Below are 71,493 nucleotides of genomic sequence, written 5' to 3'. Positions count from 1 at the left end.
TTATTTCGGTGCTACTCAAATACCTGCGCTGCCCTCTGGTACTCGGAAACAGACGTTACAGGCAGCAGAAGCGTCACTGCGCTTGGCGCTACTTAACATTTCACATAGCAGGAGGTAACGTTAACCTACCGTTAGCTAGTAGCTGGCTTCAACACGGTTAAAACAGATAAAGTCACAGAGTAGATTAGCTGCACTTTGCAGACACCATGTCCACTGCCGGAGTCGGGGTTGTCGGAGAAACAACACCGATGTAACCTTATGTTGCGTTTAATTGCACCAGTAAGCTCATGGTGCATTCAAGTGCAACACAAGAAACTTGTTGAAAGCTGTTGTAATAATAATAATAGTAATAATAATTTTAAATGCACTGTAATTAATGTAAAAATTGTTTGAGATAACATTTTCCAGCGTGTTGCTATTTCTCCTTTTCCCCCTCATTTTTCAAAGCAACTGAACATTGGAGATGGAGATTGCAAAAGGGCACTTTACAGTGCCCAACTGCAATCTAGTGGTTCTTCTTTTTTTTGTTTAACAGCAATTGGCTGGTGAAATAAGTTATTGTTATTACATTTTGAATAACTTAATTAAATTTGACCAGATGGCCTTAGCAATAAATAAGCCGTTCTTTAATGTCGCAAACTGTCGTTTTGTGGTCTTTTTTTTGTTTTTCTAAAGTAATGGTTCAGTCCCCTTTAAGGCACCGTTTTAAAAGTGTCCTTTTTGCACCAGTATCGGGAAAAGCCCAAACGATACCTAACCCTAACGACATGTCGGCTTATCATTGCCATCAAAAGAAGTTTGCAGTTATCTGTGGGGTGAGGATTTTAATTCGGTATGGTTAGGCATGTGGTATGAAATGAATGCTACAACACGGTTTGGGTGTGGGTGGGTGTGTGTGGTGTACTGTTCAATGATGCATCATTGATCAATGTTCAGAGAGATTTAATAAACCATAAAACATCTGCTCGTCAGTAGTCAAACAGTATTGTGTTACATAATTCATTTTACTCCTGGAAGAAAATCATTTTGACCTCAGTTGACATCATGTAGCTGCCATTTAACTGTAAACGTGCAGCAACAATTGATAAACAGATCCATGTTATCCTGTTTGAACTTGGGTTTGCTGCAAGAAAGTGAAAGCCCTTCTTCCAATTACAGTGTCAGAGAGGAAACATATGAACTAATGCCCGGACCGAGGTCCAGGTCATCTCTAAACTTCACTTGACAATATGGTTGAGAGAGGTTACTGGGATATCATGTAGGATTTCACAACATCAGTAAACTGCACATAGCCTGCTCAGTGCCTCTTGATTTAGTATTTCAGTTTGGATATCATTTAGCAAAGAAAAATATGAATCTGGGTTGGATGCATGTTTCTGTATTAACTAACCTAATTTGGCTTCATAGTTTTACATACAAATCTTGTGTAGTGCAACTTCGAAAACAGTCATCATGGTAACTGTATAAATAAGATATCCATTTATATTATCCTGTTGACAGAGTCGTAAACTTGACACCTGTGAGTTAAGCGAGCCCAGCATCTCTGCGGAGGTTGCAGAGAAGATGGCCAAGTTTCATGGAATGAGGATGCCCTTCAACAAGGAACCCAAGTGGCTGTTTGGAACTATGGACAAGTAAGTCATTCAAAGCTGGGGTATGCACTTAAGTGTTTGTGTCATTGGGCAAAAAAATCATAATACTGTTTTAGCATTTTGTTATGTGTCTGTGGTTAAGTGGTCTGAGAGAAAACTAGACTTCTCCATCTCCGGCGCCTGGGTAGCTCACCTGGTAGAGCGCACGCCCATATGTAGAGGTTTTCTCCTCGACGCAGCGGGTTCGACTCCGACCTGTCAAAGTGTAGTAAAACAAACACCTACATGCATTTTGGATAGGGCTGGGTATCGTTCAAAGATTTTTCGATACCCGTACCGATAACAATACTGTGACTTCGATACTGGTTCCTAAACAATACTTTTTTTCGGTTCCAATTTTATAAAACAAAAAGATCTTACAACATTACATTACACATTATGGCAAAAATTGTTTTATTTATTTTCAGCTCCTACTATGTGAGCCGTCTCTGTGTAACGTAGAGTTTTCCCTGCGTGTCTCTACAACGTGTAACGTTAGACAGCCAATCACAGACATTATTAGATCTTGGTAGAAGCATGCTGCGTGCTGATTGGCTCACTGATGAGATGACATTTACTCCTTAGTTATTGAAATATGGTATTGAATGATGAGGCATTTTTTGAAACACTAGAGGCAATTCGGTCAGAGCCTAAAAAGTATTAAATTCAGTACCCAGCCCGAATATTGGATGTTTTTTCCACTAGTCTAAAAGAAGACATTTTATGTAAGCAAAATAGCCCAAAACCTCTACATTTCAAAAGTTATGTTTTTGCCTGGACAGTCATTCTCGCAGAAAACTGCTATTAACGGCATGCCTTCTGGATGAAATGAATGATTAGTACACGTAAATGTTACTGTATGAAGCCCATGTTGGTCTGAAGAAAGGACCTGGACAGAAAGAGCTACAGCTCACTCTAATTCAAATTCTTATGTTTTTTTTTTTTTTTGCCTCTGGCAGCTTAAATCTTTGTCTTGTCGAGGCCTATCCCATCCTGACTATTCAATCTCTTATCTGTCTATACTCCACGTAAGTCTACATGAAATGAGGTCAAAGGAGAGACTGAGACAAAACACTGAGCAGATTTGAAGAAACTGAAGAAGTTTTGAATCCTAAAATATCAAGTCACGTCACCGATAACTTATCGAAAAGTACACAGATGGCTTATCATAACACCCTTCTTGAATTATTTTCAAGTTTACTTGTTGGGTGTTTAAAGTACAAGGTTTTACATTGCACAATATTTGCCAGCGTGTGTGGTGATAAAGTCCATTGTCCAGTTCTATGGATCTTCTGTGAAGGTAACCTACATAATCCCTGGTTTATCATTTTCCAGATTATGTATTACAAACATGACTCATTAGTCCCTGCCCCGTGACAAATTTAGTAAATTTCCATGTCAGAAAAGAATGAAGATTCAGAAATCTGAAACATAATATGTAGTATTAGTTTATCTGGAATTTTACTGGAATCTGTCGCACATTTTTTCCAGCAGGATTTACAAAGGATGATTCAATAAAAACGGGATTCCCTGTAATCTGTTAATTTGCAAAGTTACTAGTAACTAAAGCTGTCAGATGAATGTAGTGGAGTAAAAAGTCCAATATTTCTTTTTTTTAGCGGAGTAGAAGTAGAAAGTGGCATGAAAAGAAAAGACTCAAGTAAAGTACAAGTACAGCAACATTTGGACTGAAGTACAGTACTGGAGTAAATGTACTTAGTTACGTTACACCACTGGATGATACACAAATGTTTTTGAGGGAAAGGGTGGAGTAAATGTGTGTGTGTACCACTCTCTCCAGGTACCTGAACCAGGTCATGAGGCTGAACTTCACCAGAGAGTCGCACCTGCGTCGCTTCAACCGCCTGCTCAGCTACAACCTGCCACAGGAGATGGAAATGCTCAAGTATGTTCTCTCACACACACACACACACACACACACACACACACACACACACACACATATATATATATATATATATATATATATATATATATATATATATATATATATATGCACTCACACACATAAAGACACAACAACACACTGTCACAAACACACAACCATATATATATATATATTAGGGCTGTCAAAATAACGTGTTCATTTCGATTAATTAATCGGAGAAAAAATAACGCAGATTAATCCATTCCAGCCGTTCTAGCCACCATTGGACTGTAAAATGAAGGAGGGAGACGAGAATGTGCTGCCTGGATCATTAATTGGAACATTTACTTTTTTTACTTTCTTAAAAAGTATCGGTTCAGGCACCGTTAATTATGTATGCGATTAATTTCGATTAATTAATTACAGAGTATGTAATTAATTAGATTTTATATATATATATATGCACTCACACACACACACACACACACACACACACACACACAGAACATGCATGGAAAGTTCATAGGGTGCTTAGTATTGCAAAATCCAAACACGGTGTTGTAACTGTAACTGTTATGTAACAGAATGTACAGATTGTGTAGGTCCTGAGATGATGTACCTCAGATTAACCTGTAAGCAATACATTTTGAGATAACACTCAAAACAAACACCATTTCATTGATAGCACAAAGTCTAGACCTGCTAACAGATAAGAAGGGCAAGTCAATTAGTGAAACAGTGAAACTCTTGCATGTCACAGTGAAACATTGTTTTCACAGTCACAACCTAGCATTTAGACAAGCAGATTTTGCAATACTAAGCACTATCCCTATGAACACACCTTATACTGTGTATGTTACAGTATGGTCATATTACTCTTAAACTGTTTTTACATATGAACTGTGGACAATGTCCGATGAATAAGGTCCTGACATTATCCCGAGTTTCCCTTTGACACATTTAGCACAAAGCAAGAGCTGCTCAGTGTGATTCAGTTATTTAAAAAATAATAATGAAGTGAAACACAGAGATGGAACCTCCTTGGAAATATATGTTGTGGCTTCATAATAATGTATAGGGATCATTGTGGTCAGTAAATGAAAATGCACACGGCTGCATACGCTGACCAGGAGCTTTTTAACCCTTGTTGATTGATAATCCTCTGACTTCTGACCTTTTTATGTCCAGGTCTCTGCTGGAGTCCACCCACTCCCCTGTAGTGTTCTGCCACAATGACTGTCAAGAAGGTAACACATATAGACGCCTCATATGTGCATTCACATTTGTTTTTCTATTTTATAAAAAAATAACGTGTGTGTTGCTTTTCAGGAAACGTCTTGCTGCTGAAGGGCCGCCAGAGCTCAGACAAACAAAAGCTGATGCTCATTGACTTTGAGTACAGCAGCTACAATTACAGGTAAGTTAGCAATGAATTAGTCTCCCTTTGCCAGAGCTTTTCTCCACAGCGCTGCAGTGGAGGGTCTGGCTAGTCCACACAGCATTCTGGGATGGGAGAAAAACGTGCTCTGGTTTATTGGCATTTCTTTAGACTATTAAACACACAGTTTGGATCCTTTCCAGTTTTCCACAATGGGAGGATTTTTCTTTACTTTTAATACTTTAACTACATTTTCCTGATGATACCTACAGACTTTTACTTAAGTTACATTTTCAGTGCAGTACTTTTACTTTTAACAGAGTTATTTTTACAGTGTTGTATTAGTACTTTTACTTAAAGGTCTAAATGCTTCTTCCAGCACTGCAAGTATTAAATGTGTTTAATCCGCAGCTGAAAATAGTCCCCAACACATGCACTTTTTACTCTTGTTTGAGAAAAAAACTACAGTTCCCAGCTGTTATAGCAAATTACCCACCATATAATATATATATATATATATATATATATACATTTTTGACCTGTCTTTGAAGATGTCTTCAGTCGGAACGAATAGGCAGTCGGAAAGTAATGAGAAAGTATTGGTCCTTTAATGGGATTGGTTGAAATTAACATAAATATTATAAGTGATTATGAAAATAAGAATGATGAACATTTAATTTAGTTTTTTTTAAGTTTTGATAATTTCTTAAATAATTTCACAAATAATAGTTTCATCTGTTTATCTATTCATGTGATCTTTCCCCCCCATGTTTTTATTTATTCATTTATTTAATATTGAGCACTTTGGGTTCCATACTTTTTAAGTGAGTTAAATTGTTTAAAGGAAAAGCGATCCACCAAGTACAGTAGTGTCAGATACAGTAGTGTCAGATCCAAACGCTCTGTACAGACTGATGTTTAAATCTCCTTCAGCTGTGACTGCTGTGTCACTGTTCCTCATCCTCTCGCCAATGCTTTGCCTCCCAACTAACCTTTGGCTCTGCACTGAAGAGAGAGAGACATGCGGAGGGTGGGCAGGGAGTCCGATAGCAAGGCAGATTGTGAAAGAGAGAGCAAGAGACAAAGAAAGATAGAGTCACCCAGATATCAAGCCAGTAAGGAAGCTACATGTGAAGGAAATGCAGCCTGGATTGTTTCTGTGTTCCATTAATATATCTTTCTAGCGGTCATCATTCATGGCCAAGTCCCTCTGTTGAAATATTAACTGCAGCTGTTATGTAACTGGAATTTGGCAAGCTAATGCAAAGGTCTGTCAGTGTTACTAATGGAGATGATGGTGCAGTGGATTTCCACACAAAGGACAAGAATACAATGGAAAAGAATAATGTGAATGTCCATCTGAAGGAGAGCTTATTTTTACTTTTACCTTGAGTGATTTATATTGTGTTTTATGCCTGGGTGTGTGAACTCCTGAGTGGTTCATTTATGGGAAAGAGCGTAGAACACACTGGCCTTGGCTCACAGTTGATCTCAGACAAAAGTCTCTCTCTCCGACACACACAAACAGCAACAGTCCCACCCCCCCTGCAGCTCCCTTCAGCTTGGCCCCTTTAAGTCTCCACATATGCTGCGCAGCTAACACGTGACCCACAACATCCCACTGTACACACAGGCATGGGAGCACGTGTGCCATCGCATACTGTATGTACAGGAAGAACACACCCACAAATGGAGACACGTATACACATAGTGTGGATTCTTTTTTTCTCATTGAGTGACATTGGCTAGGGGTGTAAATCACAAGTTTTTATCACGATACAATATTATATAGATTCTTTGGACAACGATACGATATGTGCTGAAATCCTAAAGTCTGTCACGATACGAGGGTCCAGCAATTGATATGAGATGATATAATTAATGCCCTTTTAAAAATAGTTACATTTATAGCAACTCCAAAAAAAAGCAACTAAAATATGATTTGACAATTGTATTACTGAGTTCTTCCAGACATTTAAATAAAAAAAAATATATATATTCTTTTTAATAAAAAGAATACATATAAAGTGGGAATCTAAAATAAAGGGGCATCTTACAGACGATATGTATCGATATTTTCACTGCATCGATATTATTGGATCGTGGAGCATTGAATCGATAAATCGATCCAGATTGATGTATCGTTACGTCTAAGATTGGCTGGATGTGGAAACAGAAAGGGGATGAGTCCAGTTTACAGACTCCCTTAGAGCAGGAGTCGGGGGGGATTTGTGATGGAGACAATTCCCGGCTCCTGTTAACAGTGTGTGGAAATCAGCATGTTCCGGTCTAAATCACAAATCGATTAGTTTCCGTTACTCTAGCAGTGTGTAGCAATGTCGGTCGAGCTTCAGTCTTTTTAAAGTCTGACATCATGGTCCCCCCTCTGGCAAAATCAAACTGCACCTCCCCATTACCCCTTGCCCCAATTTTAGAACTTCAGTTCCCATATATAAACCCTTAATGCACACATTTACATTTGAAAATATGCTGGCTCTATACATGCTAAAAGTAGTGTTTATTTACATGGAGTCTGGTGGGTTTGGTGATGGTGATTTCGGAGCTGTTTCTGGTTAAACAAAAAGGATCGTACTCTTTAACAAAAAGGTCTATCTCTGTAGGGATCCTTTCTATGATATTGTCAGACACTTAGAATAATAATCTGAGCACTTTTAAAACAGCACTTTTAGTGGACGGAAAATGACGATGCACATTTGTCCCATAGGATTACATTGCAGCCTGTTAGGCGTCTGCCGGTTACAGCATTCACGCTCAATACTGGACTAATTTGAAATATGTTTTCACATAAGTCACTTCTGCACTAGTCTATATCCACCAGAAACCACTTCCACCAGAAATTACGCTGAATGTCCCTCATTTTCGGCCGGATATCCGTCACCTTCCTCTTTCTTTGTGTTGGCGTTATAACCTCCGGTGGATTTATGAGGACTATGGTTAACTGCTCCTCAGATCTCTGCAGGGTAAATCCAGACAGCTAGCTAGACTATCTGCCCAATCTGAGTTTTCTGTTGCACGACTAAAACTATTTTTGAACGTACACGTTCCACCAAAATGAGTTCCTTCCCGAGGCTATTTTGCAGCAGCACCGTTGCTCTGTCCGACGATTGTGATTGGTTTAAAGAAATGCCAATAAACCAGAGCACTTTTTTCTCCCATCCCAGAATGCTGTGTGGACCTTCCTCCGCAGCACCATGGAGGAAGGTCTGGTAAAGCGAGACTACTTAGACACCAATGCATGAGTAAATAGGGTCCAGGTTGAAAAAATGAGCCTTTAACTCAGCACCAACCCTAATAGACACCACAAGATGTATCAGAAAATATTTGTCACGAGTGTCTCTGACTCCCTCCATCTCTTCTCTTTGCAGGGGATTCGATATTGGCAACCATTTCTGTGAATGGATGTACGACTACAGCTGTGAGGAGTTTCCTTTCTTCAAAATTAATGCTCATGCCTACCCTTCAAAGGCCCAACAGGTGTGTATGACATGTTAACTAGGGCTGGGTATCGTTGAAAATGTTTTGATACCGGTACCGATTCCAATACTGTTACTTCGATACCGGTTCCTGAACAATGATTTTTTCTATACTAATTTTATGAAATCCATTTTAACAAAAAGAAATTACAACATTACACATTAAGGCACACATCTTTTTATGTATTTTCCAGCTCCTACTCAGTGAGCCGCCTCTGTGTAACGTAGAGTTGTTCCTGCGTGTCTCTACGACGTGTAACGTTAGACAGCCAATCACAGACATTATTAGATCTTGGTAGGAGCATGCTGTGTGCTTATCGGCTTACAGTTGTAGATGAGAGTGACTCCTTTGGTATTCAGATTTAGTATTGAATGATGAGGCATTTTCCGATACTTGATACTTTAGAGGCAATTCGGTGGGTGCCTAAAAAGTATTGAAATTGGTACCCAGCCCTAGCATTACCACACCAACGTCTTGTTAATTTGGTTTTATTTGTCGGCTGCTGACCGGTCGTGTCTCTGCGCAGCTGCACTTCATCGACAGCTACCTGCGTGAGTCTGATCGAGGGTTCGACAACCTGAGTGAAGAGGACCAAATGAAGCTGAAGGAGGAGATGTATGTGGAGGTCAACAGGTGAGCTGTTCCCCATTAGGACGCTCTCGATGATGCAGGAGGAGAAATTCCTCAGTAATTTAGTCAATACCCACAATTCCCTCAGGCATGTAAGGTGAAACCATCTCCGACTTGCCTTTCTCACCACTAAGGAAGTTTCCCTTTGTTTTTGAATGTAGGTTCTCCCTGGCATCACACTTTTTTTGGGGCTTGTGGTCCATCATCCAGGCCCGGCTCTCCACCATCAAGTTTGGATACCTGGTGAGTAAAAGTTGTATTACTATTCTGCTGATTTTTGTTCTGTTTTTCGATTTTTTACTTCAAATGAATATAATGTATGAAGGAGCCTATGAAGTATATGCTGCACTAGGGCTGTGCATTTAAACCACTTTTTATTCGTGATTACTTTTTGAATTGTCTTTTCATGTATCTCAGTATATATTTGTTGTTGTTGCTTTTTGCCTGTAAAGCACTTTGAATGACCTCTGTATGAGAAGGTGCTCTGTAAATAAATTTGCCTTTGCCTAACTGTTTCACTGTTTTTTAACTTAACTCAATTATTGCAACGTCGTGTTAAATAATCATGATTTCAGTATTGACCAAAATGATGGTGATTAGGATTTTTTGTGTGTGTAGGACTATGCCCAGGCCAGATTTGATGCCTACTTCCAGCAAAAGAAGATCTGGGCTGTGTAATGGAGCCAAATGGTTGGATGCACTTCCAACATTTTCAGCCAAACGGCAGCAGGAGGACAAGCAGGCTGATAGAAGATAGAAGACTCCACCATCAACGCTTTACTTATGCTCCCTGCTTTGAGAGGATTTTGCTGGCTACTGTCGGTGTTGTGTTGAACGAAAGCCAAATCTCGATTTGGTGCTTATGGTATGTCCCGCAATCCATTGCAGCTCCAAAGTTTACAATGTGTAACTCCCTGAGAGCCAAAAAAAAAACGATGACTTGTACTAACCTTCATCACTGGTCAGAGCTGCTCTCCGCTTCTGCCTTGTTGGAACCATATCACTAACACAAGGGTTACGCTTTGAGCAGGAGAGAGGTAGCTTTCGGTTACAGCTAGATTGGAAATCTTAACATTGCATCAATGTATATGTATTGATCATTCCCTTATGGAAATGTTCTGTAAATAACCAACATTTGAACTTCTCTTGGTAGATTCCTGCTTACTGAAGGAGCCAGTGGCTAACTATGTATATTATATATAGACCACAATGTGCCAGTAACCTGGCCCTGTCTGTTAATGATGGGCTAATTTGTTGGCTAGTGGAATCACAACTTGATTTTCTACACTTCTATATATTGCACACTTGCTGTTTGTTTGATTTTCTTTTTTTAAATGGTTATATTTGACATTTTCTTCAGGTTAGGGCAAAATACAGTTAGGTGGCATTGTCAAGTATGTGAACAGCTGAGGTTCCTTTTTTTTCTGGGTGGCTGGTTAAAACTCGAACCAAATCAAACATCAACCATCAGGTTATAGGTATTTCCATTACAATTAGGTCAGGTTGTTTGTGTCTTCCTAACTAATAATGCAGTTACACTGATCAGCTGGGAATTTTCTCAACCGGTTTAATTCTTACTGACAGACGTTTGGTAGATTTATGGTATTATTATGGATAACTGTGAAAATTAGATCGACATCTCTATGTAGTTAACACATTGGGTATTAACATCTGCATTGTGTGATTTAACCAGAAAGACATTCCAGCCATGCTTTATAAGCCAGTGAAAGTGTTGCTAAGTGCTTGTCTTTTGGACACGAGGGAGCGAACTGACCATATTTCTGCTTTTTTTACTTTTATATAGAATCACTGCATTAATGAAAATGTCACACAAACAGTACATATGACAACGGTTCCTTATGGTGTTAGTGGATTCTTTGGTGGTGTCACTGGGTTTTTTGGCCTACTGCCAAGTTGCCTCATCATCATCCCCACAATCCAGAAAAATCTAAGCACAATGCTGCACAGCTGAATGTTGCAGAGATTACTTATTGAGACAAGTTGTAGCTGGACAGCTGGCAAGTAACTCTGTTAAAGGGGCATTTAATACATTTGGCTTTTACTGGATCTATCAGTGAACAAGCCACTCTGCTACTAAGAGCTGAGTCATTGCTGTTAATCACCTTGTCAAACCCAAACACAGTGGCTCACATTGTGGCTATTGTCTGCTGCAGCATGGTAAAAGTCTTACTTAATGCACATGTAACAAAGGACATCAGCACTGGAACAGTGAAGCACTGTGCCCTGTGTGCATAGGCATAGATTTTGGGGGAGAATGCAGGGGATATGCCCCTCCCTCCTATATTTGGAAGACATAGATTTGTCCCCCGTAAAAAAATTAGAAAGATAACCCACTGCCCAAAAGAGGTAAAACATAACCGTTCAAGGGGCTAAAAACATGTATATATCCTTCTTACCTGTAAATATGTTTCCCAACGATTTGAGACACCCCTATAGTGGACCAAACCACCGTAACCTTGCAGCGCACGTGCAGAGGCACAATGCAGCGTCCCTCCGTCTCCTTTCTTTTTCTCTTGCTCCATGAAATGAAGCTGCCTTCAAGTGCGGTAGGAAATGTCGAGATCTATAAACGATCTGACGGATCGGCATCCTACAGCTGGAGAGATAGTCTCTTCACTCAGAGAACCAAGGTTACAACGTAACCGAGGACCTGAAAAAAAAAACCCACAACATATGTACTTGACTGTTTTCATACAGTATGTGAACCTTTGGGGGTTGTTGAAATGTGACTGTTATATGTATATGTATACATATATGAAATATGAGTTTTATTGGTGTAGTTTTATTGGAGTTTTATTTTACATGCAAGTGTATTTGATTGTATATTTCATTGTTATATTTCCTTTGGATTGTGTTTTAATGTATAGTTTTACATGTATTCTGAGATACAATGGGACTAAGGATGCACCAGCAGAATGTGCAGTGGATTATACTGGAGGACTATTGAAATAAAAAAAAAATGTTACTGCTACATTCGCCGTGTAGCAATGGTCTTAACATTAGCACCCATTCAGTGGCTCTTTCTTCTACATAACCTGAATTTGTATTAATTTAGTTGTCTTTCATGAATGAAATATATTTGGCCCGACCTTACGCTATTACTGGTATTTCTGTCTCTATTTTGTTGTCATTTTCCATGATTTTCCATATTACATGTTTATTATTTGTTATAGAAAAATGGATACCATCATGTGTAACCATAGTACATTCCATAATTGTTACTTCACCTTCAGTATCGTGTACATTTGACCAAAAGAACGAAGTTTTGATCTGATTGGTTCTTCCAAAAAAATTGTAATTTGTCCCCATTAGAGAACAAACGCCCTCACTTCTGTTTCTACGTGTAATTTAATGTATGTAATATTCACTAACAAAAATATATTCGATATATACAGAATGACAAACTTGTAACCTATCATTCTTATGAATTTACATTGTGTTAATGTAATACACTTATATTTTGTTTAAAAAAAAAAGCATTTGTTTGTGATAGCACCCACAACTACACTATCATGTGACTCACAGTGATAACCTTTGCAGCTGTACTGGATGCATACTGTATGTACTCATAAAAATATACTTTGTAATTAAGGTTTCGGGTGAACTGCTGCAGCATAGAAATTACCATAGCTGTACATTTACTTTTCTGCTGTGCACAAACAAAAATTAAAGAGTAAACAACTGAATGAATGGTGGTTTCTTTTCTTTCAATATGGACCGCACATTCTCCCGTCAAGTTTGTTTTTTTATAAATCACAACCTTTGTGTGGGAAGTGGCATACGCACATTTTCAGCCCCGTTTTGTGCGTACACCACGTTTATAAATGAGACCCCTGGTGTGTGCCAGCGTTGGTGACGCTGCTCCCCAAGCTGAAGCCACTCAGCCCTAACGAGGGACAAGCATTCAGTGGCCAATGTGTGCCACGCAGGGCTGGAGACAACTGGAGAAAGTTGAGAAAGCCAGAGAGTGAGCGAGTGCGTGCCAGTGCGAGTCTAACCGAGCCAGTGGGAACCTGTTTTTTTATTTAGTTTAACTTGACAGTAAAATATTTGATTTATAATTGTACTGCTGCCGCCCTGTATGAGAGGCCGTATAGGAAGTAATTCATACTTCTGTCTTACACACACTATCGTAATCTTGCATATACACCACTATACTCATACACACGCACTATTATAATACTTTTACATGTATGTATGAGAGGGTATAGTTGTGTATGTTAGAGAGAATAGTAGTGTGTGTGTGAGAGTATAGCACTGTATGTGAGAGAGTATAGTAGTATATGGGAGAGAGTATAGTAGTGTATGTGTGAGAGAGTATAATAGTGTATGTGAGAGAGTATAGTAGTGTATGTGAGAGAGTATAGTGTATGTGAGAGAGTATAGTAGTGTATGTGAGAGTATAATAGTATGTGAGAGAGTATAGTAGTGTATGTGAGAGAGTATAGTAGTGTATGTGAGAGAGTATAGTAGTGTATGTGAGAGAGTATAGTGTATGTGAGAGAGTATAGTAGTGTATGTGAGAGTATAATAGTATGTGAGAGAGTATAGTAGTGTATGTGAGAGAGTATAGTAGTGTATGTGTGAGAGTATAGTAGTGTATGTGAGAGAGTATAGTAGTGTATGTGAGAGAGTATAGTAGTGTATGTGTGAGAGTATAGTAGTATATGTGAGAGAGTATAGTAGTGTATGTGAGAGAGTATTGTAGTGTATGTGTGAAAGAATAGTAGTGTGTGTGAGAGAGTTTGATTGAAACGGAAGGGAGTTTGATTACTCAGCTCCTGATTGGTTGACAAAGAAGAAGCGGTATTTGACGGTCAAAATCCTGCACTCAAAATCCTGTCATTGTAATAGTTTGGCTGAAGTGGTGCTGTAATGGACAGAGAGAGGCTAACTGAAGCTGTGGGTCTTCTAAATAATATTTTAGGAAATGGTGAGCTATTGTCAACAATGCCTCGACAATTAAATCAAGTCTAACAGAGCTCTGATTCGGAGATGCAGAGATTATTCATGGGTGGAATTGCAAATCCAGTCAGACCTGGCTCCAGCGCTAGCACTACTAGCTACTTCTAGCTAGCTCAATGGAACACGGAGGACCCCGTTACCAGACGAGACAGCATTTCGGTGGATCGTCGTCGAAATCCAGAAAGAGGTAAGTTGATTAAAAAATAGCCAAGGACCCTTTTTTATTAACGTCATCCTATCTGCAGTGTCCCCCCCAAATTCATGTTAGCATGGTCGTGACGTTAGCGCCGCTAGCTAGTTGCTACCCACATACAACACGGGCTAGCCATTTTCCATTGAAAACACTGCAATATCTCCACTATTGCTAGTTAATATGATCAAGCAAGCTTGAGCAAGCTGTGTGAAATCATTTCAGAAATCAGGTTTCAGAATTAAATCTGCTGTTACATGAGAGAGAAGACAGTATCTGCCAAGCCCTTTGACTTTGACTAGGAGAAAAAGCTAGCAGCAGCAGTTATGGAAGCATATTGGTAGTTATAGTAGCTACCCATTGCTGCGCTCCTGTTATTCCATTTCAAACACATTGTAATTTGCTGTTCAATGCGCAGCTTATTACAGTGTAGTTCTGCATTTTTTGGATTTCGCCTATCTTTGGGTAAGGAGACATCAGAGTAGGCTGTTTACAGCAAAGATAGCGTTAAATGAGAAAGCTCTAGCATCGGCTGGCTAGCTAGCTGAGTTGCAATCATCTGACTGGGTGACGATGTTTAGCCTATCTGTGTGTGTCTTTGAGTACCGTGAAAAGCGCTATATAAATAAAATGTATTATTATAAATATTAAAAAGTGCAATCCACATGTTTACATAAGTTTATTGCAGTGAATAATAATCTAAATACTACTAAGTGTGGTAAAGCCACATATTTGTTTTTATATTTCTGCAATCTGCACTTTAGTTTGTGTGATTAGTTTCTGACTTTCATATGAATGTTTACACCAGGCTTGGCCAGTGCTCAATATACTACTGGGACTGAAGTAGTTAAACAAAAGATGTCATTCATATAAATTCATGCATCACCTAATTTCATCATCACATCCAGGCCTGGCCTCCAGGAAAGAACAGTTTGTTTAATATATCTAATCTTGTGTTGTTCATACTATACAATGATTTATTACAGATTATCTGGCCAATGCTGGGTGTCTAAGGACTTTGAAACGCATAGAAGACAAAGATCTCTTGGTGGAGGATATCATCATGTTTCAGGTGGTTCATCGAGTCAGTGGAGCACTTCAAAGGTTTGTGTAACTCCATTTTTTAGCAAACATAATTAACCCTTCTACGGTGTTCATATTTTTGTTACACAGCCAATGTTCCCGGGTCTGGTTTACCCACCACATTATTAGGCTTTTAAATCAATACAGACATAACAATTTATGTAAAAATACTTAAGAGGTTTACTTAAGCTCAATTACCAATGATATATACATCCTTTATGGTTCATATTTGCCATTTACTCCTGTGAGATCATATGATCATATTTGTTTTTTGTGAGTAAACAAGGAAATTCAATTATAAAAAAGGTAAAAAAAAAAAATAAAAAAAATAGAAACAAGATTTTTGATCATTATTGGTGCTTATTTCTTAGAACTTAATCAGAACATGTGAAAGTGCTTGAAATGTAACAAGTTTGTAACTTTGTGTGGGAATAGCAGGTGCAGAAAGACAACATAGTCTCATAGCACCTACGCTCAGACACGCACACATACAGACGAACAGACACACTAAGAGACGCATAGACACACACACACACACACACACACACACAAACACACACACACAGCAGGCCCAATTAGGAGGAGGACACAGTTAAGTTTCATAGCACCTACAATTTTTACATCGTAATTATTACACTCGGGTCCAGTAGACCCGAACACCTCATATGTAATAGTTATGTGTAGGGGGGGTTATACCGTGTGCAGTCATTGAAAATAAGTTATTTTTTTATGTTCTTCACAGAAAATGAGCCAAGGCCAGTGAGTTTGAGTTAGAAGAAATAATAAATAGCATAATTTGTCTTTTAGCAAACATTGAAAACGGGTCCCACAGACCCGAACACCTTACAAGGGTTAAGAATAATTAAAGATTTCAACATATATTTTTAAAAGCCAGTGTACAACCTTACAACTCTTTGCTCTTTATTTTTAATTTAAATCTTTATTTATTCTTTATTTTAATACACATATATATATATATATATATATGAGTGCTGCTCATAAGTATGCATACCCATGCTAAAGTTAGCCTAATAGCTAACTGAGATAAGATCCATATCAACTCAATTAAAACCAGCAATTAGGCTAACTGAAATCAAACCATGCCAATCTCTAGGTATGGTGAAGGGTATGTGATGATGTGGGGGTATTTTAATTCCAAAGGCCAAGGGAACTTTATCAGGATGCATAGTATCCTGGATCCATGAAATAACTGGCCTTTAAAAATAAACATCTGCCTTCCTCTATGGGAATTTAACATAGGGGTGTATATAATTATGGACCCTGTATTTTAAGGAAGAACATTTATTTATTTACAATACCTTATTCATTCACAAAAAAATTGGTGTCCTTAAAAGGTTGGATTTTTCCTCATTTTTTTAATTAAGGCATTAAGATCAATTTCCAAAAGATGATTTTTTTTATTCCTCTTTTTAGTCAACTTTAGCATGGGTATGAATACTTATGAGCAGCACTGTATGTGTGTGTGTGTATATATATATATATATATATATATATATATATATATATATATATATATATATATATATATATATATATATATATATATATATATATATATATATATCCTAGTGACGAGTCCATAGCAACCAGTGTTGAATTACCCAGTGTGCTTTGCTGAATGGTCTCAATGTTTTGTTTTATTTCATATGAATACTAGTTTACTAGATGAGTAACTTAGTATTTGAAGTAATGCAGTAATGCAGGAGGTGTGCATTTAGTTTCCATGCTTATTGTGTTTCCAGAACAATGTTAGTGAGTAAATCTACTGAAATGGTCACCATAACAGAGGAGTGTGATGTGTAAGATGAGAAAGCAAAGGTTAAAACCTGTATGTCATGGCTGTAAAAAAAACAATGGCTATCTGTACATCTTTGCCACATGCAAACCAGTATGGAAGGCATCAATAAATTACTGGGGAGGGTCATCCCTTTTATCCATGTTATTTTGGAGGGTTAGCTAAAACTCTTTTGAGATTAAATGTATACAATGTAACAAAAACATGAACCTTTTTAGGTGTGAAAAGGCCCTTATACAGTCTGTGCATCAACCCCTGGTTTCCACCTGCAAATTAAAAATGTCCATTAAAAACAGGTGGATGGAAACGCACCTTTACAGCCAGCTTTTCCCTCCTCCTACGAGTGTAGCCATTTGGAACAACTATGTTTTTGATTTCCAATGTGGTTGGACATTATGTCATACAAACCACTTATATTCTCATATAAACCGGCCCTTATAGTGGAGTGAACATACTGGAGTTTATGGACCGATCCAATACCACGTAATTTAGCCCAGAAGACAATGTACTTTAAAGTAGTTTATTTATGTTCGTACAAACCACTTATTTTGTCATATAAACCGGCCCTAATAGTGGACATTTGTGAAAAATACAACTCCAACTTAATGCTAGTGTTATTCTGTGTCTGCTGGAATGTGGAATAGTTTAACTTTTTAGGAAATGCACTTATGTGCTATTTAATAGTTAGTGTTTGTGGTTTGCTGTGCTTTCTTTTTGTGTTGAATGCTCTCCAGGGGTCTCATTTATAAAACTGTGTGTACGATCCTTACTAAAAGTGTACGTACGCCCAAAAGCCAAAAATGGTGTACTCCCAAAAACATTCAGATTTATAAAACCGTGCGTACGCACATCTGTAAGCAATGTTCCGTTTAAAAATCACAGATTACCCACAAGTGTGCGTACGTGAATCAGCCTCTTATCCCACCCTGTACACACCCATTTTTAACCATAAATAGTCAATGCAAAACACCTTATGAATGGTGATCAGTATGTTAATGACCCTGGCAGTTGTTCTTTTGTCACGCCAAATCATGACAAGTGATGGGGAAAAAAGCAAAAAACGCTCAGAAATTGCTGCAAATTGAATTATAATTTCATAAGTTCTTGCACAGTATATGGAAACCTGATCTATAGACTACCTTTTATTAATAATACTGTTCAAAACGGCAGGCATTATACGGCTGTGATATACCATACCTATAGGATAAGATTTAACAGAACTGTATTTTATATCCAGACAAGCCTTAGTGATAAAGTTGAAGATTATATATAATATTTATTTAAAACACTTAGCTGTCTGCCATTTACCGCTGGAAAGAGCCAGTTGCCCCCAAAGTGGCGAGGACCTGTATTTGGACCGGGATGGCACGGTTCCGGTGCGTTGCCCTCTCTACTGGACCCAATTCAGTACAGAGATCCAAGAGCACAGCTTTAGGGAATTTAAATCGGCATATTAGCCAGTCATCGTCAGGGTCCCTGAAGCCTCTTTTTCTCCTGCTTCTTCCATTAACGTGTCCTCCTGCAGGGCCAGCAGTGCCATCATGCAGCATTACGCACGGGGGGTCACCGCAGTATTTATATTAGGGCTGTCAATCGATTAAAAAAATTAATCTAATTAATTACATAGTCTGTGATTAATTAATCGAAATGAATCGCATACATAATTAACGGTGCCTGAACCGATACTTTTTAAGAAAGTAAAAAAAGAAAAGAAAAAAAAGCGTACTAAACAACAGTTATTGACATTAAAAACATGTTTATTGCTATGGCCATATGGTCAAAATAAAATGATTTTATAATAATGTAATAACTATAACAATAACTTATTTCACTAGTAAATTGCTGTTGAACGACAAAAACAAACCCCAGATGGGAAAAGGACATTTACAATAACTTCAAATGCACCACGAAGCTGTAGTTTACCAGTTTCATGGAACGCACCGTCTGTGTTGTTTTTCCGATGGCAGCTGCAGATTGTTACATCCCGGTGTTGAATCCTCTACAGTAGAACACAGTCAAACTTTACACCGTTTAGAGTTAGCTGTCAACATTGTAACCGTGTTTAATCCAGCTACTAGCTAGCGGTAGGCTAACGTTAGCTGCTGTTGAGTATAGTGTTAACTAGCTAGCGGTAGGCTAACGTTAGCTGCTGTCGAGTATAGTGTTAACTAACTAGCGGTAAGCTAACGTTAGCTGCTGTTGAGTATAGTGTTAACTAGTGTCACATGCAGCGGTGTTTGTGTTGCCTGTATCGTCTTCAGAGCACCAGAGAGAAGTGCAGACATATCAGTGGCACCGGATTTCGGTAGCCAGGGTTGGCAGGAAGAAGATTTTTACAAGTAAATGTTCCAATTAATGATCTAGACAGCACATTCTCATCTCCCTCCTTCATTTTACAGTCCAATGGTGGCTAGAACGGCTCCGGGTCAAACCTCAATATGGAATAGATTAATCTGCGTTATTTTGACAGCCCTAATTTATATGTTTACAACAATTTGTGATTGTTAACACCTTGCCAAAATCACAGCATCAACTAGTGGTATCCCTCACCCCGAGATACAATTTGAAGACGAAAGTCTAATAGGCAAACACACTTTTCTTCATGCAGGTTTTGTCACGAACAGTATTAAAGTTCGGACTGATAATGAGGATATACAGTAGAGCGTAACGATTGTGCGAGAGCTTAATGGCTGTATTTACAGACTTTGACATTTGATGATATATGCACAGTATTAAAGACATATTTAGTTATTTACACTGTGTTCTGCTGTTATCTAATGCTAGGGCATTTGATGCTATCCTGTATTCCATGGAGTCGGGCCATCTCCTTCTGTGCTCTGTAGTGGACAATGTGACGGTGAGACAGCGCCGATTAAACATTAAGATCAATAGTTGAAAATATTACGAGTAATCGTTATTCCCACATGTACTTTCTGCAGTCTGACATCAGTTCACCACCTCACCATCTGCGTCGCCAAATCCCATTGTCTCCAAAATGTGCGTATGCATGGGTCAGAGTTTGCGTGGAGGACCGCACATTCTCAGCCAGTGCGAGTCTAACCGAGCCAGTGGGAACCTGTTTTTTTATTTAGTTTAACTTGACAGTAAAATATTTGATTCATAATTGTACTGCTGCCGCCCTGCCCTTGTTTTTCCCCACTGGGTTATTTTCCACCGCTTGACGTAATAGAGACGTAACAAGTTAGGTGAGAAGATTATTAGTACTCTCAGGTGTGGAGAGTTGCATCGATGGTCTCATCTATGCTTGTCTATATGAAGGCTATGTAGAGTGTTACAGGCTAATGGGGCTGCATGTTATGAAACTGCTTTGTCATGTTGTCTCTGCGTTGTTCATTGTGTGTGTGTGTGTGTGTGTGTGTGTGTGTGTGTGTGTGTGTGTGTGTGTGAAGGTAAAACAAGTGGGTTTCTTTGTTTTTTGCGCTTTATTTTTTTTGCAGTGGTTGTGGTGTATGCATGTGTTGATGCTCAAGTGAAGCTGTGAGGCTAGACAAGCAAATGAGCTGGGTTGATAGGTATAAAGATAATAGATAAGTGTGTATAGATTTTTCAAAGATTCCTGCTGAATCAGAAAGAGGCAAAGGTGACAGGTGACAGTTAAGGGAAAGTAAGAGGTGTGTGTGTGTGTGTGCGCGTGCGTGTGTTTATAGGTGTTTGGGATTGAAAGGAATGCAAAGCCCAAGCATGCAGAGACTGGGGGAAGGGACAGATGTCATTGGCCACTGCATAGGGGCTGGAATCAGACGGGGGGCAAGAATGCAGTGTAGAGGAATGTTAACAGAGAGACAAAGAGTAGTGGGAGGCTAAAGGGTTGGCGTGGTCAGCTGGGGGCGTTTGCCCTGGCACGTTGCTTGTTTACATCTTTTGGCGCCTACCCACTGCTAGTTCCTGCTCTGCTCTGCTCGGCTCGGCTCGACTCGACCACAGTGCCTCGTCCTCCACTTTCTATTGCAGATTTAGTACCGCCTCGCGCCTGAGGCGAGAGTGGCTGGTCGTCTTAGCGACAACGCAGGAAACTGCCGTGACCTAACGCGACACACACACACAGAATGTCGAAGGTGTGTTGTTTTTGATTCTCGGCATGTCGCTGTTTGCCAGAAGACACATTTAGTTTCTAAAGAAGCTGGAGGCAGCAAAAAATACACCGTTGGCTAAACTATTTAAAATTTTTTTGTTGTGTTGTTGTTTGGTTTGTTCAGGTCACCCCCGTCTGTCGCTAGCAATGATGACGCAGTGATTAGTGACAATTCTCTCTGACCAATCACCTCAGCTCGCTTGAACCTCGACGGAGGTGATACTAAAAAAAGTACCTGTTAGCAAGTACCAGGGACTTTTTATCATAATGGAAAAACAAAATAGGTGAGTAGAGTCGAGGCGAGTCGAGCAGGTGCCATGAAATTGAAAAACGCTATCTGTGACTCCCTGCAGTCGTGCTTTTGATAAGATAAGCACTGATTTTAAAGGAAGCTATGCATTGTATTTTCCGCCACAGGGACAGAAAATCTGTTGGAATAAATAAGGAAATTACATGAATAAGCATACTGACAGCTGCCAAGGCCAAATAAAGAATAACATTTTCAGAAAACTTGCAAAAGAGAAAAAGTGCAGTACAAATTTTACAGATGGCCATGTTAAAAGCAACAGAAGTTATGTTCTACTATATAGTTTTGTAGTAAGGGGTCCCTGCTCTTTTTCAGCTAAGGGGTCCTTGGCTTAAAAAACATTGAACCCCTGTTACCCCTGTTGCTGATATCAGGCAGTCAGCCAGTAGAGTTGCAATGTGTACCTGATAGAAGTCCAACACTGCCATCTAGTGGCTGGTGAACGTTATAGCCTTCCATCCCAAAATTGGCACGGCACAACAGTTTGAGCCTTGGAGCAGCATTTCTCAAAGAATGGTCTGTAAGCAACCCTTGGTGGTTTGCGAGTAGATTTGATAAAATGTTTTTAATTTAAATTAAACGGTCTGCAAGTGACTCCAACGCCTAACGTTGAGCTGCATATGTGTTGATTGCACCGCTACCGTTAGACCGAGCGGCAGTGGGTCAGTGGACCGCTAATGTTAGACCCAGCGGTAGTGTGTCAGCGGACCGCTAAGGTTACACCCAGCGGCAGTGGGTCAGCAGACCCCTAACGTTAGAACCAGCGGCAGTGGGTCAGCAGACCGCTAACGTTATACCCAGTGGCAGTGAGTCAGCGGACCGCTAAGGTTACACCCAGCGGTAGTGTGTCAGCGGACCGCTAAGGTTACACCCAGCGGCAGTGGGTCAGCAGACCCCTAACGTTAGAACCAGCGGCAGTGGGTCAGCAGACCGCTAAGGTTACACCCAGCGGTAGTGTGTCAGCGGACCGCTAAGGTTACACCCAGCGGTAGTGTGTCAGCGGACCGCTAAGGTTACACCCAGCGGCAGTGGGTCAGCAGACCCCTAACGTTAGACCCAGCGGCAGTGGGTCAGCGGACCGCTAAGGTTACACCCAGCGGCAGTGGGTCAGCGGACCGCTAAGGTTACACCCAGCGGCAGTGGGTCAGCGGACCCCTAACATTAGACCCAGCGGCAGTGGGTCAGCAAACCGCTAACGTTAGACCCAGCGCCAGTGGGTCAGCGGACCCCTAACATAAGGTGCATAGATTTCTGAGACAAAATCCGGCAACTCACATTAGCAGTTGTTGTTTACGCTATCCGCCATTTTCCCAGTCAAAAAGAGTCGATCTCCGAATGCGAATGAACGGACTCCATAGGAGGAAATGTCATTCTTATATGAGGCACCTTTTTCAACTACAAGGTAAATATTGTTTTTCACTAACGACAAAACAATAAATTATCCGTGCATTTATATGGAGCTTTAGGAGCTTTCCATCTTTACTCTCCTCCCTCAACTCTTTTTGACTTGTGAGATGGACGGCGACCGAAATAACAACAGCTACAGTGAGTTGTTCAAAACCTTTCTTTTTAGTAAACGCTGTGTACACAAACAATGTTCTCAATGCTCGAGTTCATGTGTAGAGCCCCTGGCGGTTTCATGTTGTGTCGAGCATTCTTAGTGTTTTAAAAATAGTTATTTTGAGGCTAGCATAAAAGTGCCCCTAGCACTCCCATTCAAAAGGCCATTTGACCGAAAATACGGTGAATCTTAAAAGTGGCGTTTCCGTCCTAATTATGCTTTTAAACGAAAGTCTGACTCGGGTACATTCATAAAAAGACCCTAGATTGCATTTTGGTGAGAGTTACGCTTTAATTTTCTCGCAGACCATTTGTCACAGTAACTGGCGCTAATATCATTGGAAAGCTTAGATTCTGGTTGAGGTGGTTGTGCCAGACTCACGCCTTTGGCTGAGTCTCTATCTGTCAGAGGGAATGCAGGAGACAGTTGTGAAGAAGTTGGTAATTTCAAGGCGCAGATTAACACGTTTGCATGCACTATATCCGTGTCACATTCTCATTAGGGGCTGAGCCCCCCTAAAGGTCTGATCCTAGAATCGCCCCTGCTGCTACTTCATACTTGTACTCCACTACACCTCAGAGGGAAATGTTGTAATGCTTACTGCACTACATTTATCTGACAGCTTTTGCTTTATTGCTTCACGCTGGGCTTGTTTATGCAACAGCTCATTGAGTATTGGATACAATTAAAACTACTGAGGAAATATTTTCCTTTTACATTGGTCCAGTATTAAACGAGATCGCTGCAGTCGGCAACGGCGAAACAAGCTACAATGTAAGTTAATAGGACAATTGTCCAGCTTGTATTTACGTTCATAAAAGTGCGTGTTTTGCCGCTGACAGGCTCAGATTATTATTCTAAGTGTCTGACAACATTATGGAAAGGATTTCTAAGGAGGTCGACCTTTCTATTAAAGAGTAAGACCTTTTTTTAAACATAAAAATTGCTTTAACTAAACCCACCAGACTTCATGTAAATAAACAGTAATTTTAGCATCGTAAAATGGGCATTCTAAAACATCTCTGAGCTCTGAGCAGCGCTTGCTCTGGCTGATCCTGCGTGTGTAGGGTGCACGACTATTCGTTTGGTCAATGTTTTCTTTCTTCCATTCCAATTTCGGGTCTGTCAGTCACAGTGAAAACCGGGGACATTTCCGGGGACAGGTCACCGAAACCGGGGATTGTCCCCGGAAACCGGGGACGTCTGGTAACCCTATGCTAACGTTAGACCCAGCGGCAGTGGGTCAGCGGACCCCTAACGTTAGACCCAGCGGCAGTGGGTCAGCAGACCGCTAACATTAGACCCAGCGGCAGTGGGTCAGCGGACCCCTAACGTTAGACCCAGCGGCAGTGGGTCAGCAGACACCTAACGTTAGACCCAGCAGCAGTGGGTCAGCGGATCGCTAACGTTAGACCCAGCGGCAGTGGGTCAGCAGACACCTAACGTTAGACCCAGCAGCAGTGGGTCAGCGGATCGCTAACGTTAGACCCATTCTGATGTTCAGCTCATTCACTTTAACTGATGCAGTATAAAAGCACGGTGGAACCAGCAAGCCAGCCAGCCGGTGTTAATTGGCTAACGTTAGCTTGCTAACTCTGCCTTAACCCCCTCGCCATATCGTTCACAGAAAATGAGCCAAATGATCTCGTGGCGATAGCAACGTGCTTTGTGTGGATGAAGCATGAAGTTAAGTTGACTAATTTAGCGGCTCGCTCTCCGAGTGTAACGTTACTACTCACTGCTCATTTGTCCGTTACTGCAAAACCTCAGCTCTGAGACATGCTGGAAGTCGGCTTATTATTATCGGTATTTTACATACATTACAAGAAATAAGTGGTACACATGCTGAATGTCTCCTACAGTTTTAGCGCATTGTTAAACATTGACAGTTCGCTCATATTTGAACTCTCATTACAACATTTCTTAAAGATATTTTCTGGCTGTTTTAATGGATGCATCTTGAAAAACAACCTTGAATATAACAATATACAATACAAAGTCATTCTGCTTTACAGTTGTTTTTAAAAAAAACAAAAACTAAGAATAGTATAAACATAACAACACAAAATTATTTTAAAATGATGAAATGTTTCTGAAGTCCGATAGGCTTGCAGGAAATTACTCAATACTTCTGTTTTTGGTCTCCAGCTATAAAACCTAGTTAAATACAATAGATTTCCATGTCCATATCTGTGATTGATGTTAATAGGTCGTTTGACACAGCACAACCTCTCCCAAATCCCAAATATGTCTACAAACAGGTTTCCAAGCATCAGTCATCAGTGAGATACCTGCACATAAAGAGGAGAGACAACAAACTAAATGACTGAGAAATTATGGAGATATCAACATGAGATTATTTCACAATTAGTGAACCAAATGTTAACCAAACTGAAGCTTATCCACCACTATACAGTAAAAATAAAATGGATAGAAAGGCCATTCTCATTCAAATCAACGTAGCGGAATGGTCAGAGCGACAGCCATTTTCATGAGTACCATTGCCATGGCAAAGGCCTGATTGGACCAATGCTTCACTCGTGGGCTGTCGCTTCCGGATTTTAAAACATTTGGAAACTTTCGCATATTTTACAAACACTGTTCACCGAAATGTGCTTCTGAAAACATTTTAATGCAATTAATAAGCTGTGCAGTTGCTGAATCTCTCTTCATTCTCAGTGGTTGAATGTAACTAAGCACATTTACTCAAGTACACTGTAAAAACGAGAACTTGAAATTGCTCATCTTACTTTGATTTTCAATTAAACAGAACAAAAAATACATAATGGCATTGTAAACTTTGTTAAAGTAGTTACTTCAATTCACTGTATTAAGTTTATTGTGATAAGTTGGTCTCAATTCAAAATGTATGGTGGCGCCACTTTGAAATTGAAGTGAATTACTCTGCGCATGCTCAACGCTAAAACAGGGTTTCCTGGGCAGTTCTGCAGGGGTTTTCATCCACATTTTCCGACATGTTGGATTACATCGAGACGAGAACCTCTACCATTCGTGGATGTATTAAAAGAACCATTAAGTCAAAAAGGTGAGTAACGTTATTGTGTTTGAATATAGTACTGCAAAATTGGTTTTGCATTAATCACAGGTATTTTTAATTTTATTTAATCGTGTGCTTGATGCTACACTGCACTTTGCCCGCTAACTAGCGTCAATGTTAAGTCAGCTAACGTTAATATTAGCATGGTAATGTTAAACATAAACTTAGCTAACGTTAGTGGGTTTGACAAATTCGGTGTCTATATTGAACATGCTGGTTATATCCGCTGGTTACCCGGTAAGCGGTCATATTCAGGTCATTACCATTACAGACGAGGCTGTTGCTAACGTTACTTGGCACATGGGGGTGGGGGAGGGGAGACACCGCTCGCTCCCAGGGTCTGGAGGTAACGTTAGATAATGTAATGTTATATCCGTGCTTGGACGATTTCCCTATTATTTCTTGAGCTTTATTAATGCTCTTGGATAATTTCCGGGCCCTGGCGACCAGTCACGCGAAACGATATTAAAATTAAATTACAAATTAAACGTTAGCTACATTTCGTTTTCAAAGGTCTTACATTTTTTTCTTGCATTGACAAATAAATGCGTAACGTCATAAATAAATATTTTGTGTGTGTGACTTAACAATTAACTTCAGTGGTACTTGGATGTTAACATTATGACAGTGCAGGTAACATTATCTACTGTTTACGTCAGTCTTTTGCTTTACGGTCTTGACCGTGGAGTGTGCGCGGTTCACGAGCTCTGTAATCCAAACTCTGGCGCGAATCAGTCAGTTGTTAGAGAACGAAATGTCTCGCACCGTGCTAGTAACAGCTGACGTTAGCTCGTCGGCTTAGAAAGTGTCTGAAGGTCTGACATCTAGAGATGCGGACAACTTGGCGGACGAGGCTGCGGGCAATTGGTCGGAGGTAACGTTAAGTGAGGTAACGTTAACAGTTACCACAACAAGCGGATCCGTGTGCAAGTCAGTCACACTGGCGAACCCTTATTGCTTCACTGTTGCAGGGTATGCGAATGGAAACATCCAAAATGCTAAAGCACATTTAACTACTTTAACGTTACCCAGATGTGCCGATCACCGGGCTCCGTAACCCCGCTGCTTTCGCAAGCAAAAGAGCATAACGGGATGAATAATCACTAAAGCAATTGCTAAAGCATATACGTACATTGGCATATTATATACAGTATAAGTGTGTATCTAAGTGTGCCCCATCCACCGTGTCATTTTTGCCAAGGCATTTGCTGGTTATGTTACAATCACTTTAGAATTTAGGCATTTTAGGTACACATAAACAAAACTAATGCAACGTAATACAATGGCTCTGCATTAAAACCTTTCCTTGATAGGTATTGTGGTCAGTTTATTTAATCTGTTTGAAAGAGGTTTTTTATTTTATTGGTGTATTTGAAGGCTGTTTATGGTGCTAGTTAACTGTACTGGGCCTGGCTCATACTAAGAGGTGTTAATATTTTGTTAACCGTATATTTATGTGTGTAGGATAAACTAAATATTTGTAACCCTTCTCAGTGTATAGTAAATAAGAATAATAGAGATTCAGTTCAGAAACTCATAAGCCTCATGAAGGATGGATTTATTTCAGAGCTATTGTATGACACTGAATTAGTTTAATCTTGATGTACCTAATAATAAACTGACAACTGAATCTACTGTATACCTGCACATGTCCCCACACAGTGTTTAATACATTTGTGCATTTTTACATCTACAACGTTGACCCTGCATATTCCTCACAAAATGTAAACAACTAATTTGTTTATCTAAATGCTTTTTTTCTAACTGCAGTTGTCCTGCATGCTGCTCTGTGGTCAGTCCCACCGGGAAAGGTTTACTAAGGTTCTTCCAACCACAACCCTCTCTTGTTCGCTAGAGGTAGGTATGTTCACATGCAGAGTTGTGCATTTATGTCTATAATATACTCATTTACTAATTTGTTTATAAGGTACATGCAGATATCAGGCTTCAGTTTTTGTTGAATATGATTTAGAGAGGTGTTAATTTATTGTAATGGTCATTTTTGACTCTTTAATATGTGATGTGTTGTACAGAGGCGTATGAAATATTTTAACCCCAATACAAAGAATTTAATAGACTGTAACTGAAGTGTTACAAGCAGCCCAAAATTAAATGGGATGAACAAAATATTAGGAACACCTTTAGTTCTCAGCAAACTAATTACAGCCTCCAAAATGACCATTTAAAATAAAAAAATAGCTCTTTCAACTAGATAAACTAAAATCAAGCATTACAACCTTTATTAAAGGCCAGGTAAGTGATATTGGGAAAAGACTGTTGGTATTTGAACTAAGCAGCAGTACAAACACATTAAGCATTGTACATTTTTATTGCATAAATTTAATAAACCAACAATATAATCGTACTATTTATAACACTTTGTTGTTCTGGATTACTTGTTTTACAGATCCATTAAAAGTAAATAAACTAATTTGCCTTTTAATTCTCATTGCAGTTATCCTATGAAGTGTGGGTTCTGCGGTTTTCTGAGCTCAAGTCAAGAAGCTCTATTGAGGCACCATAGACTACGACACAGAATAGGATCTCACTGGCCCTGTATCTACAGTGACTGTGTGTGTACCTTCAAAACACCTGGCGCGTTAAAATCTCACCTTACCAGATCACATTGCAGGACTGTAAGAAGGCAGGTGACATCGTCTTTTTTCTGTGAGTTATGTGAATTTAAAGAAACTTGTACTGAGCGCACTTTTTTCACTCATCTGGGACATCATTTAAAAAATCAACACACTGTGCATTGCCCCTTCCTGCGGTGTGAGTTTAAAACTAACAATCTTAAAACATTCAGTTCACACAGAAGCAGAAAGCACAAGAATGCAAAGGACATTAGAACTTGTCTAAGAGTGCATTCTGAAAATGAAACCTGTGCCATTGACACTCATATCGTTGACCAGCCAATAGATGACTTTGTTGAGGTAGAGGCATCAGAAAGTGGTTCAAGTAACAACGGTGGGGAAGAATATGTAGAAGCTGAGACTCTTGAACATAAAATTGCATCTCTTTTATCTTTTATTGTATGCAATCAGTATTGCATGTCTCCAAAAGTGCTTTACAGAAAATCGTTGAAGAATTTAATGATATTCTGCACTTTTCTAAAGTTCATTCCCTTCAAAAAAATCAAAGAAGTGTTTACTAAACATAGTATTGAAATAGATGATTGTGTTGTGAAAGAAATTAATGATTCTATATTCCAAACCAATCCACTTATTTTGACTACTGAGGCAAAAGGTGCGCTGTCCACTAATCACAGGAGAAATCTCTATTTTAAACAGCACTTTCCTGTAATTGAACCAACTGAATATACGTATAGCACAACGCATAAAAATACATTTGTGTATGTTTCAATCATTCAGGTTCTAGAGAATTTACTGGGACGGTCAGATTTTTTAGACAAGTTAGTGTTTATTAAAGTAGATAAACCTGGTCAGTACAGGTCCTTTCAAGACGGTGTGTACTTCAAAGAAAACAAACTTTTTGGTGTGCAAGAGACAAGTATTTCTATAGGACTGTACATTGATTTCGAAGTATGTAACCCATTGGGGACATCCAGAAAAATTCATAAGATTACTGCGGTCTATTGGGTTGTGCTCAATTTACCAACAAAGTTTCGCTCTTCCCTGCCATTAATTCAGCTGGCTGCTCTTGGAAAGAGTGTTGATATTAAACTGTTTGGGTATGATGCATTTCTTTATCCACTGATCAAGGATATACAGTCTCTGGAAAGGGATGGTGTGTTTGTTGAGGTTCTAGATACGTTTGTAAAGGGAACCGTTTTTTGTGTCTGTGCAGACAACCTTGGGGCCCACAGCCTTGCTTTCATGAATCTTTCAATGTTGAAAAATTTTGCAGGTTTTGTTGTCTTAGTCGAGACCAAATTGCAACTGTCGAGGCAAGGGATTTTCAACTAAGAACTGTACAACAGCACAACATATTTGTGGAGGAGCTTGAGTCAAGTGATAAACAAAGTGTAAACGGTGTTAAAAGGGCATGTGTACTGAGTAAGCATTTGTCTTACTTCCATCCAATTACTGGATTTCCCCCAGATATTTTACATGACTTCTTTGATGGGGTTATTCCAGTAGAGTTATGTTTGTGTCTGAAAGAACTGATTAGAAAAGGATTCATTACATTTGATGGACTGAATAGCCGCATAAAACATTTCCCATACACATTCTGATAAGGTCAACAAGCCACAACAAATTACAAAGGCCAGCTTTGGAAACGGAAGAATCAGTGGCAACGGGCATGAAAATTGGACACTTTTACGTTTGCTGCCTCTTATAATTGGGAGCAGTATTCCGGAACAGGAGCCCTCATGGGAAATATTGATGGACCTTAAAGAGATTGTTGCGATCATTGTCTCTACAACGCTATCTGAGGAAATACTGTGTTACTTGCAGAGTAAAATATTTGACCATCGGAATCTGCTTATTGATACCTTCCCTGACTTTAAGTTGCGGCCAAAACATCACTTTATTGAACATTATGTACATCTCATACGCTGCTTTGGACCTTTAGTGGACTTGTGGACTATGAGATTTGAGTCCAAGCATAACTTTTTCAAAAAAGTGGTGCATGATGTTCTCAATTTCAAGAATGTGCTTCTCACACTCTCTTGTAAACATCAACAAATGATGGCGTACTACCTTGATGGCCAAAATTTGTTAAAACCAAAACTGTACTTTGGCAATGTTAACATGGTTAAAACATCATCATTGGAAGAAAAACTGAGGACTGTAATTGAAAAGAAGTATCCACATCAAGATTCTGTGTCCCTTGCCAAAGATGTTCATTTCTATGGGACCCAGTATGTAAAGGGCATGATAGTTTCTGCTGGGCAATGCAGTGGACTGCCACATTTCTACAAGATACTGAACATTGTGGTCAACTTTGAGAAAGTGTCCTTTGTCAGTAGAAAGCTCTCCTCTTGGTTTATCGAACATTACAGGTCTTACCAAGTAACTGACAGCAGCACAGACATTGAAATCCTGGATCCAGAGGCTTTGAATGATTACCACCCTTTGGCTGCATACCCAGTTGCTGGAAAGTTAATGGTGACCCCCAGGACATGCCTGCTGCATTGAATGAAATGGTATGTGCTGTGCTGTACTAGTTTATGCTGTTAGGGGTATCTAAAGCAAAACTGTAACAAAAGACAGAGGTTTATGGGTTTCTAGAGTGGAATCTTGGCAGCTGTTGCTTATTGTAAGTTCAACTTGTTTCTTTTATAACTTATTTTAAGTTATAAGTGTTCTTACAGTTCAGTTAATGGTCCTGCACAATTTATTTTTCTGTTTGTCCTCACAGGCTTTGTTACTGCGAGTACACATAAATCTGAAACTTATCCGGAAAGTCCAGCTGACGAAGACCCCTGAATCTGTGGACGAACTAAAAAATGTACTACGAGAAAAACTTGAACTTGACGGTGAATTCGCTGTACAGTATGAAGACCCAGATTTTGGGAATGCAGTGTGTAACCTGATGGACATTGCAGAGTTTCCACCAGAAAAGGCTGTCTTGCACATTATTTGGAATATTGATGAATCGCAGACGCCATCCCATTCATCCTCCATCTCTTCCCTTGATACAGCCAGCATCAGTTCACCAGCCTCCTCCCACAGCTCATCTTCAATTATTCGCACCTTCATGAGAAACATTTCAGAGTGGCCTTCTCCATTTGTGGTCCCCTCTTTCTCATATGATGTGGAGTTAAAGCTCCGTAAGGGCAATGACATTTATGAAAAAACTGGGCAAGGTCTAAGTGTAACGAGAGACATGAAAATGGAAATTCTAGACAAGCTGGCACAAGAAATATTTGCTCTGAAAGCCTACCTTGAGAAATATCAAATGGTATCGGTTGCCTCTGAACTTGTCAACAAACATCCATGCCTTAAGGAGCCTGGTAGCGGCACAGGATACGATGGTTGGACAACAAGCATCAAGTACAAACTTGGAAACTACCGATCTAAACTGCGCCAGGCTGGATGTAATGAGGTCAGTGTAAACAGGAAAAGAGGGAGGGATGACGAAGTTGATGAGGGTAGGTTTTCCTTGAAAAAACCAAAGCGAGGTGAAGTCAATCATGTTCCTGATCATCCAGAAAACTACAATGATGAGACACTAGAAGACCAGAGATGTGTCCTGGTGGGTGAAATGAAAAAGAAGGGGAAAGACATGGAACTCATCAGACAGAAGATGGACCTCACATTCTCCCTTAGGAGAAAGGAGATCGTGGAGGTGGAGCCCATGGTCTTGGAAATCCAGGAGAGATGGCCTGCTCTCTTTCTGAGAGAACAGGCAAGACAGATTTAAAAATAATAAAATATTTTTAGTTTGATTGCTTTTCAAAGCAAAGATGGCCACAGGGTCATCCATTGGCTTATTCAGAGTATAGATTAGATTGTTAAACATAATTAGATTGTGAACTCTTTATGAGTGAACTCTTTATCACTACAAACTCGATCGTTATGTTTTTGTGACTGTTTTGGACTTCTTTTGACTTCTACAGATTTGTGAGGAGTTCTTCCGTGTCACTACTAAAGACCTGTTGGGGACCTTTAGAGCAGCCTTAGATGAGTACTGTCCTAGACTGCTTAAGCTGTACCGTGCCAGGAGGGGAGCCTGTGGTCAAGACATGGAAAATCTCTTGGATAAGCTTGATGAACAGGTAGACTTATCTGTGAAATTTATTTTTGGAAGAAATTCTGCAAGGCCCAGGGTATTTATTTTGTGTTTGCTGCTAGTTAAACATTAAAGGGGGGACATTTTTACATTTTTATTTTAACGTTGGTGTGGTCTGTTGGCAAGAGCAGTAATTCAGCTGATTATTAGTTACTAGGAATTTCGTTTCATCGTCGACATCGCAATCTGCACATGTGCAATAGTCACATCGCAGGATGTGCGATATTAACGCTACAACTTTTATTGCTGCTTGATAGAAAAAGAAAACTTGCACGGTTCTCATTTAACGTGATTGATACTAGCCGACCCTTCCCCTTTAAGGCAGGTGGCCATGTGGGCAACGCGTGTATGTGACGTAATGTTAGTGTGACGGGGTTTGTTACAGGAAGTGAGACTCTTCCGTGTGTCTGTAGAAAAGACAAAATAAGCACCTAAGCAACGTTATCACGTCTCCTGGCCATTTTGCACCGCAAAGTTGCCAGAAATGTGCTACCAGCCAAGCAATAGCTATTATAGTTAGCCTTAAGAAACAAGGGGTCTGTCCCAACTAATGTTACGTTTCCGAGCCGCGAAGCTGGAAACGTAATACTAATTTACAAGAAAAGTCTGAAATAATGTAATTTACACTGATTTAAGTGTTCTTGTATACACAGTTTGTTACTAGTGTGTGACATCCAGACGTCCAATCAATGTTGATCAATTAATCAAACAAACAAAGCAGGCCCGCCAGTTGTCGACCACAACCTGAAAATGAGCGAGGAACAGGATGGTAGCCACATCAGGGAGCCCCCTTATTTTAGGAAAAGCAACATGCATTCCATCGTTGAGTTTAGCCTGGATTAATAGAGTAGGATGAATACAATGGTTACATGTGAGTCAACCAGTGTATTTAAAGGACAATTCCGGCGCGAAACAAACCTAGGTGTTATTAACTGATGTGTACCCACTCTGTCGCTCTCTGGGACATGTTTTCATGCTAATCGAATGAGTTTGGAGCTTTAACGGGGCTACCACAGACCGCTGGTTAGCTTGAAATGCTAGTATTTGGGGCATTGGGACACTCAAATTAAATCGCTATTTAATACCACTAAAAAGGCTCGAAATATCACCACACTTTAACGTTAGCATAATTAGGGTCCCTAAATGTGAAACGAAGCATTGACAGCGTTGTAAGTGTACAGATAGTTTATTAAAAAGATAGATTATAAAGACAGTCGCGTTCATGTTTACTTGCGAGGAGCCATCTTGGAAACCAGTCATAGGTTCGTTTTGCGCCGGAATTGTCCTTTAACTACCTCATTTCCCTCTCCAAAATCACTCCAGAAGAGAAGTCGCAGCGCTCTCTTGCTTTTGTGTTTGTAAAGCATTAATGTTTAAGAGAGTGGGTCAAATAAGAAAATTGTTCTTTTTAATTGTTTTCTATTCAGATGCACTCCCCTACAAAGTTACCCTATAATTTGGGAATATTCAAGCTATTTGTCATCTCGTAAAAATTACAGTATTTTTTCATATTGCAATATACAGTATATCGCAGGGGGAAAAAATATTGCAATGTCAGTTTTTTTCAATATCGTGCAGCCCTGTTATACATTGTCTAGGTTTCTTAAATTGTAACATAACCTAAAGTTCTTGTATTTGTCAACAAATACCATGGTGAAATCACGACTGCAGTCTAACTCTGTAAATAGGCCCTATATTCACTGCTCTAAAGTCTGTTGGTCTTTTTTTCCCCTGATTTTCAGACATCTGACATTGCACTGCATCGAAGGAAAACTTGCCTTGAAGGTCTACCCATATTTGTCCGTGACACAGCAGAGAAGCTCTTCCTGAAATGCCTGGTGAGTACATCATGGCCAGCCATGATGTACTCACCATAAGTCACCCTTATGTGTCTAAGAGACTGCGAGCTCCAAAAATAATCAGTTTGTAGTTTTATTGTTCTGGGCTGTTAAATATAAATTAATGTATGGGAAACACTGAATGAAGAAATAAGTTCAGATTGGATCACAACATCCCTAGTTACAATGTTTGCAGTTACACTCCAGAGCCAGACTTGTGACTAAAGTCCTTCATCTTGATAAATAATATAGTTAAAAAATGATCAGGATCTCAAAGGGTCATTAAAATGTGATTTAAAACTAGGGTTGGGTACCAAAATGCGGTGCCAATAGGGCACTGGTTCCGACGTAAACGGTAGTAACGAGACTGATAAGAACGAAAATTTCGGTTCCTCATTTCGGTGCCTGACTTTTTTTTTTTTTTTTCCCAGAAGCATCGCTGCACGGGACGCTACGTTACCGTTAGGTACTAGCTGGATTAAACACAATGGTTAAAATGCTGACAGCTAACGTTAAGCGGTGTAAAGTGTGACTGTATTTCCCTGTAGAGGATTCCAACACTGGGACGTAACAGTCTGACTGCAGCTGCCGTTGTTGGAAAAACACACACGGTGCGTTCACTTGAAACTCGCCAGCCTTGTGGTGTATTTTAAGTTATTGTAAAATACCCTTTTCCCATCTGGTGGTTGTTTTTGTCGTTTACCAGAAATTTACTGGTGGAATAGGTCATTGTTACAAGTTATTATTACATTATTAATCATTTAATTTTGACCATATGGCCTTAGCATTAAACAAGCCATTCTTTAATGTCGCAAACTGTCATTTTGTGCTCATTTTTTATATTTTATATTACATACATTGTAAATATATTATACATATTTCGGTTCAGGCACCGTTTAGGCACCGGTATCAGAAAAAACCCAAATGCTACCCAACCAACAACTTCTGTTATACAACCACAACACTGAAGATTACTTAAATGGAAATATAAAACTATTGACATTAGAGGTGCAACGATGAATCGATTAATCGATTAGTTGTCAACTATTAAATTAATCTATTTTGATAATCGATTAATCATTTGAGTAATTTTTTTATTAAAAAAAATAAGATTTCTGATTCCAGCTTGTTAAATGTGAATATCTTCTAGTTTCTTCTCTCCTCTGTGACAGTAAACTGAATATCTTTGAGTTTTGGACAAAACAAGACATTTGAGGACATCCTCTTAGGCTTTGGGAAACACTGATCCATATTTTTCACCATGTTTTGACATTTTTATAGATCAAACAACTAATCGATTAATCGAGAAAATAATCAACAGATTAATCGACTATGAAAATAATCGTTAGCTGCAGCCCTAATTGACATGTGACCAAATGCACCGTTGCACTGCATAAAATTATGGATTTGTTTGGGTTAGGTGAACATTTGTCATTACCACTGGTATGGCAAATTATAACGTAGCATACATCTGCAACCTGTGGCGACACCTTTATGGCCCTTAATCCAACTTGTATTGCATTAGTAATAAGCAAGATGACAACATAATTCACATACTGTTTGATCGTGTCTTCTTTTAACAGGACACTGATGCAGTTGATGGGCAGACCAGAGGTGTCAAGATGGGTATCCTGACTGTTTTCGTAGATGATGCACCTACCTTGCAGCCCACAGTCAACAGTATCGACATTGTGTTGGAGGAGGCCATTGTCCTCACAGATCTTCCAGACCTCCCCACTGCATTTGCCTACCTTTTCGGCCTGCTCTATGCCTTGAACATGGAGTTTCCAAAAGAACTCAAGTACACTTTTGCAGCTATTCAGCACATCTTCATGGAACTTTCTGCCAGTTGCTCACAGAGTAAGAGCTTGGTTTTCAAGCTCCTGACACGCTAAGTTGTTAGCTGGTCTTTTTGATTTTACATTATGGCTGGCCTAATCACCCATAGACATTTCAGAAACTTGGTTTTAGAATTGCCCACGTTTGCACTGTTATTGTCAGCGTTTTTTGAGATGTAGGCCTGTTTTGTGATCACTCAAAGAGAAGTACAGTTATGAAGTTGAGTAACATGTTGAGTCAGAGTAAGTAAGCCAATTTTAAATTGCCCAAATTACATTTGCACTGTGATAATTGGCAGTTGTGATCCCTCAGAGAGAAGTACAGTTGTTGGAAGAGACTGTTGTCTTGCCAATGTTTCTTGTGTATATACTGTATAACTTGTTTTAAAAGTGGAGTAACATGTTGCTGTTGAGGCAGAGTAAGTAAGCCTATCTTAAATTTCCCACGTTACATTTGCACTGTGATTGTCTGCAGTTTTAAGATATGGCCTGTTTTGTGATCCCTCAAAGAGAAGTACAGTTGTGTTGGAAGAGACTGTTGTCTTGCCAATGTTTCTTGTGAATATATAACTTGTTTTAAAAGTGGAGTAACATGTTGCTGTTGAGGCAGAGTTGAGGCAGAGTAAGTAAGCCTATCTTAAATTGCCCACATTACATTTGCACCGTGATTGTCTGCAGTTTTAAGATATGGGCCTGTTTTGTGATCCCTCAAAGAAGTACAGTTGTGTTGGAAGAGACCATTGTCTTGCCAATGTTTCTTGTGAATTGTTGATAATCTTACAAGTAACGTTTGTAGAACTGTTTGTTTAAAATAAACATGTTAATTGAAGTGTCTTTGTTTATCTTTACAAAAATAATTGGCACTAATTTCTTTTTTTTAATTCTTAGTGTATGGAGCTCAACATTTTAAGTTTGTATTAATATGAAAAATTATCTCAAGAAAATTAGTTGGCATGACTTTTTTAGAACTCAGAACTTAGTTTTTACACACAAAAGTTAATTATCTGAACAAAAGATAATTAGTTGCCATGACTTTATTTTGAATTATTTAGTATGTAAAACCTAAGATTTTAAGTTTTTATATGTATGAAAGCTAAATTATTTAAACAAAACATTAGTTGGCACAACATATGAAAGTTAATTATTTAAACAAAACATCATTAGTTGGCAGAACTATTTTCAAAACGTAGGAGTTTGAGTTGGCCTCAAAACTCAAATCTAGTGCAGTAAGTTGCCTTGAAATTTTGAGTTTTCACAACATTTTCGTTTTTACAGTGTACTGCACTTAGTTACACATTTGAGGTCAGGGGCGCTGTATTCGCCTTATTTTCGAACGCGGAAGTAAATATGGGTCGAACTTCCGGTTTTTGTGCGGGACTTCCGTTTCATCGCTTCCCTGGGCAACACTAACACAAAACATTAGCTTAACTAAATTGGTTAACTATGTCGTGGGAACATTTCCAAAAATCGCTTAATAATCCAAATGGCAGGTCAGTGCCACACCCTCAAACTATTCATGAGTGGGAGGATGACATGAAGAAGTGGCCTCAGATCACGTACGAAGACATATTTAATTATTTTGTGTTGTCACTTGGTGCGGATGGGTCTACAATGCGCAATTATAAAAGTACAGAGGCGTATCAGTACCTTCACAGTGGAAAAGTTGGGAAGGTGTTAATCAATAAAAACATCATCGATGACCTGGTATTTATGAAGGCTGATGTTCAACCAAGCCAAAGCAAGTCTGACGTTCACTCTGCATGGATCCTGACTACATCTACCGGCACTGTTGAGACGGCCGGTGCTCCTGTGTCGCGGGACAGGGGAAGTCCTGCAGTCACGCAGCGGCGATCTTATGGAAGGTAGGTTAATGAATTGCCTGTTCAGTTGTCTGTTTTACATACAGTCTATGGTTCAGTGTCAAAATATACTAACGTTAGCTGTTGCCTCGTTGTGATTAGATTGTCAGTTTATTTTACAGAGATAGCAGTGCTAAATGTTTGGGATTGAACTAACGTTACAATTTGATATCAAAACGTTAACTGAACTGTTGCCTACCTCATAATGTTTAGGCTTGAAGTTTGAGACGTACCAATCTGATGTGTACTCACCGAGTGATGTGTTTGTCACATTAAAATAAGCTAGATTTAAGATTAGATTAAGCTAGATTTACATTGAAGCTTCGAGTTTATTTCTATTTCATACCCAAACAATACAAATAAGTGCTGAAGAGCTGATGAAAACATTGGCTTCTAAAGCATTTGTTAAATAAAATTTAATATATGACTAACGTTTTTATTTTTTAATTAACAGATCGTGCACCTTTTCCAGATAAGTAAAAGTCTAATCTCTTGTTCATTGATGCTCTTTGGGTTAAGGTAAGGTCATTCAAGTTTGGGTAAATGTAATATTCTGTCAGCACACCACATTTTGGTGAACCACCTCTTCTGTGTAGGTAAGTAAGTTTCTATTTTCACCAATTCTAATTCATACCAGTCTAATCTCGAATGGCAATTTGTTTAAGTACATCATCAAGGTAAGTTGAAAAATATGGACAGTTTATAGCTGTCCATATTTTCGATATAAGTATTGTGACACCAAGGACTATAATACATTACAAATATGCAACTGTTCTATTTAAACTTTGTTAAAGGTGCAGTTTGCAGTGTCCAAAGGTCTGACTGGATTGTCCTGCACAGATGAGCAGCGCCACTGGAACTCAGGGACACGGCGTAATTTAGTCCCCAAAAGGTTGAGCAATATATGTTTCAGGCACCACAAAGACAGTTCTGATGTCTCTGAGAACATCCTGCCCATCTCTCCATCTCTACCGCCAACTCCTGCCTACAGCTCACATGAAGCACTGAAGTTGAGCTTAGAAGTCGCAAATGTTCCAGTGGGCAGCCTTCTGCACAAATGCATCTCTGCTGAACCAGAGCAAATTCCAGCAGCTCCCACAAAGCTCCAGCAGCCTCATAGTGAACATGGCACGGACATACAGTGCCAGAAATGCATGTCATTTTATGATATGTACATTAAATTAGATGGGGATAAATGTGCCAGTTTGGAGGAGTCCACTAAAATGCAGAGTGCCTCCCACTTGTGGTTTGATGCTCGTAAATTAAGAGTAACTGCTAGCTCTGCAAAAAAGGTCCCCTTGCGTACATCTACTAAGCCAGATAACTTTCTTAGAGAGCATCTGTTTCCTAGGTTCCACGGGAACACTGCAACCAGGTATGGCCAGGAGAATGAGGAGGTGGCCTACGCGTGGATGGAGAGCTGTGGGTTTGTAGTTGAGAAGAGAGGCACTGTAGTTAGTGTCACAGAACCATTGCTTTCTGCAAGCCCAGATGGCGTGGTTAACTCCACAGAGCTGCTGGAGATTAAATGTCCTGTTCTGGCCAAGAACTGTTCATCTCTGGCTGAAGTGTTTTCCAGCAAGCTCACAGATGTGAAGATGGTGGACGGGGTTCCACAGCTGCAACCAAATGGATCCCGTGGTTACTACCTTCAAGTCCAACTAGGTATGTTTTGTACAAGACTAGAGAGATGCAAGCTGCTTGTCTGGGCTCCATCTGAGAAAGTTGTCATTGATGTGCCATTTGATTTGGAGTATTGTTCACAAGTTCTACCTAAACTCAAGTCCTTCTATTTTAGTCACATGCTGCCAAGGATTGTAGATGAGTTTCTGTCAGGCAGACTTACACTGTGCCATAAATATGTACATATGTGTAAATAGGCTCAGGTTCTTTAACCTCCTGTATGGGCATGCCAGACACCAGCTTTCCTGTGTCTGTGTTGATGTGTGATGATACCTAACTGTTAATAATTGTTCCGCTGACCCTTTGTTAGGCTAGTTCCTTGGTGTTTTACTTTTTATAGCTAGTGCTCGTTTTCGTTTTACACGGGAAGGTGATGTTTTACCATTTTAATAGTAATTGTGATTATAATTAATATGTATAAAATTAAATGGCCTACAAATAATGCCATAAGTGAAATGTTTAAATTTAGTTGTTTTACCATTTTTCAGAGGTGTCAATTCCAGGTTCAGAAAGTAAAAGTCCTGCCGAGTTCATTGGTGGAATAAACACATGGCAGGACTTTTACTTTCTGAACCTGGAATTGACACCTCTGCCATTTTTACAGTGAATAATTGTAATTACATTCAATGTAAACAAATGACATGAGTTAATAAATTCCATTAGTGAAATACTGTATCTTTTTGCCAGTTTATGTACATAAAATACACTTCTTTAGTTATTTACATGTGGTTAGGGCAACATCCACTCGATTGAAAAAACAGATTGAAAAACTCGATTGAAAAAACAGATTGAAAATTTTAATAATACACAATTTAGTTGGACACAAGTTAAATGTTTTTTTTTTTATCTGTAAACATTTATAGTCTAAAAATAAGTTGATATTATACAATACTTGAAAAGGTGCCAAACACAATAACTATTTTTTTAAAACCTGAGATCCAACAAACTAATCAGCAGTGCAGAATAGAGATCACTTTGAGCCTCCTGATAACTCTTTCCACATGTATGCGCACATTTGCAATCCTCCTTGTGGCAGTTACATCCTCATCAGACAACTGCCCTCCTTTATGAGTGAACGCTGGTAGAACAAGGTTAACCTTTCTCTCAAACAGCAGATCTCTGATGGTAAAGCCTCTGTCTGCCATCATTTCATCGCCGGGACGAAGATACTCCAGGAAGCCAAACTCCTGAGTGATGAACTTGTCACTACACCTGCCTCCATAAGCAGGAGAAATGAACATAACAAGCCCACACGGGGCAATAGCAACTAAATACTTTATAGTATTGCTGGAATAATAATGGCTGTATGACTCGCCTCTGGAGTCAAGGTTGTGTGGTTTCTGCAGGGTGGTCTCAGTGCAGTCAATGATGCAGGTGGTGTTGGGGAACTTCTCCCTGAAGCACTGAGGCATTGTGCTCCGGATTGTCTCCCGTGGCAGCCAAGGAATGTAGATTCTCATGTGCTCCTCCATTGTGTCTATCCAGTAGGAGAGGATCCTGCTCACCAACCCCTGGGACACAGCAAAGCGTTCTGCAAGATCACCCTGGAGTAGATTCAACTTAAGTTTCATCATGGTCATCAATATTTGATCCATTACGTGCATCTTAAAGTTTGCTTTATAGAACTGTTCCAGATATTTAACATGATCAAAAAAGGCACTGAGAGAAAGGCCTGTGTACAACACACAGCTAGTGTCATTCTTCAGGATGGCATGGGCAAGGGGTTCTTCTCCACCACATTGTGTTTCTCTGTCGCATACATGATTCTTCTTTTGTCCTAATATGTAGGTGTGATCCATCAGTGCCTGAACCTCCCACTGAGTGTCAGCATCTTTATGCGTAGGTGACTCTGATTGTGGAACGGCCTGGTCAGCTTCCTCAACACAGTGGCTGTCATCTGCCAAACACAAGACCACATAAGCCCACAACCAGTTTAGCAAACAACATAAAGCATACCTAGACTACTTACAACTATGTTAACACCAAGCTAATAGAGCAACACCTGTATTAGTGCTCATTCAAATAATCATATTGCATTACATTGCTTCCAATTTTTACAAATGCCCCGGACTAGCAGGGATGAAAAAAATACAGCTATATCAATAAATATACAGAGAGAACAAACTTAAAAGACAGTTGGCTTTATCTGAGAGCATACAGGTGAAACTCGAAATATAAGAATATGGTGCAAAAGTTCATTTATTTCAGTAATTATACTTAATAGGTGAAACTAATATATTATATAATGCATGTAATGAGTCTATATAATAGTTTCACCTTTTAAGTTTAATTACTGAAATAAATGAACGTTTGCACCATATTCTATAATTAAACATCCGTTAACTTACCTGTGTCTGCTAACCTCCTCACACGTCTCCTTGGAGTTTTTATTGGGACTTCGTAGCCCAGCCACTTTTCTGGTATCGGGGTGTCTTCTGTAGGTCTTGTGTTCACGAAATGAAAAGAACAAACATACGGTCGCTTCGGTGGTTTCTTCAAATTTAAAGCTTTTAACCACAGGCGAAGGGATTCCTCATTCTTCGGCGGCGGGTAAAGGTCGAAGGGCGCATCGCATCCACATTCAGCTCTCGTACACGTTCGGTGATTAAAACACTCCTGCTCCAAGTACATTTTTCTTTTTTACCAGTTATTATGACACCCTCTAACTGCACAAACAATCCCGGTCTTCCTCAAAGCCATAACGATTTCTTAACTTAGTTGTTACGAAGGATTAACCGCTACGGTGAAAAGTGAGTTTAGCTAGCTAGTGAGCGGAAGTGCTTGACCGGAAGTCTCGCACAAAAATCCGTCATCTGGCTGCGTCCGTATTTCCGTTAAAAATAAGGTGAATAGGGGGGAAAAGTTAGGACAATTCCAAGGGCCCATGACTGACAGGGGCCCCAACAAATAGGTAAAAACTAATATAAAATGATTAAACCATCATCATTCAGTGTATATGTTTCAAATATAATAATACAATTAATGATCTATTTGTTTGTACTTGTTTTTGGCAGTAAAAGTTAAATATCCCCATTGACCAAAAAGTAAACATCCATATTGACCGACCACCCCCCTGTATCTGCATGAAATGGTTTGGTCCTGCCTTAGCACACTCTGATGGTGTTTAGTAGCAGTCAGTAGATGTGCCAGAACTAGCTACAGTGACCATGATGTTACCAAGTAACGTTAAATCAAAATCTGGTTTTCAAAAAAGGAAAGAGAGAAAAGCGAGAGAGGAAAGACAAAGGAAAGGGTGTCAAACTATAACCCAGTTTTTCACCAAGAAAGGTGGTAGCCTATAGTCTGTGAGTGGTATTAACCTGTTGGCTTAATGTCCATAGTGAAATAAGCTAGCTAGCTACAGACTAGTGTTAGCCTACATTTAATCACCATTTAATCAGTGCAGGGAAACGTTTAGCAAGATATTCATATTAAATCATTGTCCCCGCCCCTTTTAGCAGACTTAACAACAGATGAGTCAGCAGCACCCCAGTCTCCCCTAACTGTGCCCCTCCCTGTCCCAGTGAAGAAGGTGAGCAACATTGTGTTCAATGACATGCCAGTTAGCATCATAGCAGGGAGTCTGTGGGGATTTCTCCGTCTTTCATTAATAATTATAATATTAATAATAATATTAATAATAATAATTTTGTTAAGAGAATTTTCCATTTTATCAAATTTTACAATAAAAATACATTGAGACTGTAAAAGATGGCCTTCAGCACGTTTTTTATTGTTGCTTTTAATCTTGCATCAAATAGTGAACTGCATACTAGACTTGCATGCATGTACAAATCACCAGCAGTAAATATTGTGCTAGTACTAGTATTGAACTACAAGAAGCAAGACAGTTGCAAGCCTTTAATTAGAGTTATGTAAAGCTTTTGATGGGACAGTTAGGTCCTAGAGATGTGGTGACAACAGCTGCGCAGAGGGGGCCCAATTAGATTTTTTGTCATGGGGCCCAAAGTTCCTGGCGACGCCCTTGTTTGAGGTACTTGTACTTTATTTGAGTCTAACCCTAACCCTCCGCTACATTTCAGCGAGAGATTTTGTACTTTTTACTTTACACTACATTATCTGACAGCTTTAGTTACTAGTTACTTTACAAATTACCGTAACATTTTTGCACACAAAGCACATGTATGTAGTTTATAAAATACACTGTTTTAATTTAAATGAAACTAGCCAACAATATAACGACCTACAAGTCCAGCTGAAATGATTAGACCATTAAACACACAACTGTTTGGATCCTTTACACTTTCTACAATGTACATTAAGTGCATTTTCATGATTCCTTACATAGTTATACTTAAGTTACAATTTCAATGCAGGACTTTTAATTGTAATAGATTATTTTAACACTGTGGTATTAGTACTTTTACTTAAGTAAATGATCTAAATACAGGTCAGTTTAAAAGATTTTCGCAAGTTTTTGAGTTCGACAACAACCTTTTTCTATGTCCACCACCAACATTTAAACCACAGGACTGGTAGTTGTCTACCTCCTACGGAGAACAAAGAGACACTGAGGAACCATATGACTTCAACATGAACCCAAACCCTGGATAAAGAGGTTCAGTGAATGTGGTGTTGAAGGTGTGGAGGTGGATCAGTTGGTCAGAGGAGACTGTGTAGAAGGACAGAGTGCCAGCGGGACAGTCCACATACACTGCTACTCTGTTAGAAACAGAGACAGAAGAGGAGGAAGGAAGGACTTTTTCTCTGTTATTGTGACAGACAGAGTAACCATCATCAGAGCAATTCAGACTCCAGGACCGATTATTTACTCCAAACATACAGTCAACACTGGGTCCTCTCTTGGTGACTCTTCTGTAACTCACTGCTACGCGAACTCTACCTCTCCACTCGACCTCCCAGTAACAGCGACCAGTCAGATCGTCTCTACACAGCAGCTGTTTCCAAAAGTCAAACCTTTCTTGGTGAACTGGATATGGCTGCTCCTCCTCCACATATGTCACCTTCCTGTTGTTTACAGACAGGTTTCTGTTCACTGTGTTTGTGTCCACTGTGAGTTCACAGAAATCTGATGGAGAGAGAAACACACCACAGCAGCAGTTTACCATCAGACACTTGGAAGGGTTTATTACATGTTTGTGTGCTGATGTTCATTTCTATAAAGTGTAATGGCACATGTCAGTAATGTTTTAATGTCAAGTTGTTATAACACAAACATCTCAAACAATGCCAACGTTGCATTAAAAATATCACAATTTACCAAATGACACAACATTCACAAAGACTCCTTCATGTGTCATGTCAGACCTGTGCACAACCCTTCAAATAAAGTGTTACCCAGCTTTGTATTTAAAGAGAAACAGACTGTGTGTTGGTTAGCCTTCATTAGTCAAATTTAATCCAAACTTACACTTCTTCAGGCCAGGTTTTAACCTTTGCTCTCCACAATGATCCACCCTGAAGACAGAAACATAGAATGAATTTTTATCCAAAATGAGTCATAACTGCTGTTCAACAGGAAGTAGTCTTCCATCTATTGCCAGAGTGATGGAGAAACAGGCTAACGATAGGAATTAGCAGCAATAAGAAGTCCTTAATGATATTGGGCCAGAGCAGAAAGACATGACATTAGAGAAATTAAAGGCACCTGCAGTGTATGAGCTATTGTTGTCTGTCCATACCTGAGAGTGTCCAGTCTCCAGTGTGGATCCTCCAGTCTAGCAGACAGCAGCTTCATGGCAGTCTCTCCTGGATGATTGTAGCTCAGGTCCAGCCCTCTCAGATGGGAGGGGTTGGAGCTCAGAGCTGAGGCCAGAGAAGCACAGCATTCCCCTGTGATCAAACAGCCTGACAGACTGGAATAAAGACAATTTTACAGATGTTGACCATCTTCTTTAATATGAAGCTAAAGGAGGATGAGCAAGACTTTGAAAATCAACTGTTTAACAATCAGCTTAATACTGACCTGAGAGATTCCAGTGTACAGTGTGCACTCTCAAGTCCAGCAGACATCAGTTTCCCTCCTGAATCCTGCAGGGCATTGTTACTCAGGTCCAGCTCTCTCAGACTAGAGGACTGGGAGCTGAGAACTGAGGACAGAGCTTCACAGCTTCTCTCTGACAGGTTACAGCCACTCAACCTTGAAAGAAATGTTCACATTTTACAACATTGCTCTTAATATATAATGTGATTGAAATGCATGTTTTCAATTATGTAATCTTTTCAAATTTCTCTGCCTAATGAACAGCGTCTTTGTGTTTATTTGAGCAGCTGTGTTTATGTTGGTTAGTCAGCTGTAACAGATGTAAATAACAGACAAATAATAGAGACCTTAAAAGTCTTAAGGTCTTAAATGGTATTCAGATTTTTGCCTGTGTTTTGTTACACACTGTCATGAAGTCTAATAGATTTAAGAGATTTGATAAAACTACAAAACCACTGTGACACTTTAAATCAGCTTAAAGCCGCCTGCACATGATAAGAGGTAAACCATGAGGTAAGGGCGCAGAGCATATTGCAGGCACAGAGGCAAAGTGCAGCGCAGGTATACGTCATCATTGCTTCTGGTTTTGGTTGTGCCTTGAAAGGTCAGTGGGAAACAAGGTCAAAGTTGAAATAATTTGAACTTTGAATGCAGCGCTCAGTGGCAATTTTGAGCGGTGCACCATGCCAAGAGTAACAGTTACTCTTGTCTTCATGGCTCTCCCCATAGAAAAACAATGGCACAGCCAGCGCAAAGCAATTTTACCACAGATCATGTATAATTGGCTTAATACTGACCTGAGATTTTTCAATGTACAGTATGGACTCTGAAGTCCAGCAGACAGTAGCTTCACTCCTGAATCATGCAGGTCGTTGTTACTCAGGTCTAACTCTCTCAGCCTAGAGGACTGGGAGCTGAGAACTGAGGACAGAGCTGCACAGCTGCTCTCTGAGAGGTTACAGCCAGTTAACCTGAAAAGAAAGAAATGTACACATTTGACAACATGTTAATGTGATTGAGAGCCATGTTTTCAATTATATAATCTTTTCATTTTCTTTGCATAATGATTAGCGTTTATGTGTTTATCTGTGCATGTTTGTGTTGGTCAGTCATCCTTATCAGAGATCTAAGTAATAGAAACTACTGGTCATAAAAGTTAATCTGATTTTACCTGTGTTTTGTTGCACCCTATTTTTAAGATAGATCATGTGTAATTGGCTTAATACTGACCTGAGATTTTCCAATATACAGTATGGACTCTGAAGGCCAGCAGACAACAGCTTCACTCCTGAATCGTGCAGGTCGTTGTTACTCAGGTCTAACTCTCTCAGACTAGTGGACTGGGAGCTGAGAACTGAGGACAGAGCTTCACAGCTCCCGTCTGACAGTTTACAGCCAGTCAGCCTGAAAAGACATGTACACATTTGACAACAATACTCTTAATATTTAATGTTATTAAAGGTGCAGTAAGCAATGCTAATCCAATACACTTTTTGGCAAATTCAGTGAATCTCTCCCCATGGTCACCTACTGTAGCTCTCTGTTTTCTGTGGGCGCTGAAAAAAACTACAGACTGTGAAACTGTGTTCCTACACAGCCCTGGCTGTTGGGGGCATGTAAATGTGCTGGCGCCGACCAGGAGTTATCAAGATAAAGAGATCACTGACAAACAGCAATAGAGGAAAAGGACTGAAGAAATACAAATTAAAAAAGTAGTATATTCAATTCAACTCACTTTATTTGTCATTTCACTGACTACCTGCATATAACAAAGTTGTTTCTCATCGGTCACAGTGCAAATTAATAAAACAAATAAATACTTATAAGTAAAATAAAACGGGGAAATGTATGGAAAAGAAGAAGAGTCTTGTTAACATCAGTAAGGGGTTTCAACGCTGGAGAAACCTCAAAGATTTCCAAGGAAAACAGAGGAGGTTACTGTCTTCCTGATGGACAAGTGTTAACCAGAGTTAACCTCGTCCGTTTGCTATTGTTTGTAATGGCTGCTCCCAACTTGTTGGCTTTACAGCAGAAGCAAGAGTTTGCTAATCCACAACCTAGCTAACATCGATTCTGCCATATATTGTTTAGTCAGCAGAGAGTTTTCGCTATGGCAATGCAAGTCCATGAATCTGGGGGGCAGAGATTCTGAAGGGGGGGTTGTATTTGTTTGGCAGTTGAGCTCAAATGTCAACAATCTTTGCACAACATTGCTTACTACAGCTTTAAAAGCCATGTTTTCAATTATGCAAGCCTTTCTATTTTCTTTGCATAATGATTAGTACGGTTAGAAGAAAAAATCTAAACAGCATAATATCGTGATATTTTTCGTGGCAATATTGTCTAGATGAGCCTAGAAATCTAGAGGCACCCTAGCGGCAGCAAATGTAATTTGCAGCCAGGGTCAGTCTAGCAACTCTCCGTTGGCTTGCCAGCTGGAAAAAACAAATTCTGGTCAGGCCAATCACATCGTGTATAGAGTCGGTGGGCGGGCTTAACATAAGGACAGCAGAGTTGCGACGGTTCCGTGTGAATTCCCTGCTACTTGAAAAAAAGGAAGATGGCTGCTGCTGCTGGCGAACAGCAGTATTTCGAATCGGCTTTGGCCGTGACTCTGGAAGACTTGGAGTTAAGCACTGAAGTCATTCTTAAAAAAGGAAGATGTGTTTTAAGTTTTGCCGAAGGGATACGGCAAAAGTTGAATCTATCAACTAGCGTTGCTCTGGTTGGCTATGAGTGCTGAGGGAATTTGAAAGACAACCGTTTATCCCGCCCCTCGAATTGAGCCCTGCCAATGGTGAATTCCCAGATCCAACATCTTGATGTGGGTCTGGCTTGTCAGGCTAGTCTAGATATGCAAACGCCAAGTATCAATCTTTTATTATATAAATTGCTCCTGAGAATTGAACTTTTTTGTACTAGAATAATAGTATTAATTGCTGTTTGAGTCCACTAGATGGTGCAGTTGAGTTTACATGATTTGAAGTTGGAAGTTGTTTTGTAGGAACTCTGGTGATTCCCGCACCTTATGATTAGATTCTTTGTGTTTGTCTTAGGATGTTTGTGTTGGTCAGTCGGCCTTAACAGAGATGTCAAAAACAGAAACCACTGGTCTTAAAAGTAAATCTGATTTGAGAAGACATTGTTTAAAATTAAAAGATTTTTCATGTCCAATTTTATGAAACTCTTCAAACCCACTGTGAACTTTACAATCAACTTAATACTGACCTGAGAGTTTCAAGTGTACAGAGTTGATTCTCCAGTCCAGCAGACAGCAGCTTCACTCCTGAATCCTGCAGGTCATTGTTACTCAGGTCCAGCTCTCTCAGGCTAGATGACTGGGAGCTGAGAACTGAGGACAGAGCTTCACAGCTTCTCTCTGATATGTTACAGCTAGTTAACCTGGGGAAGGATTAGCAACAAACACAAAAAAAATATTTTATTTGTTGTGTATGAAATTAGAAGTATTTGAAATTGTTCATATACTTATATCCACCTACAGAGCTTTGTTGGAGGCTTTGACCACAGGTAGCAGCCTCAGAAGAGCCTCCTCTGAAGCAGAGTATTGATTCAGGTCAAACACGTCCAAATCTTTTTCTGATGACAGTAAGATGAAGACCAGAGCTGACCACTGAGCAGGAGACAGTTTATATGGGGAGAGACTTCCTGATCTGAGGTACTGTTGGATCTCCTCCACCAGAGAATGATCATTCAGTTCATTCAGACAGTGAAACAGATTAATGCTTCTCTCTGGAGACAGTTTCTCATTGATCTTCTTCTTGATGTATTGGACTGTTTCCTGATTTGTCTGTGAGGTACTTCCTTTTTGTGTCATCAGACCTCGTAGGAGAGTCTGATTGGTCTCCAGTGAAAGACCCAGGAGGAAGCGGAGGAACAAGTCCAGGTGTCCATTTGGACTCTGTAAGGCCTTGTCCACGGCACTCTGGTAGAGATGTGTCGGTGTAAATCTGTCTTTAAATGGATTAGACCACCATTTCGCTTTTGGCAGCAGATTGACACCAGAGTTGGTGAATGTCAGATGGACATGAAGAGCTGCCAGAAACTCCTGAACACTCAGATGGACAAAGCAGAACACCTTGTCCTGGTACAGTCCTCTCTCCTCTTTAAAGATCTGTGTGAAGACTCCTGAGTATACTGAGGCTGCTCTGATATCAATGCCACACTCTGCCAGGTCTGATTCATAGAAGATCAGGTTGCCTTTCTGCAGCTGCTCAAAAGCCAGTTTTCCCAGAGACTCAATCATCTTCCTGCTCTCTGGACTCCAGTGTTGATCCATCTCAGCTCCTCCATCGTACTTGACGTTCTTCAGTTTGGACTGAACCACCAGGAAGTGGATGTACATCTCAGTCAGGGTCTTGGGCAGCTCTCCTCCCTCTCTGGTCTTCAACACGTCCTCCAGAACTGTAGCAGTGATCCAGCAGAAGACTGGGATGTGACACATGATGTGGAGGCTTCGTGATGTCTTGACGTGGGAGATAATTCTGCTGGCCTGCTCCTCATCTCTGAATCTCTTCCTGAAGTACTCCTCCTTCTGTGGGTCAGCAAACCCTCTGACCTCGGTCACTATGTCAACATACTCAGGAGGGATCTGATTGGCTGCTGCAGGTCGTGTGGTTATCCAGAGGCGAGCAGAAGGAAGCAGTTTCCCCCTGATGAGGTTTGTCAGCAGCACACCCACTGAGGTGGACTCTGTAGCATCAGTCAGGATCTCAGTGTTGTGGAAGTCCAGAGGAAGTCTACACTCATCCAAACCGTCAAAGATGAACAAAACCTGGAACTCGTCAAGCCTGCAGATTCCTGCTTCTTTTGCAATACTAAAGAAGTGATGAACAAGTTCCACCAAGCTGTACTTTTTCTCTTTCAGCACATTCAGCTCTTTGAAAGTGAATGGAAATGTGAACTGGATGTCCTGATTGGCTTTGTCTTCAGCCCAGTCCAGAGTGAACTTCTGTGTTAAGACTGTTTTCCCAATGCCAGCCACTCCCGTTGTCATCACTGTCCTGATTGGTTCATCCCTTCCAGTTGAGGTTTTAAAGATGTCTTCTTGTCTGATTGTTGTTTCTGGTCTGTCTGGTTTCCAAGATGCTGTTTCAATTTGTCTGGCCTCATGTTCAGCATTGACCTCTGTAGTCCCTCCCTTTCTGATGTAGAGTTGTATGTACATCTGATTCAGAATTGTTGAGTTTCCTGCTTTAGCAATCCCCTCAAACACACAGTAGAACCTTTTTTGTAGGTTGGATTTGAGTTTTCGCTGGCACTTTGAAGAAGAGTCAAGAGTCTCTGAAGGAATAAAACAATTAAATCAATGAGGGGTTGTTACAGTGAATGTGAGTCATTAAATCTATTCAGCTCATTTTAGAACTAGGTCTTGAATAGCATAAATATTGGAAAGTTACTTAGTATCCCTCAACTGCAACAACTGATAAATTGTTAAATGGGGAATTGAATCGGACAGCTCTTCTAGGCTTTCCAAATGTTATCTGACCTAATTGTTTAAATTCTGATAGCAAAACAAGTAATTTCACTCAAAACTATACATAATTTTACAGTCGCATCCATGGTTTACGTTAGCCGTCATATACCAGGTTTTTGCCGGTAGCATGTGTAGTTGTCTGGCAGATGACATTATCAACTTTCGAAATGTCTGTTGGAAATATGCCAAATGAATGAATGAATTAATAGTATTTTAAATCAGTAATTTGTAAACCAAATATTTTCCGTCATTGACAGATACACTGTGTCATCTATAGCTCATCCTCTTAAGGTCATGTTTTTGTTTCTCGTCTTTTTCAGTTATATTTTGGCACTTCCTGTTTTTTTTTTGTTACTTACTGTCTTGTCTCATTCCAGATCCTTTTACTTACGGTATTTGTTTGCTTTCCCATCATGTGTGATTACACCTGTCCCCTAATGTGTTTCACTTATGTCTAATTGTCTACCCGGCCCCGGTGTATAAATACTCAACCTATTTCCTGTCAGTCGCCAGATCATCTTGTCCTTTGTGCCATCGTTCCAGCCTGATTTCTAGTGTGTGTTTCCTAGTGTTAGTTTAGACCTTTTGCTCTACCCTTGACTTAGAGCTCTGCCTAGTGATTTTGATACCTTCGCATGTGAGTATTTGAACTTTGTTCAAGTAAACTACTCAACTCACCAAAACTTTAAGTAATTAGAGTTTTTAATTGGTACAGAGAATGTTAGTTTCATTCATTATTTATTTAAGATTTATTTATATCAACTTCCTGATTATTTATCTGTCAGAGATATGAAGACCTGGCTGCTGACAGGAAGAAGCTTCCTGGAAGAGTGAGTCAAACTGATGATTGATGTGAAAACTACATTAGAGCTATTTTCTGAATGTGTTCAAGTTGTAGAGTTACCACAGTCTTTCTAGGTTTACAGGTTTCGGGAAATAATTGAGGTGGGATTGATCATCTGTTCATGGCTAAACTGGTGAGTAAAATTTAGTGGATCTTCAGACTTTACAGCAATATTCAAATGTTAAATAGTTTAAAATGAGTCAGCTACAATCTTGTTGAGACTAACCAAAGAGTGGTGTTGACAGGCCTGGACCACAGCGAGACACTTCTGTCTCAGTCAGATGGAACAAGAGCTGCTGGAAGAGCTGGACAAAGAAAAGCATCTTTCCCAGCTGTTCAACAGGAAGGTCACACTGGAGGGCCTTCAGATGTTTGTTTCAGTCATCCACCCAGAAGCAGAGAGGGACGTACAAACCTTCCTTCCAGCCCTTCACAGCAAGCTGCTGAAAATCTTTGGTGGCATTCAGATTGCCAGCTGTCTGCTCGCTGCAGAGGACGCTAAACCAGCAGAGTTCTTGTGGTTCTGCGGCCCTGGTACCAGAGGTGGTGGACACTGCTCTCAAGTTCCTCCTGGAAGAACCAGAGCAGGTAATGAAGAGTGAAGCTGCCAGTGCTAAGATTGGTAAACTCCTGACTAACTCAGCAGTTCCCTGCCTCTCTCAGTTTGGAAGAGTTTCTAAAACTCTTCTGCTCTGTGTCTGCACCGAAGAAGTCCTATCTATGGTTGAAGCCATCTATAACAGGTTTGACAAGTGCTCCAAGTCCTTCAAGCTGATAGACTGATGAAAGCTACTACCATGCCACGGATGGCGTCATCTCTGCCATCCAGGACATGGACTATGAAGTGCAGACTGATGCATCCAGCCAGGCTCACCATCATCTGGAAGAGGAACTTCTGGAGAAGAGGGAGGCTTCTCTAGAGGTCACTTCCTCAGAGGAGCTGGAAAAGGGACTTACGGAGGAGGGGGAGGCTTCTCCACAAGTCTCTCTGGATGAAGAGCTAGACACTATGCCAAATGATTTGACAGAAGACACATACAGAAAAGAGGGAACCCTGGTTTAGGACTCTGTCATCCAGGATAAGGAACATGAATTGCAGACTGATGCATCCAGCCAGGCTCACCTTCAGCTGGAAGAAGGACTTCTGGAGAAGAGGGAGGCTTCTTCAGAGGTCTCTTCCTCAGAGGAACTGGAAAAAGAATTTGTGGAGGATAGGGAGGCTTCTCCATAAGTCTCTCTGGATGAAGAGCTAGACACTATGCCAAATGATTTGACAGAAGACACATACAGAAAAGAGGGAACCCTGGTTTAGGACTCTGTCATCCAGGATAAGGAACATGAATTGCAGACTGATGCATCCAGCCAGGCTCACCTTCAGCTGGAAGAAGGACTTCTGGAGAAGAGGGAGGCTTCTTCAGAGGTCTCTTCCTCAGAGGAACTGGAAAAAGAATTTGTGGAGGATAGGGAGGCTTCTCCATGAGTATCTCTGGATGAAGAGGTAGACACTTTCCTATATGATGTGACGGAGGACACATACAGGAAAGAGGGAACCCTGGTTCAGGACTCTGTCATCCAGGATATGGACCATGAAGTGGAGATTGGTGTATCCAGTCAGGCTCACATTCAGCCAGAAGAGGGACTTATGGAGGAGAGGAAGGCTTTTCCACGAGTCTCTCTGATTGAAGAGGTGGACAATATGCTGAATAATGCGACAGAGGACACATACAGGAAAGAGAAAACCCTGGATCAGGACTCTGTTGTCCAGAATTTAGACCATGAAGAGCAGACTGGTGCATCCAGCCAGGCTCACCTTCAGTTGGAAGAGGGACTTCTGGAGAAGAAGGAGGCTTCTATTGAGGTCACTTCCTCAGAGGAGCTAGAAAAGGGGCTCATGGAAAAGATGGAGGCTTCTCCTCGAGTCTCTCTTGTGGAGATGGCCACCATGGTAAGCCTAGCTGATAGGGACACATCGTTGGTCAAACTGGAGACCAATGTTGCTGTCCACTTAGATGATGAGCTGAAAGTACTGCAGCAAGAGGAAGTGGAAGTATATGAGAAACAGGACTCCCTGGTTCACTTTTGTAATGCTAAAAAGGAGTGCATGCCTTTTTCTGTGGTTTCCAGAAAATGATGGCATGTTGCTTTCGTATTTCCACTGAGCAATAAATCCAATCCCTCTGCAATTATATTATTCAATACTTTCAATAAATACTATTCATTTTAAGTCATTAACCATTTTCAGTATTTATTGTTTATGTATTGTGTTTATAGGTGTCAATGTCAGTAATATTCAAGAGATCTATTCAACATGCCTCATGAATGCACATGAAAACGTGAAATGTTACACAAGTGGACATGTGACATGGGACAGTGGCCAAAGAACCCCCATAATTTTCAAAACAAATTCTGAAAACTGAGCTGACGCTGCTGCGTAGACGGTCACTTCCGTTCAAGCTAATTTCTGCTGTAGCTTTTGCATTTGTATTGTGGCTTTTGCATTCATGTTGTAGCTTTTGTATTTGTGTTGTACAGTTTACATTTCTGTTGAACCGTTTTGGCCACAGTACATTGGCCATAAAAAAAGCACTTAAGCGTAAACCCTGGCCGCAACAGGAGCGATGCAGTGGGCTCAGTGGAGCCTATGACACAAAACACAAGTTTGACTAACTTAGTTGTGATTGGCCAGAGAGCCCAGCTGATTGGCAAATCGTTAATCTCTTGGCAGGGCTCATTGCTTCTTCCTTTTGGTCCTGCAAAGAAGGAGAGAAAAAGCCAGTTACACAAAATGACAATAATAGTGATTTGTTGCATTGTGTCAAAATTTTACAGTCTCTCAGCATGACTTAAGCGCTTATGAAGAGATTTGTTCCTCACCAGTTTCTTCAGCACTTCATGGACAGCGTCATTAATTGCATGTTTGTACATCTTATACAGTTCTTCTGTCTCAGTTGTACACTCTGTTGTCCACAACATAGAGTAAAGGTGTGACATTAGAGCCAGGCATCTCAAGCTATTATAATTCTGTGTCAGTGCAGTTTTAGTAAGTGAAGAAGTTTCCACACCAAGGGCAGGGGGCCTTCGTTTGGGTATATTGTCCCAGCATCTCTTCATCAGTCCTGTCAACTCTGCCAACCCCGCAGCCTGGCCCCTGATATCGTCCAGCAGTGGACGGTGTTCCAATGGGATGAGAAGTTGCACTCTGGTGGGTTTCGCATCTACATTGGAGGAATGATTAAAAATGCTGTCAGTGGCCTTGGGGTTAGTGAGACCTCGGAGATAAATATCTGCTAGATATTTCCTACCTGACAGAATGAGCTACCTTGCTTTTAACTACATTTATAGATGAAGTAGTCCATTCTTATATGTCCTACCTGTCATAACGAACCACCCTACTTTAAAGGACTATGCCACTGATATTTTGACTTCCTGTTGAGACTGAACCTTTGTTAAACAAGTGTGCATAAGTATATAAAGTGTATGCCTTACCCCTATATTCCATAAGATTCAGGGTAAAGTTGCAACACAGAAGTCACAGATTTTATTTGGTTGGGTTAGCGTTCACACTGCACTTTCTCAAGTGCACCAAACATTGTAAAGAGATGTCACATGGTCGAAAATGTCGCTTGTCTATTGGACAGAATATCCAAATTAGTTTTTTAGTAAATAAATTATTTTTTTAAACTAAAATATCTTTACTATAATCTAACATATTGATTAATCAATTATAAATAATGTGTTTTGGTTTACTTTCTATATTTGGGTTGGATCGTGTTCTCCCCTAAAGTGGAGCAAAATCTAGTAGCCTTTATAGCAAACTGAGACCCCTTTTCAAGCGGACCAGAGTTATAAGCTTTTACATGTCCCCAAACGAACCGGACTATCCAATGATACGCTCCAGGGTTCGGTTAAAACAGACCAAACTGTTGAGGTGCACCCTTAGTGACACTTCAAAAGTGCTTGCTGCTGATAAATGACCCTTGCTATATGTTTAATCATACTAGCTTATGTTCAATCGTACTATTACTATTGTTACTACAAGCTACTTGAAGAGACGTTCCGGAATGATGCTTATGTTAAGGTTCAGGTAAAATCCTGCTAAATGGGACAACTATGCTAACTGCTGATGTAAATGTGTACCTGCATTGTAGCATTAAAAATCTTTTTTTGAGTTAACTGATATTGATTAATAATATCCGAAAATCGATCTTTTAATATATGCCTTTTCACCATGAATGTATAAGTAAAAAATATTTGAGGATTGCTTCTTACAACTTACATCATTTACATACATTTTCTGGGAAAAGCTTTTATATCTAAGCAAAATTGCCATTGTAACTAAAAATTTCCATAACCTAATTGATATCAAATCCAAAAATGTAATTGAATCGGGACATTTGTGAATCACAATCAAATCGATTCGGGAAGTCATTGGTGATACCCAGCCCTAATGGGTAATCCTCAAAGCAACAGACTCACCGCAAAGTCTGACACTGGACAAAATAATGTGAACTTGAAAAGCACATAAAAGTTGAGATGGCAGTCTATAGTAATATTTTAAACATGCAGAGGAGGTATTTTTGATGGTTTCCTTGCCTTGTTCTTTTGTTCTGTGTCCTCTATTTTCTTTTCCTAGATCCATTCCTTGTGTATGTTCACATGCTTTACTACCTGTATTACTTTGTAGTGTTGTGTTTTATTTGTCTTTCTCTAGCCTGTTTCCTGTTGAGTCCCTAATGTGTTTCACCTGTTCCTCTTCAGCCAAATTAATCATGTTAGTGTTCTCTTGTTCAGTGTCAGATTGTCTGGGTTCGTTCCTAGCTGTGTAGTCCTAGTGTGTAGTCTCCTCCAGTTAGTTGTTTTTCTAGTACTTCTGGATTTCCCCTTTTGCCTGTCTGATTTTGGATCCAGCTTAAACCAAGTTTAACTAGCATTGCCAAAACCTTTCTTGATAAAGCTTGCACTTCAGAATTTCTGTTCCGCGTGTGCGAGTAGTCGGCATAAATAAACTTTTATGACATGTTTGGGTCATAGGGCACACCAAACCAATGTCGCATACCATTCCGAACATCCTGTACCAAAACGGTTCGGAACGAACACACCTACCGATACAGCCCTACTAAAGACACAACAGTCACTTACTTTCATATGGCTGTTTCCCTGTGAGAATAGACCATATGAGTATACCATAACTGAAAGACAGACAGAGAGAGTTACATGTCAGGATTACTATTCATATTATAACAATCACAACCTGGTTTATTGATGACTTGAGTTGGTTTTCATTCATTCACCATTCAATGACAACAATAAAATGTGTCCCAGAATGTTAGTCCTGTTCAGAGTGAAGTTGGAGTACCTCAGTACACTCTTCCCTGGAAACAATTCCCCCACCTGTTAACTACATTTATTGAGAAAGGAGTCCAATATATTTTCCACCTGACACAATGATCTACAGTTTTTGAGGAAGTAGGCCATTCTGATAGATAGTTCCTATTTGTCATGATGAACTACCCCTACTTTAACTACATTTATAGAGGAAGTAATCCATTCTGATAGATATTTCCTACCTGACAGAATGAGCTACCTTGCTTTTAACTACATTTATAGAGGAAGTAGTCCATTCTTATATGTCCTACCTGTCATAACGAACCACCCTACTTTAAAGGACTATGCCACTGATATTTTGACTTCCTGTTGAGACTGAACCTTTGTTAAACAAGTGTGCATAAGTATATAAATTGTATGCCTTACCCCTATATTCCATAAGATTCAGGGTAAAGTTGCAACACAGAAGTCACAGATTTTATTTGGTTGGGTTAGCGTTCACACTGCACTTTCTCAAGTGCACCAAACATTGTAAAGAGATGTCACATGGTCGAAAATGTCGCTTGTCTATTGGACAGAATATCCAAATTAGTTTTTTAGTAAATAAATTATTTTTTTAAACTAAAATATCTTTACTATAATCTAACATATTGATTAATCAATTATAAATATTGTGTTTTGGTTTACTTTCTATATTTGGGTTGGATCGTGTTCTCCCCTAAAGTGAAGCGAAATCGAGTAGCCTTTATAGCAAACTGAGACCCCTTTTCAAGCGGACCAGAGTTATAAGCTTTTACATGTCCCCAAACTATCCAATGATACGCTCCAGGGTTCGGTTAAAACAGACCAAACTGTTGAGGTGCACCCTTAGTGACACTTCAAAAGTGCTTGCTGCTGATAAATGACCCTTGCTATATGTTTAATCATACTAGCTTAAGTTCAATCGTACTATTACTATTGTTACTACAAGCAATTTGTATTTTCCCTTTAACCAAAGTCAAAACTAGATCTGTATGATCATGTAAAGCCTGTTAATGTAAAATTTGGTGCGACAGCATGTGTGAGTGAGTCGGTCTGTCCATCTGTCTGTCTGTCTGTCTGTCTGTGTTATTATTTACTATATGATGAATAAAACAGTCTTATTAAGTGCTGGTTCGATGCTCTCTCACCTGTAGATATCAGAGGCTCGGTTGGGTTTGTATGATAATTCAAACGCCTCTGGTGGCATGTAGTTGACCGTCCCCCCTCCCACTTCATCATCCTTCTTGGAAACCCGTGAGACGCTGCAGGAAATCCGGGCAAGGCCAAAATCTGTAAGCTGCAGAGAGAATTAGCAAAGAGGCTAAGGAGGGGTTTACCTTACTTGAGTATTTTCTTTTAATGCCACTTTCTTCTTCTACTACACTGCATTTATCTGACCACCTTAGTTACGTTTATCAAGATGTTTGCACACAAAACATACTAAGAGCTTATAAAATATGTTTTGCAGTTCATACAGTACAGCTGATCAATTGACCGGTGATTCATTGGCAACTATTTTGATAAGCAACACTGTCTGAAAATGCCTAACACGATCTTTTTAATGATCTTAAGAGGACATAAAAGACGGAAACAGTATGTTTTGTCCAAAAAATGATCCAGAACTTTTATTACACTTTTTCAAATTATTAGTAATGCTGCAAAACAAATTACATAAAAAGTTTCCATTGGATTCGATAGTAAAAATTGTTACTTCGAGTGCAAAAGGAGACACAAAAGTGTGAATATGCACAATATGTACAAATGTGAACTAGGGCTGGGTTTAAAAAATCTTCATTTGAATGCTCCGATATCGATTCATAAAATCCGTAGATCAATCTTTTATTATTTGCCTTTTCTCGTACAGAAGTGAAGATTTAACCCCATCAGTCTCGCCTGGCCACGTTTATTTAGAGTAAAACCCTTTCACCAAATGTAATTTCTGCCTATTATTTGGGAAAACGGCGTCTGTATGCTTATTCGTCTCCATAAAGTGTCCAAACTATTATAACATTATAAAGTAGGCATGAGGCCCAGCCTCCCCTGAAAGCCTGGGACCCACCGTAGTATATATTAACGACATTTAATTTCCGGGATTGCTCCAGTGCCGACTGAAATTCCGCCGGATGTCCCTCAACTTCAATTTTCTTTGTATTGGCATTCTCAACTCCGGTAGATTTATGAGGACTATGGCTACAATTACATTGCTACGTTTTGGTTTTCAAGCAGAGCCAAGAGCGAACTCTGTACACAAGTGTTTTTAGCTCCAGTAGAAGAACTAATCTCTGTTTAAACTAACACGCCCAAACCTCATATCTGATCAACAATCTTGTATACTGGGCATGCGTGTGCCGGGGTAAACAAATGTCAGCATGTATACTCCGCCTGCTGCTGGCAGTTGCTATGGTAACGTTAGTAGCTTAGTCTCAGAGAACAAGACGTCATGACCCAATCAGGTGGCAAAACATTGGCATCAGTGTCAGTGTTGCCAAAGGTCTCAGTTTGCGGCCGTTGAGACTGCAACACAACCCTGCAGATTCCAAACCAAAATGGGTCAGAAGTGTTTCCAAATGTCTCCGGTTTAGGGGTTCGGAAACGCCAGAGCAGGAGGAATGAAAGGTGGAAACGCCGGAGCAGGGGGAATGAGAGGGGGAAACGTAGCAGAAGATATTTGTTTTTAAACAAAAAGGTAGCAATGTAAATGTAGCCTGTGGTTAACTGCTCCTCAGATCTCTGCAGGGTAAATCCAGACAGCTAGCTAGACTATCTGTCCAATCTGAGTTTTCTGTTGCATAACAACTTTTGAACGTACACATGTTCCACCAAAACAAGTTCCTTCCTGAGACTATTTTGCAGCGGCACCGTGGCTCCGTCCGGTGCTTAGAGCAGCCTAAGACGATGATTGATTTAAAGAAATGCCAATTAACCAGAGCACGTTTTTCTCCTATCCTGGAATGCTGTGTGGACTAGCCAGACCTTCCTCTGCAGCGCTGTGGAGGGAATGCAAGACTATATACTCACCTTGGCATTGAGAGTGTCGTCCAGCAGCACGTTGGGGGGCTTCAGGTCCAGGTGGAGCACGGGACGGGGCAGACTGTGGAGGCAGTTAATACCCAGAGCCACTTGGTGAGCCAGTCTGAAGGCCAGTGGCCAGGGTGGTGGAGTTTGACTCAAGGCCTCCTGTAAGATTGTTTCCATAGTTACAGATCAACTTGCTTTTTACACTACTATTCAAAAGTTTGGAATCAGCTGTTTTATTGATTGATATTTTTGTATACTGTATAATTCAAATACAATACACCTTGCGATTAAATTTATCATTGACTAATCTGCTGATTATTTTCTCGATTAATCGTTTGTTTTATAAAATGTCAGAAAATTGTGAAAAATGTCCATCTTAGTTTCTAAAAGTCCAAGTCTTTAAATGTCTTGTTTAGTCAGTACAAAACCCAAAGATATTCATTTTAATATGGTATAAAACTGAAAAGAGCAGGAAACTTACATATGTGAGAGGCTGAAAATGCTCTGCCATTTTTGTGTGAAAGATTACTTTTAACGATTAATTGATTATCAAAATATTTGCCGATGATTTTTTTTGTCGACGGACTAATGGATGAGTCGACTAATCGTTGCAGCTCTAAATTTAGACACCAAATGTATGACTCACATCTGATGGTATTACTATTGTGGAAGTAAAAGTTCTTTCAGGTCCAATACAGTGGCTGGTTCAGATGAGTTTTATGCACTGCGCAGTGGAGACAGAAGCTCACTAGAAGCTGTAAGATTTATCCAAGGTTACAGGAAGCAACAAAATATAAAAGGCTGAGAAGACATTAATTCAGAAGACTATCTGGGTAGATTTGCATAGACCCAATAAAGTCTGCTCAAACTATTGAAAAACGGTCCTTTGTTTAACCATCATGTTGTCCTCGGGTCAAATTTGACCCATTTTTCTAAGTTTTTTATATCAGAAATATGGGACATCGAAATAAGGGCCGAAGATGTAAAAACAAAAAGTGACAAGATGTTGGGAAAAGTGTCAATTTTTTTTTTTTTAAGCTACAAAAACAATGATACAAACTCAAAAAATCAGTAAGAAAACTTCAAAAATGTCAAAAAAAGGATCAAAAACCAAAATGACAAAAACATTGGAAAAAGCGACAACACATCAGACAAAAGAAATGATAAAATTGTTGAAAAAAATGACCAAAAGGTTGAAAACCCCCCACAAAAACATAAAATAAAAACTTTGAAAAATCCAACAAAAAAAAATCCAAAGATTTTTCATGGTCGATGGGAAGACAGCACAAGGGTTAAATGAGGCGTGAATCCCGCTGGAGCCAACCTGGGATCTGAACAAAAGGTCTCACTCACAGTGACCAAAGTAAAATGCTTTGTTTTAACACTAAGCTAGACCAAAGGCAGACTTAATTAACACAGGAGACACTAAAAGTTGTTGATCAGAGAAAATAATAGAAACTTAATGAGACTAAAACTGTTGGGTTATTCATATGCTTTTACACGACTGTTAAGTAAAAGATATGAGTACTCTTTCCACCGCTGGATACCTGTAGGTTGGCCAGTGATCCTCTCTCCATGAGCTCCATGACCACGCCAAGCTGCGTTGATGGGCCAGAGTGGGGCGGTCGACCCTTGAAGACCCCTCGGACGTGAATAACGTGCGGGCTGCTCGCCTGACGCATCATGTCGATCTCACGCAGCAAAGACTCATTGGTCCTGTGTGTTTGTTTGCATAATGAGTGATTCAGATAGGCATGTAACCATTATTACATAATTGTCTTTTTGTCAATTCTTTTGCAACAAAGTTTCTTTATTTAATTAATTGCTAACATTAGCCAAGGTCTTAAGGCGTATGACTGGTAACTGTTGATTTTGTTTAGATATGCAAAATTGTAATTGTATAAGTGATTATTGGTCGTACTATATATTTTATTATTTCAATTGTTAGTTGTTGGCACTTGACCCTATACACGTTCATAGAAACAAAAATAACATGGGGAGGATACAGTAGACAAAATGTTTTATGATAATAAATAGCTGTGTTATACTTTATAGGCTGTGTATTTGTGTTACTACATTATCTGGGTCACATGACAGTGATTCATAACAAAAGATTTATACTGAAAATTCATTCATGACTTTAATATTCTTTTTTAATTAATACATTAATAAATCTTTTTAAATTTAACTGAAAGGGACAATGAAATTGTTAATCGCAATTATTTCTGAGACAATTAATTGTACAGCAAAATTTGGAATTGTTATAGCTCTAGATTTACACAACTTTAAACAGAATTTTATATTGTAACCAACTTACCCGTCATCATGACGAAGCAGTTTAATGGCCACATCACAGGCCCACCGACAGTGCCTGGCTTTGTAGATTTGTCCGAAACCCCCAGAGCCAATCACCTCCCAGCGCTCCAGGCTTGAGTCTTCAACAAACATTTCCATAGTTCACTGGAGGAGGAGATTATTCATTATTCAACCCTTACAGGACAAAAGAATGAAATGCATTGCTCCTCTAAAATAAAGAGGATCTTATCAGTCACTTAGTCAAACCAGGGTTGCTTCATAGACTGTTTAAGTGAAGCCAAAACATCTGGATCGCCTCCTGGTGGCTGGCTGCAATATAGGTCATAATGATCGCCCTCTCCACATTAAGATAAGATAGACTATTAATCCCACACTGTTGAAATTCCATTGTTACAGCAGCTCCAAAAAAATTCACACACATCAGAATAACACAAATACACATTACATAGACATAAAATATATAAATAATAGTAATATGTACACTATAAACACCATTATAAACAGACAGGTAAAAAATATACAGTATATACACAGATATACAGATGAGTAAGGTGCGGATGAATAGAAATGACATATTGCACAGTATAGGTGACAGTAAATAAATATGCATTGTGCAGAATATTATCAAGTGATGGCTCATGTTGCTGAATCAACTAGCAGTGCTACATTATGTTGTATTAAAGCAGGAGTCTTCAATGTTTTTTTAAAGTGCTAATATTATGCTCATTTTCAGGTTCATAATTGTATTTAGAGGTTGTACCAGAATAGGTTTATGTGGTTTAATTTTCAAAAAAACACCATATGTTTGTTGTACTGTACATTGCTGCAGCTCCTCTTTTCACCCTGTGTGTTGAGCTCTCTGTTTTAGCTACAGAGTGAGGCATCACACTTCTGTTCCATCTTTGTTGGGAGATGCACATGCGCAGTACCTAGGTAAGGACTACTAGCCAGTCAGAAGCAGAGTATGAGGGCGTGCCCTGACAGTACCTAGGTAAGGACTACTAGCCAGTCAGAAGCAGAGTATGAGGGCGTGCCACGCTAACAGCTAGGCGAGCATTATAACGTGTGTTACAAAGTGGCGCACGTTCATGATGGAAGTAAAGGCTGGACTACAATAGAGCTGTTTGCAGCAGTTTGTGAACAGTGTTTTCTGTTGGAGATGGTAAGTCCTTTGGAGTGGACTTTGTGTTAGGAAGGTAAGTGGCGAGGCTTGGACCCAAATGAAGTTCAGTTGAGAAAACAAAGTTTATCAGCAAAAAACTTACAAGTGGTTCCAAAAAACAGGCAGGCTAGGAAGACAGGAACGAGCAGGCACGTCCAAACAGCACAGAAAAACGGAAACTAACACATGCAGCACACAGACAGAACGTAATGATCCCAAAAGACACAAAGGAAACACAGAGACTAAATACACAGGATAATGAGGAAACAAGGGACAGGTGACACTAGGGCAGGGGAACAGGTGAAACGCATAAGACAATCACAAGGGCGGGAAAACCACAAGACAGGAAGTAAATCAAAACAAACAAAAGTCAACCCACAGAGGGGCGAAGGGAGGAACAAGAGTCAACGGGGTTAGGGAACCGAGGACTGTGGGAACTCAGGAACTGAGAACAGTGGGGCTAGGGGACCGAAGTGCTGTGGCCAGCTAGGCCCGGGGTCCGGGACTGCAGACAGCAGCGAAGGCGGAACCCCTCTGGCGGCCGAGCAGGACAGCGAAGACTCTCAGGAAGACGACGGCGAAGGCGGAGATCCTCTGGAGGTCGAGCAGGACAGCGAAGGCGGAGTCCCTCGGGAGGACGGACAGGACCGCGAAGACTCTCTGGAGGTCTGCGGCGAAGACGAAAACCCTCTGGAGGCCGTCGGCGACGAAGGCGATGTCCCTCTGGAGGCCGTCTGCGAAGGCGAAACCCCTCTGAAGGCCGAGCAGGTCGGCGGCGAAGGCGATATTCTTCTGGAGGCCGGCGGCGAAGGCGATACCCCTCTGGAGAACGTCGGCGAAGGCGATACCCCTCTGGCAGCCGGCGGCGAAGGCAAAACCCCTCTGAAGGCCGAGCAGGTCGGCGGCGAAGATGAATCCCCTCTGGAGGCCGTCGGCGAAGGCGAAACCCCTCTGGAGGCCGTCTGCGAAGGCGAATCCCTTCTGAAGGCCGGCGGCGAAGGCGAATCCCTTCTGAAGGCCAGGCAGGCTGAGCAGGTGAAGGGGCAGCTGGGCTGAAGACAGGCGACAGGTCAGCTGGGCTGGAGACAGGCGACGGGTCAGCTGGGCTGGAGACAGGCGACGGGTCAGCTGGCCTGAAGACAGGCGACAGGTCAGCTGAACTGAAGACAGGCGACGGGTCAGCTGGGCTGAAGACAGGCGACGGGTCAGCTGGGCTGAAGACAGGCGACGGGTCAGCTGAGCCAGTGTCTGCCAACAAGGCAACAGGATCAGTAACAGGCAACAAGGCAAGAGGGTCAGGAGTCGGCCGGACCACCGACAAAACACGGGGAGCAGGAGTTGGCCGGATCACCGACAAAACACGGGAGGCAGGAGTCGGCTGGACCACTGACAAAACACGGGGGGCAGGAGTCAGCCGGACCACCGACAAAACACGGGGGCAGGAGTCTCTGGGAAGCTGGGCACCGGCAAAGTCTCTGAGGCGCCACACGGCACAGACTCACACGGCACAGTCTCATGATCGTCCGTAAACGAACATTCAGGGAGAGCAGTCGATGTAGACTCTGGGATGTCGATCGGTGTAGACTCTGGGAGGTGAGCCGACGTAGACTCTGGGAGGTCAACCGACGTAGACTCCGGGAGAGCGGTCATCGAAGACTCTGGACGACTGGACGTCAGCCGAGACTCTGGACGGCTGGACGTCTGCGGAGGTTCTGGATGGCCGTACGTCAGCGGAGGTTCTGGATGGCCGCACGTCAGCGGAGGTTCTGGATGGCCGCACGTCAGCTGGAACTCAGGAAAGTTGCACATCAGCGGAGGTTCTGGAAGGCTGCACGCCATTGGAGGTTCTGGAAGGCTGCACGTCAGCTGGAACTCAGGAAAGCTGCACGTAAGCGGAGGTTCTGGAAGGCTGCACGTCAGCGGAGGTTCTGGAAGGCTGCACTTCAGCGGAGGTTCTGGAAGGCTGCATGTCAGCAGAGATTCTGGAAGGCTGCACGTCAGCAGAGATTCTGGAAGGCTGCACGTCAGCTGGAACTCAGGAAAGCTGCACATCAGCGGAGGTTCTGGAAGGCTGCACGTCAGCTGGAACTCAGGAAAGCTGCACATAAGCGGAGGTTCTGGAAGGCTGCTAGTCAGCCGGGGTTCAGAGAGGCTGCTAGCCAGCCGGGATTCTGGGAGGCTGCTAGCCAACCGGGATTCTGGGAAGCTGCTAGCCAACCGGGACTCTGGGGCACTGAATAGCTCGGGGAGACAGGACAGCCTGGGAACACTAGAAGGCTCAGGGACACTAGAAGACTTACGGACACTAGGAAGCTTGGGAACACTAGAAAACTTGGAAACACTAGAAAACTCTGGAACACTAGAAAACTCGGGAACACTAATCAACTCTGACTTGGGGCCGCTGGACAGCACGGGCTTGGGGCCGCTGGACAGCACGGGCTCGGGGCCGCTGGACAGCACGGGCTCGGGGCTGCTGGACAGCACAGGCTCGGGGCCGCTGCACTTCAGCTGGGGTTCTGGAAAGCTGCACGTCAACTCGGACTCTGGAAAGCTGCACGTTAGCTCGGACTCTGGAAAGCTGCACGTCAACTCGGACTCTGGAAAGCTGCACGTCAACTCGGACTCTGGAAAGCTGCACGCCAGCTCGGAATCTGGAAAGCTGCACGTCAGCTCGGACTCTGGAAAGCTGCCAGGCTTGGAGACAGGAAGGCCAAATTCCTGCTCAGTAGACAGCCAGCGAGCCTCCATGAGGTGCCTGGCAAAGGTGGGATCCTCCTCATGAATCTCACTAAAAAAATTCACCAGACTCTCACTGACTGAGTCAAGGGGGTGAAAAAAATGTTTAAACTTGCACACTGCTGGGTCCATTTCGGGTAGGATCATTCTGTCAGGAAGGTAAGTAGCGAGGTTTGGACCCAAATGCAGTTCAGTTGAGAAAACAAAGTTTATTAGCAAAAAACTTACAACAAGTGGTTCCAAAAAACAGGCAGGCCAGGAATAGAGGAACGAGCAGGCACATCCAAACAGCACAGAAAAACAGAAACTAACACATGCAGCACACAGACAGAACATAATGATCACACAAGACACAAAGGAAACACAGAGACTAAATACACAGGATAATGAGGAAACAAGGGACAGGTGACACTAGGGCAGGGGAACAGGTGAAACGCATAAGACAATCACAAGGGCGGGAAAACCAAAAGACAGGAAGTAAATCAGACAAGACTAGGGAGAAAAGACAGACTACAACATAAAACAGGAAATGGGAAAACCAACAGAAAACATGAAACCAACTAAACAAAGAAACTTGACACAGGGACTAGACGTGACACTTTGGGCTTTTTCACTTTGTAAACCTATAACGTGCACAAAAAAGATATATAACACAATAAGGAAAGGGAAAAAGCCAAAATGGATAATATGAGCACTTTAAGCCAAGGAGTTCTTAACTGCGAGATAGACGGAGCAGGGACCCCCCACTACAACTTTTGACCTACTTATCCCCCTCCGATGCACCTGTCTCACGTTATAGATGTGTGAAGTATTTACCCCCCCTGCAGTAACTCTGAGGACTCCCTAGGGGCCCCGAACCTCCTGTTGAAGATCTCTGTATTAAAGATTCTGACTGCTGCAGGAATAAAGGACCTGTGGTAGTGCTCCTTGTTGCACTGAGGGTGCAACAGTCTGTTGCTGAAGGAGCTGGAGCTTAGTGGATGGGACATGGGCCGAACTAAAAAAATCTATAATCTGCTGTCAGTAATGTCGTTAATAATAAATAACTGAATAGGATTTGAATATAGTCAAAAAAAAAAGCCTAAAAGGCTTAGAGTACTTCTTCAATATAAATGAAAACAAATCAACTAAAATGGTATAATTAATCAAGTTGTGCATGTCAGTTTTTAAGAGGAATGTTCTCAGAACTTCAAATCTGACTGGAAAAAGCCCCCAAGGGAAAGGAATGAAAACATCAACTCTTCAAGTGGATGCGATAACAGGTACCTGACAAAATCCCCAAAACTGGATACTTTTTTCCAGTAGCTTCACTTTTGTAGACACATAGGCCCTCATTTATGAAACGTGCATACGACCAAAAACAGGCGTAGGACGGGCGTACGCCGATTTCTACTCAAAGCAAGGGATTTATCAATTTGAACGTGAGCGTAGGCTGCGATAAAATCTCACGTCTGGTCTGAACTCGTGTACCTAGGTTTTCGAGTCAGTGTGGACTTGCAGTGCAGCATATAAAAAGTTTAACAGGAGAAGGAGAAGTCATCAGTTGATCACTTATCAGCAATTGCAGATCTGGCTCTTTTAAAAGACCTCTATTCGCCGGTACAACAGTGCACACGTATGCACACGGGCCACGGTGGAGCGCTCCATCGGATTGATTAAGGGCAGATGGCTCATGGTCTTGCATCAGCGGGGGGACCCTACTATACACGCCAGAAAAATTCTGCAGCATTGTTTTAGCCTGTGGGGTTCTGGAGCCAGATGACCCGATGCCCAGAGAGCAGAGTCCAGCACAGCCCCAACTGGGGCTATACGAATGAGACAGGATATTATTCCTCGCTTTTAAAAGGTATAGTGTTATGTTTGGCAATGATAGCCGACTCAATACAGGAAACATGACGATGCACAACATTTTTATTTATTCTTCAGGTTTTCGTTTCTCTTTTAAAGTTTTAATGGCCACAAGTGAATGATTTATTTCTGCCATTGACCGACATATTTCAGCTTGTTTTTCCAGCCCCTCTGCTGTCAGGAAACAGGGTCGGGGTGGTGGTCCTGCACGGGGGGGCGGAGGACACGCGCTCTCCCTCACAGCTGTTGCCTGGCTCTGATTCATGAAAAAAACAGTAAAAGTAAAATAAAAGACACATAAACATGCATGCATAAAACATGCATAAACTCCGCTACTGTGTGTTTATTTAAATATAGGTAAACCATATAGGCCTAAGAGATTGCAATATAATCCTGTATATTACTATTAGGACTAGGCCTATAGCATACACATGTCAAGGATGTATAAATTAAATAAACTTCAGCTGGAGGCTGATTTACCACGGCAACACTGTTGACTGCATCAGTGATCTCTTTCCATTCCCATTCTTTCTACAGCCTTTAATAACAGTTTTCAGGCTGCCAAATCTACAAACGTAAGTGCAAGTGAACCTGAGATATCAGGGTTTCAATCTCCAACTCTGAAAAGTGCCACTTCTTAGCCGGATTACGTATCTCCATGTCGTAAATTGTAGGGGCAAGGCCTCAAAACCGAGAATATATAGGGGCGTGATATTTAAATTATGATTGTTTCCAGCCGCTGTATTTATCAATGTACGTCCATTCTTACGCTCTGATTGGTGAGATACGAACGTTTCATGAATCACACGTGAAGCCTGTCGTAAGATGATTTCTGCGCTCATATCTGCGCTGGTTTCTACGTTAGGTTGATAAATGAAGGCCATAGCCTCTCAAAGATGATGATGATGTCAGATAACACTTGATATCAGGTCATGACTCTCATGTGGCCAGAAGCTTTCACTTCGCTTTTCAATGGGAGCAGCTGCACTGTTAATGGTCTCTCACTTCCGGCACTTTATTGCTTACTCATTCTGTTTGGGGTGTGTTCACTGCAGCAAGTCATTCTGAGATCATGCAATGAAAAGAAGGGCAAAAACAACAGAGCACTAAAAGAACTGTTTTTGGTTTGTGTTTGTATGAATAAATGCTCTTAGGTAAGCTCTGCCGACCAATGTGTCCATCAGTACAAACAACGCCGTACAGAAATACATTTCACCCATTTTTATTTAATTTGTTATAGTTTTTTTTATTTCGTTTTTTTGTACCATTTTTTTCCAGGGTGAATTATGGAGAAATAATGCACAACATATATGTAGTCATTAACTTGTGCTGCAGTCAGAAATGTGAATTTTGTATGCAAGTGTAAGAAATGTTCAGATCATTATGAAATATTTGACATGTAAAAACAAGCAATTGTGGACAGTTTGTATGATGGCATGTATAATGATACTTCATTTACTTATAGGATAATGTGCTATTTTTGTAAAAATATCCACCAAATATAATTTCAATATATTAAGGTATATCTAAAATACAACTTTAACGCATTTAGTTCACTTGAAATGATTGTAATTGAACACAAAGTGTGCTTATTTTCAGCACATGAAAGCATACTCAAATGCTTTTAGAAAATATACCTAGTATACTTTTTTCATATTTCTAGAATGCACTAAAATGATGTTAAATTGCACAAGTTTTTTTTCTTCAAAATATATTGGTAATAGATGACACATTCAAAATCAGTAGCCTTTGTCTTTTGTACCATTCTAAAATTGTACTGCTGATACTTCAAGTATTTTTCAATCAATCACTTAATCTTTGTTTATATAGCACTTTTCATACATGTCAATGTAGCACAAAGTGCTTCATACAATATATACAATACACACACACACACACACACACACACACACACACACACACACACACACACACACACACACACACACAGATATACACACATAACACAATATTCCCCCTCCCCAGCCCCATTCACCCACCCACCCCTAAATCGATAAAAATGAATCCATTAAAAACAGGAATCGAGCTGAGGAAACGCCACCATAAGTGAGGAAACACCAAAGGCGTGACACTTAAAAACCAAAAGATAGGCTGCCTTATTATATTAATAAAAGCTGTAAACGGTGACTAAAGAGTACATAAACTGTAGATTATTAAAAAACGATCCATAAAATACAGCTACATAAATAAGTAGAATAAAAACAGCTAATAAAAGACTTTTTATTATTGATTTTTAAAACAAGTGTACTACTTTGGTAGGTGAAAGTACTCAAAAATACAGACAAAATAAGTGGTTTCAAGACCTACTCACCTGATCAAACAGGACTCATCTATTCTCCACTTGTTCCATCAACTCATCAAACCAGCCAGACCCGACAACACCGACTACTCTCCAGCTGCCGAGCAGCTCTATTCCTGACAGGATGCTTACTCAGATGGGTTTCCTTGAGCTGCTTCTTCTGCTTCTTCTTCTTCTTCTTCTTTGAGGCTTTACGGCAGTTGGGCATACACAATGTTGCATTACTACCTCTTTCAGGTTTTGCTCTGTATTGATGGACAGACTGACTCTTTTCACGGTATCAGTTCCTTCGAAATGATATGTCTAAGTGTATTGAGTCTTTCGACTTTTGATACTTTTTGCAAAATATTGCGTCAGTTTCTCTGTAGTCTCAAATTGCCAGCTGTATCTCCACAGCGCTGTGGAGGAAGG

General features: G+C 40.5%; 4 protein-coding genes and 1 long non-coding RNA gene across 9 annotated transcripts in view; 2 read left to right on the top strand and 3 right to left on the bottom strand.

Moving 5' to 3' along the window:
* Positions 1-11,351, top strand: part of chka (choline kinase alpha) — a 23,576-nt gene extending 12,225 nt beyond the window's left edge. For both annotated transcript variants that reach the window (XM_031285342.2, XM_036002931.1), the window contains exons 5-12: positions 1,501-1,634; positions 3,433-3,537; positions 4,708-4,766; positions 4,849-4,936; positions 8,284-8,392; positions 8,919-9,025; positions 9,184-9,265; positions 9,641-11,351. In XM_031285342.2, the coding sequence (XP_031141202.1) occupies positions 1,501-1,634; positions 3,433-3,537; positions 4,708-4,766; positions 4,849-4,936; positions 8,284-8,392; positions 8,919-9,025; positions 9,184-9,265; positions 9,641-9,700 (744 nt within the window). In that variant the 3' untranslated portion in view covers positions 9,701-11,351. The remainder of the gene's footprint in view (positions 1-1,500; positions 1,635-3,432; positions 3,538-4,707; positions 4,767-4,848; positions 4,937-8,283; positions 8,393-8,918; positions 9,026-9,183; positions 9,266-9,640) is intronic.
* Positions 11,352-26,003: 14,652 nt separating this feature from the next.
* On the top strand, positions 26,004-29,111 carry LOC116040228. The gene is made up of 3 exons (XR_004102613.2): positions 26,004-26,104; positions 27,887-27,973; positions 28,572-29,111. It is a non-coding gene; the product is annotated as an uncharacterized LOC116040228 (long non-coding RNA).
* An 11,872-nt stretch (positions 29,112-40,983) lies between these two features.
* LOC116040191 lies at positions 40,984-42,733 on the bottom strand. The gene is made up of 2 exons (XM_031285458.1): positions 42,710-42,733; positions 40,984-41,994 (listed from the first exon to the last, which is right to left on the bottom strand). The coding sequence occupies exons 1-2, from the start codon at positions 42,731-42,733 to the stop codon at positions 40,984-40,986; spliced, it is 1,035 nt and encodes a 344-aa protein (XP_031141318.1).
* Positions 42,734-44,314: 1,581 nt separating this feature from the next.
* Positions 44,315-51,500, bottom strand: LOC116040226 (NLR family CARD domain-containing protein 3-like). 3 transcript variants are annotated; one of them, XM_031285516.2, is made up of 7 exons: positions 49,499-51,500; positions 49,227-49,400; positions 47,229-47,402; positions 45,981-46,154; positions 45,697-45,870; positions 45,426-45,472; positions 44,315-45,083 (listed from the first exon to the last, which is right to left on the bottom strand). In XM_031285516.2, the coding sequence occupies exons 1-7, from the start codon at positions 51,181-51,183 to the stop codon at positions 44,545-44,547; spliced, it is 2,967 nt and encodes a 988-aa protein (XP_031141376.2). In that variant the 5' UTR covers positions 51,184-51,500; the 3' UTR covers positions 44,315-44,544. The 3 variants fall into 3 exon arrangements, with proteins under 3 accessions (XP_031141376.2, XP_035859297.1, XP_031141377.1); XM_036003404.1 differs by lacking the exon at positions 49,227-49,400 and having other exon boundaries at positions 49,499-51,496; XM_031285517.2 differs by lacking the exons at positions 44,315-45,083; positions 45,426-45,472; positions 45,697-45,870; positions 45,981-46,154 and adding an exon at positions 46,506-46,969 and having other exon boundaries at positions 49,499-51,420.
* Positions 51,501-54,608: 3,108 nt separating this feature from the next.
* On the bottom strand, positions 54,609-71,181 carry LOC116040211 (receptor-interacting serine/threonine-protein kinase 4-like). Of its 2 annotated transcripts, XM_031285498.2 has the most exons (9): positions 71,095-71,181; positions 63,018-63,160; positions 62,248-62,416; positions 60,701-60,859; positions 58,831-58,979; positions 57,476-57,525; positions 55,399-55,551; positions 55,211-55,293; positions 54,609-55,086 (listed from the first exon to the last, which is right to left on the bottom strand). In XM_031285498.2, exons 2-9 carry the CDS (start codon positions 63,152-63,154, stop codon positions 55,000-55,002), a joined length of 987 nt encoding a protein of 328 aa, XP_031141358.1. In that variant the 5' UTR covers positions 63,155-63,160; positions 71,095-71,181; the 3' UTR covers positions 54,609-54,999. The 2 variants fall into 2 exon arrangements, with proteins under 2 accessions (XP_031141358.1, XP_035859663.1); XM_036003770.1 differs by having other exon boundaries at positions 55,211-55,551.
* Between the last annotated feature and the right edge of the window lie 312 nt (positions 71,182-71,493).

The sequence above is a fragment of the Sander lucioperca genome, chromosome 7 (assembly GCF_008315115.2).
Source record: "Sander lucioperca isolate FBNREF2018 chromosome 7, SLUC_FBN_1.2, whole genome shotgun sequence".
Classification (NCBI taxonomy): Eukaryota; Metazoa; Chordata; class Actinopteri; order Perciformes; family Percidae; genus Sander; species Sander lucioperca.
This window is presented reverse-complemented; position numbering and strand designations above follow the sequence as displayed.

What these genes read in the sequence shown, in the direction of transcription:
- LOC116040191 (XM_031285458.1), bottom strand. Translation starts at nt 42,733, where the DNA reads ATGGCTTTGAGGAAGACCGGGATT. An exon ending in CTTTGAGGAAGACCGGGATT is followed by an intron (nt 41,995 to 42,709) that starts GTTTGTGCAGTT and finishes AGTTGTAAGTAG; the next exon opens with TCTAGGTATGCTTTATGTTG.
- LOC116040211 (XM_036003770.1), bottom strand. Translation starts at nt 63,154, where the DNA reads ATGGAAATGTTTGTTGAAGACTCAAGCCTGGAGCGCTGGGAGGTGATT. An exon ending in AGGGAAACAGCCATATGAAA is followed by an intron (nt 55,552 to 57,475) that starts GTAAGTGACTGT and finishes CCTCCAATGTAG; the next exon opens with ATGCGAAACCCACCAGAGTG. An exon ending in ATGAAGTGCTGAAGAAACTG is followed by an intron (nt 55,087 to 55,210) that starts GTGAGGAACAAA and finishes CCTTCTTTGCAG; the next exon opens with GACCAAAAGGAAGAAGCAAT.
- LOC116040226 (XM_031285516.2), bottom strand. Translation starts at nt 51,183, where the DNA reads ATGTACATACAACTCTACATCAGAAAGGGAGGGACTACAGAGGTCAAT. An exon ending in TGGAGACTGGACACTCTCAG is followed by an intron (nt 45,473 to 45,696) that starts GTATGGACAGAC and finishes TTCTGTCTTCAG; the next exon opens with GGTGGATCATTGTGGAGAGC. An exon ending in AAAACCTGGCCTGAAGAAGT is followed by an intron (nt 45,084 to 45,425) that starts GTAAGTTTGGAT and finishes TCTCTCCATCAG; the next exon opens with ATTTCTGTGAACTCACAGTG.